General features: G+C 45.4%; 1 protein-coding gene across 1 annotated transcript; it reads left to right on the forward strand.

Annotated features, from left to right (window-relative positions):
• Positions 1 to 24,211: 24,211 nt before the first annotated feature.
• On the forward strand, positions 24,212 to 57,692 carry RBP3 (retinol binding protein 3). The gene is made up of 4 exons (XM_040320824.1): positions 24,212 to 27,273; positions 39,652 to 39,842; positions 51,241 to 51,383; positions 57,028 to 57,692. The coding sequence occupies exons 1-4, from the start codon at positions 24,274 to 24,276 to the stop codon at positions 57,354 to 57,356; spliced, it is 3,663 nt and encodes a 1,220-aa protein (XP_040176758.1). The 5' UTR covers positions 24,212 to 24,273; the 3' UTR covers positions 57,357 to 57,692.
• Positions 57,693 to 72,089: the final 14,397 nt, after the last annotated feature.

A 72,089-nucleotide genomic window follows, 5' to 3' on the forward strand; every position in this document is an offset into this window, starting at 1 on the left:
ATGTACTGTGAAAACGGTCCGACGGATCGCTTTCATCGTACATGTTTGCTTGTGTGTACCGGGCCTTACAGTAAATCAGGAAAGTCTGCAACTTTTCACATTTTGCATTCAACTGAATATTTGATCATTGTATGCAAAGGGTAACAACAGAAGGCAACATTCCAGGATTCACTGTGTAGCTCAAAATATTTATATACAGTGGTATCAAGATACGACTGATTATCAATTAACATGAAAGAGAAATGTAATCAGTAATAAATATATTTTTTTAAAAGCTTTACAATAGTGCTGATATGATTTTGCCAGTTGTAGCTTTTATATCCGACTCTACTGGATTCAACTACTAAAGTATAGGGATGGGCAGAACACCCCCGGTTCGGTTCGCACCAAAACACCACAAACAGGCAAAAAATTCTAGTGAAGATGCAAACAATATTAACCTCTTACAGACCGGAAGATTTGACTGCTTAATGATCAGACCATTTTTTGCGATACAGCACTGCGGAACAATTGCGCGGTCGAGCGACGTTGTACCCAAAAAAAATTGACGTCCTCTTTATTCACAAATAGAGCTTTGTTTTGGTGGTAGTTGATCACCTCTGCGGTTTTAATGCTTTGCGCTATAAACCAAAAAAGAGCGACAATTTTGAAAAAAAATATATATTTTTTACATTTTGCTATAATAAATATCCCCCAATTATGAAAAAAATAAATTCTTTATCAGTTTAGGCCGATATATTCTTCTACATATTTTTGGTAAAAAAAAAATAATAAAAAAAATAACAATAAGTGTATTGATTGGTTTGCGCAAAAGTTATAGCGTCTACAAACTATGGAAAAGATTTATTGCATTTTTGTGTCATTTTTATTATTATTTTTTTTTTTTACTAGTAATGGCGGTGATCTGCAATTTTTAGGACAGATCAGACACTTTTGACACATTTTTGGGACCAGTGACATTTATACAGCGATCAGCGCTATAAAAATGCACTGATTATTGTGTAAAGTGGCAAGTGGTTAAAGTCTATAGGACACGAACATGAAAAATCAAAAGTGCTAATTTTAAAGGCTTATATGCAAGTTATTGCCATAAAAATGTATGGGGACCTGGGTACTGCCACAAGAGACATGTATCAATGCAAAAAAACGTTTTTAAAACAATAGTTTTTTCAGGAGCAGTGATTTTAATGATGCTTAAAGTGAAACAATAAAAATGAAAAATATTCCTTTAAAGGGTTAGTAAAGGAAAAAATGTTTTTCCTTTAAAAAAACAAACATGTTATACTTACCTTCTCTGTGCAGTTCGTTTTGCACAGAGTGGCCCCGATCCACGTCTTCTGGGGTCCCTCGGCGGCTGTCTCTGGTCCTCCCCGCAAGTACTGACCACAGTCATGGTGGTGAGTAATTGCGGGCACTCTCCTGTGATACAGCAAGCAGCCACTTGCCCCTCGGCGCGCCGCGTCACTGAATGTGATTGACAGCAGCACCAGCCAATGGCTGCGCTGCTCTCAATCCATCTGCTCTAGCCAATCAGCGGCCAGGCTGAGCGGCAAAGAGGATCTCGGGACCGCGTGCGGGACTTTCGAGGGGTCAGGTAAGTATAACGGGGGCTTGGGGGGGTGGCAGCATCAGATGTTTTTTCACCTTAATGAATAGATTCATTAAGGTGATTTTTTTTTAACTTTACAACTCCTTTAAATATTGTACCTAGGGGGTCCCCTTAGTCTGCCTGTAAAGTTGCACATCTGTAGAACAGTGCTGCAGCAATAATGAAATTTCTAAAGGAAAAAAAATCATTTAAACTTGCTCACGGCTGTAATGTATTGCCGGCTCCTGGCAATATTAATGAAATATCATTGGGAAAAAGGCGTAGGGTCCCCCCCCCAGTTCATACCAGGCCCTTTCGAGTCTGGAATGGATATTAAGGGGAACTCCACTCCGAAACTTTTAAAAAAATTGGCGTGGGGGTCACCTCCCAAAATCCATACCAGACCCTTATCGAGTGCCCCTCTCCTGAACCATAACAGACCACATGCCCTCAACATGGGGGTCGTGGGTGCTTTGGGGCAGGGGGGCTCTGCGCTCCGTATCCCAAAGCACCTTGGGCCAAATCTTCAAAAGAGATACGCAGGCGGAACTGCTGTTCAGCCTGCGTATCTCTGTGCCTAACTTTGGAAACGATCCTCAAAAGGATTTTTCCAAAGTTAGGCAGAAGATCTGACATCTGTAAGACACTTACACTGTCAGATCTTAGGATGCAGTACCGCATCCGCCGCTGGGGGCATTTCTCATTGAAATGCCGCTTTGCGTATGCAAATGAGGACTTAAGCAGATCCACAAAGCTTTTAAGCATTGTGGTTTCTGCGTAAGTTCCGATTTGCTTGCGCAAAATTAGGGCTGGTTTTACAATGTGGAAAGTTAGTCCACCATGTAAAACCAGACCTTTTTTTCGATCGCCGCGTTTTTTTTTTAAAATTTTAATTTTTTTTCCCGGCGCGTATTTTTTTTTTCACCCGTCGCAACTTTATTGTCCCGTCGCAATCCACAAAGCCCGGCGTAAATTACGTTCGCGCGCTGCACGTCGGGAAAATTACGTCACACGCATGCGCAGTACGGCCGGTGCGGGAGCGCGCCTCATTTAAATTGTAATCGCCCCCCGGAGAGGAGGACCGCCTTGCGACGGAGGCACTTAAGTTACACGGCGTGTAATTTCTAGGTAAGTGCTTTGAAGATCGGGCACTTAGGTAGAAATTTAACGCCTGTGTAACTTAACTGCTGAAAGTTAAGTTAGGCTACATTTTTGGGAATTTGGCCCCTTGTCCCTATGTTGACAGGGACAAGAGCCTCTTCCTGACAACCCTGGCCATTGGTTGTTGAGGACTGCAGGTGGGGGAAGTTAATCAGAATCTGTAAGCCCCTCTCCTAGTCATTAGGCGTCCAATAGGATCGCCTGACATTTTGGCCAATCGGAAAACGGGTCTCACGACCTGCTGCCTGATTGCTGGGAGGAGATTTAGTGTAAAACCAGTGAATATTAATTTGCTATCGTCACACAGCTGGGTGGGATCGGGGACCTGTGCTCTGCGCCCCAAGCCCACCAATTTTGAAGACTATTAGAGCCCCTGGCTCTAATCACATGCTTTAAAAATGCACTCCCCCATTGGAATCCATAGTCCGGCACCCTATATGTAGATCAGGGGGCCGGATGCATGGATGGGGGGGCGGCCCCTAATGGATGGGCCTCCACTGGATCCGAGTGGTATGTATATGCATAATTACATTGGTCCAAGCTGGACCAATTTAACTACGCAAAAAGAAAACTATACCAGGAATTCTTCTATAGGTAATTGTAAACTTCCTAAAAAAATGATATATTAAAGCTTACTAGTCCATAGATGTGGTGACTGCATAAATGTTCTTGTTTCAAACTACATTTTCTGCAAGTAACTTGCTGTGAAATTAACTGAAATGCAAAACAATGTTATCAACCTTCACAGTTCTCTCTATAGACTGCAGAACACATCCTTCCTAGGGTAAGGTTACCTAAATGAAATGTGGGGACATCCTACTGACCACACCCACAAGATCACACCCTAATTTGTTGCTACACCCAAAAATGAATGCCCCCAATTTTTAACCTGAAACAATTGCTCATAGACTTCTGTTACAAGAGATAAGCTTTGGAGATATAAAGACAGAATACAGTGGGATAGATTTACTAAAGGCAAATAAACTGTACTTTGCAAGTGCAGTTGCTCCAGAGCTTAGTAAATGAGATGAAGTTCCACTTTCCAAATAATACACAATCACATGCAAGGCAAATAAAAAAAAATGTTTTTCGCTTGCATATGATTGGATGATGGAAGTCAGCAGAGCTCCCTCTCATTTACTAAGCTCCAGAACAACTGCATTTGAAGGGTGCAACTGAACTTGCAAATTGCACAGTCTATTTGCCTTTAGTAAATCCACCCCATTGGGTGCTATGAGAAGGGCAATGATGCAGTGTGTTGAGACCCTGAACTCTGTGCATTACTTAATCCTGATCCCTAAACACTGGGCATTACTTAATCCTGACCCCTGAACTCTGTGCATTGCCTTATAATGATCCCCTGAACTCTGTGTGTTATTTTATCCTGAATCCTGAACTATGGGTATTACTTACTCTTGACCCCTAAACCCCCCAGGGGTCAGGATTAAGTAATGCAGAGAGTTCAAAGCTCCGGATTAAGAGTTCTGGGATCATTCACTTATTTACAGATTGTGTCTGCCACCCCCAGCCAGGAGCCCAGCATCATTCTGGGATCTGAGTAGACTGTAATATTCACAATCCCTGGGCTCCAATTCACCATGCTGCAAAAGTATCAATTAAAAAATGGCACCAGTAGGGCGCTCTGTGTGTGCATGGTCATTCATGTTGACACGCAAACGCTCTGCTGGCATCATTTTTAAACTGGACAGTGTGAAGAATTGAAGTCCGCGCCATGTGAAGTTTACATTGTCAGCTCCCGGGGTCAAATCTGGGGATGCCCGTTTCCCAGGGAAAGATCCACAACAACGGCAACTGTTCCTGAAAAAAGGGACACGTGGTAATCCTACTTTATGGAGGTGAGAAGAGAGGGAGCTTCTGTAAAGCCTCGTACACACGCCCGAGGAACTCGACGGGCCAAACACATCGTTTTGCTCGTCGAGTTCCTTGTGAATCCGCCGAGGATCTCGGCGAGCCAAATTTTCCCATTCCCGTCGAGGAAAAAGAAGACATGCTTTCTTTTTGGCCCGACGAGATCCTCGACGGTGTCCTCGTCAAAAAGTGTACACACGACCGGTTTCCTCGGCAAAAAAAAAAAAAACAGCAAGCTTCTTGCTGGTTTTTGCAGAGAAACTCGGTCGTGTGTACGAGGCCGGAGTCCTAGCACACTTGCTTTTACAGGGCGACATTGTTACTCTTCCATAGATGCCGTAAAGTGTTGTCACCATAGGACAGGAGAAAGACTGCCATGTTAAAAAAAAGGAAAGAATGCCCAACAAATTAATGCAGCCATCACATCTAAAAACTGGTAAACTGCAATATATACATTTTGTATTCGTGGGTTAAGACAGTTTTGTTGAAAATTTCTCTTTAATAGAAAGGATAGAATGACATTATCAAGTGATATTTTATATTATCTGCGGCACGATAAAGACAAGAACTTCTAACAACACCATAGAATTAAACAGTAAAATGTGACAGTAAAAAAGCAGTTAATAAAGAGTATGAGTCATTTTGAACTTGGTGGTACTAAGGTTAAAATCCAAGCGTTACTTGCTATCTGGGATAAAACTATACATCCTGTATCAGAGCTGTTTATGTTGAAGGTTCACAGAGTCATCAAGTTTTCCCAAGGAATGCGTAAAGGTTCAAACATTTGCTGTTAATATATTTTCACTCTCAATTTTTTGTTTTAATATTAATATTGAACTAAAAACCCAGCAAATCGAATCTTCTGCACTGCAAAACAGCTAATGGTATGCTGCAAAAAGGCTTACTAATGCCCTGTACACACGATCGGTTCGTCTGATGAAAACAGTCCAATGGACCGTTTTCATCGGACGAACCGCTCGTGTCTGGGCACCTTTGTTTTTTTTCCTATCGGTGGAAAAAAGAACCCGATGGTTAAAAAAACGATAGAAAAAAACGATCGTCTGTGGGCAAGTCCATCGGTTGAAAATCCATGCATGCTCAGAATCAAGTCGACGCTTGCTCGGGAGCATTGAACTTCATTTTTCTCAGCACGTCGTAGTGTTTTACGTCACCGCGTTCTGACACGAACGGATTTTTAACTGATCGTGTGTAGGCAAGACTGATTAAAGTCAGCTTAATCGGATATCTGATGAAAAAATCCATCGGTCCGTTTTCGGATGAACCGATCATGTGTACGTGGCATAAACGTTGTTGGGGGTATCATGGACTCTTTCCAGTTTTCCTCTGCTCACAAATACATACTTCTAAAGTAAGGATCAGATACAAACAGACAATGTGCTTTCAGACTACTTCAAATATCTGCTGGCGCTGCCTGGAGGAACGAGGGACGCTCCTGCATGTCTTTTGGTCCTGCTCTAAACTCAATTGCTACTGGAAGGAGTAGATTTTACTGTTCCAGATTACCCGGAATTTTTTCTTCTGCATGTCACTAACATATCTTCTGAAATCTACTGTAGCGCTCACCCCCGAAGGAGTCGCTGGATAGTTTGGGATCGGCGTATTAAGTTACCCTCTTTCTTTTAGTCTAGGGGTGACACTTGTGAGTGTAGGTACAGAGCGAGTGTCCAGACATCAATTAAGTTTTAAATGCTTTATTCCAAGGCCCAACACGGCCAACATCAACATGGCACACTATAGAGAAAGGTTGATGAGCATAGAGAGAACTTTAGTATCAGGCCCTGGATATGAAGGAGAGCAAGCCTGCTCTCAGCAATAATTTTTTTTTTCTCAAACAAAGGTTTTTTATTGAGCATGTATAAAAATAACACAGTTTACAATCTCCAGAGCTTATTTGAAAATCACATGGGAGAGTACACGTAAAAACAAAACATTGTATTACAATCAGATCCCCAACACCTGGTAAAATTCCCTGCAATCAATTCCTTCCCTGCCCCCTCCGAGGCCTGTGAGGATGCCCCCAACCCAACTGGTAGAGGCCCTAAAATAACCTGTCGTAAACCAAGTCTATTGGGGCCAGCCCTGGAACATCCAACCACTTGGCCCATAACTTTTCATATTTACTGCTCGTCCCTCGTTTCTGATACACCACCTTCTCCAATCTAAGAGTGACCCCCATTTGTGTAACCCATTCCTGCACTGTTGGCGGTTCAGTGTCCTTCCAGTGTCTCAGTATCATCAGGCGAGCCTGGAACAGAGCTCTGCCTATAGCCTGTCTAGGGATATCCTCTACCAGGAGACCCTCCGTGATCCCCAGAAGACATACCTTGGGTTCCAAAGGAACTTGAGCCTGAAAGGCCCTATTAATCGAATCCACCACCCCTGACCAGTATAAATGGAGCTTCGGGCATCGCCACAGAAGATGAATGAGATCTCCATGGTCTCTACAGCACCTAGTATAGTGTACCCATAAGAGGATGTAGAGTTGTGAGAGTCTATGTGCCACATTCAGGGAGCAGGCGGGAACCGCCTGCAAGGCCTCCTCCCACTGCTCATCCTCAAACGCTCCCACATCCCGTTCCCACAGCGCCACCGCCTTGTGAGGGGCACCCGGTAAGAAGAGGTTTAGCAGCATAGCGTAGCAACTGGATATAAATCCCTTGTAGGTGGACACGTCTAATAGGTAGTTAAAGACTGGAGCCACATTCAATACCCATATGTCATCCTCCTGCTGAGCATCAAATGCATGTTTAAGTTGTAGGTAATAAAAGTGCATGGACGCTGGGAGTTGAAAGTCCGCCCTGAGTTCTGCAAAAGGTCTCAACCTGCCTGCCCTTACTATGTGTGACATAGAGAATATGCCATGCCGTTTCCATCTCGAACCGTACGGTATCTTAGCTATCTCACGGTAGTGTAGGTTATCCCATATGGGGCTATATTTTGTGAACCCAGTCACGCCTTGCATCATCCTGACCTTGTTCCAGACCTTCTGCATGAAGGCATATGTGGGAAACCGTCTGTTGGATTTCGCATACTGCAACGCTTCCAGTCCTTCTACCACTTCCCCCCCGGTCGTGAACCTGAGCAGGCGAACCGAAGAATCCTTCAGATTCAGCTGGAGGTCCCGTTGGGGGCCGGACACCCTCGCAATATGCTGCGCCTGGGAGGGCAAATAATAGAGCCAGGGGTTGGGCAATGCCAATCCACCGGCCTCCTTTGGACATTGCAGTTGTTCCAGTTTGACCCTGGGGGGCTTCGCTAACCAAATTAAAGAGCGGAAGAGAGAATTAATGATTCTAAATTTTTTCAGAGGGATGACCATCGGGGAGTTATGCAATATGTATAGCAATTATGGCATAAGAATCATTTTTATTAAGTTCACCCTCCCAACCGGTGACAGTTTAAGTTTGCTCCACACCTTGACCCGGTCCCTACAGCGATTAATCAACGGGGTGAGGTTGAGTTTGATATAGTCTAGTGGGCATGCCGTAACTTGGATACCCAGGTACCGAAAAGATTCGGAGACCGGGATATCTTGTATAGTATTCACGGTCGGGAGAGGCCGTCGATCCAGCAGTAGCAAGGAGGACTTAGTCCAATTAATGGTCAGGCCCGAATAAACGCCGAACCGTCAGACCACCTTCATGGCCTCCGTCAACGACCCGGCCGTGTCCCCAAGAAGCAGCATGGTATCATCGGCATACAGCATAATTTTCTCGTGCAGGTCTCCAAAATGGAATCCCTGAATCAAAGGATCCGCCCGAATCATGACCGCGAGAGGCTCGATGGCCAGGGCAAAGAGGAGAGGCGACAATGGGCACCCCTGTCTCGTGCCCCTGTGCAAGTCAAAAGCGCGCGACACCCTGCCACCCTCCCTTATCGCCGCCACCGGGGAAGAGTATAGGAGCTGGACCCAGGAAACGAAGCCCTCCCCAAACCCAAATTTTCGCATCACCGCCCAAAGATACTCCCATTCAACGCTATCAAACGCTTTGTGTGCGTCAAGAGATAGTAAAGCTCTGTCCCCCATGTTATCCGCCTGAGATTGCATATTGAGAAAGAGTCTCCTCAAGTTTATCGCCGTCGACTTCTGCGGCATAAACCCCGACTGGTCAGAATGAATAATAGTGGAAATGGCTCCATTCAACCTGACCGCCAGGACCTTGGCGAGAATCTTTACATCGTTCTGTAACAGGGAAATCGGTCTGTAGGATCCCGGGTCAGGCGGGTCTTTGTCGGGTTTAAGGATCAAAACAATGTTTGCTCTGGTCATCGACTTGGGAAGAGTGCCCACCTCCCTTGCGGCATTAAATACCCTCAAGAGGTGTGGAAGCATCAGTTCCCCGTATTGTTTGTATACCTCCACAGGGAGGCCATCGTCTCCAGGGGCCTTCGAATTAGGGAAAAGGCTAGTTGCCATCTGCAATTCACCCAGGGTCAGGGGTGCCTCCAACATCTCCCTATTAGAGGTCGATAGTTGTGGCAGCAGGACAGGGTCCAGAAATTCCCCCAACGAGTCCAGGGAGTACGTACCCCTGGACCTATAGAGGGAGAAGTAAAACACGACCAGCTCCTCTAGGACCTGGTCCGGGGAGTTCGTCACCCCCCCACCGGAGGTGCGTAGCGCTCCTATGGAGGGAGACAGCTGTTGGGTATGGGCAATGGTGGCTAACATACGTCCCGTGTGTTCACCCTCCTCATAGAAAGCAGCCTTTTGGAAAAAGCGTTTCCTCTCTGCCCCCGAGGTCGTGACCCGGTACAGGGCATCCTGCGCCGAGAGCCACGCCTCCCTGTTTGAGTCCGAAGGGTCTGTAATAAATTTGGCCTCAAGGTTCTCCGCCATCCGTTCTACCCCCTCCCTATGTGCATTTGTCCTCCCCTTGACGGCCTGGATCTCTGTAATAAACAAGCCCCTCAGGACAGCCTTGAAGGCCTCCCAAGTGACCGCTATATTATCAGTGTCAGCATGTAAACGCCAGTATTCCTCAATGCGGGCCTCAATGTGTTCGTGTGATGGAAAAAGGCTCAACCAGAAGGCGTTCATCTTCCACGGGGCCTTGGCCGCCGCCGAAGGGGGACGCACCTCCAGGGACACTATCAACGGGGAGTGATCGGATACACTTCTTAAACCATACATCATTTCTGAGATATACTTCTCTGCGGTGTGTGAGCACAGGCATAAATCAATCCTAGACAGGGATGAATAACTTTTAGAAAAACATGAAAATTGTTTGTCCCCAGGGTGTCTAGCTCTCCAAGGGTCCCCCCACCCCACCTCCTCCGCAAACTTTCTAAGAGCCGTCCGTCGGGTCCCCCTCCCATCCCCACCCGGCGGATGTTTATCCACCAGGGGGTCCATGTAACAGTTGAAATCCCCGAAGGCAAATAATGGCACCTCCGGGAACCCCACCTGGAACTGAACCAGAGCTTTCAGTACCTGGTTGTTATAAGGGGGGGCACATATACAAAAGCAAGGATACATTTAAAGGCAAACAACTTGCATAGAAGAAAAACATAGCGCCCGTCAGCATCAACATCAGCCTGTAATTCCTCATAATCCAGTGAGCTATGTATCAGCACACTCACACCCCTAGAGTACGAGGTGTGAGTGGAGTGATACGCCCTCCCCACCCACCGGTATCCCATACAGGAAACGGAGTCAGGGGTCAGATGAGTCTCTTGAAGGGCACAAATAGCAGGCAGCTGTTTTCTCATCAAGGACGAGACCATAGTTCTTTTCAACGGGTCTTGCAGTCCCCTAACATTCCATGATAACACAGTTACCTTCGCCATCAGGGGGGTCGTTGCATGTCACTGGACTGGGTAAAAACTCCAACTCTTCCACCACCCACCTCCCCCCCATTGGAAAAAGATGGGACGCCCATCCGGGCTCGTAATTGAAACAGGCTGACAAGCCAGGTGGAGAGGGAAAAGCGTGACCTCCCATGGGAAAAAAAAGAAAAAAGTGAAAATAAGTCAAAAAAAGCTCTGGAGTAAATTGAAGCAATGTAGAGAGCAAAGATACACAGCCGTGCATCAGGGCACTTTGCAGATTTCTTCCGTTGCAGGCCAACCGCCTGGAAAGGGTGCGTGCTCACCTGCTCCCAGGGCCATTGCAAACTCAAACTGTGGGGTGCCAACGGGCAGCCCCAGAAACCGTGGGACAACAGGACCCTACGTTCTTCCAGGTAAGCAGCGCCAGTGGCCACTGCTCTCCTCACTGCTGGGTGCAACAATAACAGCGTTTCCGAACTCGCATTTCAGAGCAACAGGAAAAAGGATTTTGTGTGTTTCCGGCAGGACCCTCCTCCAAGGGACAACTTTGGTAAATCATGTGCTAATGAGTCCGAGTGTCAGTCCTCTACCGCATGAGGCCTCCTAACCTGGCGTAGTGCCCCTTCATTAGCATCCAGCCAATCCGAGGCGTCAGCAGGGTGTTCAAAAAAGTGAGCCTGTCCATTCAAAATGACCTGAAGTCTTGCAGGGTATAGCATGGCATACAGGGCCTGCACCTTCTGCAGGCGTTTCTTAATTTCTGTGAACCGGGCTCGGCTCTTCTGTACCGCCGCAGAGAAGTCCGGATAGAATGAGACCCGGGTACCGTTAAACTGGACATTCTTCTTTTCCCTGGCCAGCCGCAGTATAATTTCTCTGTCCCTGTAATTCAAAAGGCGGGCCAGGATCGGGCGGGGGGGGGTTGCCCGGCGGGAGAGGCCTAGTTGGCACTCTGTGGGCTCTCTCAACCGCATATAAGTGAGTAAAAGAATCCTTGCCGAACACCTCGGCCATCCATTGCTCCACAAACTGTGTGGGGTCGCGACCCTCCACCTTTTCTGGCAGTCCGACTATGCGGACATTATTTCGTCTGAGGCGGTTCTCAAAATCCTCTGCGCGCATATCAACCGCTCTGGCAAGTCTCGAGGTGCTCTGGGCTTCCCTAATCAATGGGGGCAGTTTATCTTCCAGGTCACTGATCCTCCCCTCCACTGCCGTGGTCCTCTCCCTCATTTTTTGTATGTCATGTCTGATCAGGCCCACCTCCTCCTCCTTTTTCTGTTTAAAAGCCCTTAAAATTCAATTCCAGAACATTATCAAATCCCCCATCCCCTCTACCTAGCCACTATGAAAATAAAGGAGGTAGAGGTGGATGTGACACTTCCAGTGACCAGGTCCTCTCTAATAGGCACCAGAGGCAAAAGAACTCACAGGGTGGTGAGGGAACCTCAACGGTGCCCAAGAAGAGCAGGGAAAATATCTGCTCCACAGGGCAGGAAATTAACTTGGCTCATAGAGAAAACTGTGGTTCAATGTGATCCACTACACTGCAGGTTTGCTTAGAAAGATCTCATCAAGACTGAGGCTTAAGGTAATTGATGTACTTTTTGATTTTGATCTAGAGGTTGGGCATTTTATAGTGTAAGAAAACTTTAAAGCAGGGGTTCACCCCCAAATTTTTTTTTAACATTAGATTCAGGCGAGTTGTTAGAATCACAATCGGGTGTTTTTTTTTAAATCGCTGCCGTACATACCGTTTTATAGATATATGTTTACCGCGGCTTCCGGGTATAATCTGCGGGACTGGGCATTCCTAATTGATTGACATGCTTCCGACCGTCGCATACAGCGCGTCACGAGTTGCCGAAAGAAGCCGAACGCTGGTGCGCAGGCGCCTTATAGAGCCGACTCGCAGTCCGGCTTCTTTCGGCAACTCGTGACGCGCTGTATGCGACGGTCGGAAGCATGTAAATCAATTAGGAATGCCCAGTCCTGCAGATTATACCCGGAAGCCGCAGTGAACATATATCTATAAAACGGTATGTACGGCAACGTGTGATTCTAATAACTCGCCTGAATCCAATGTTAACATTTTTTTTGGGGTGAACCCCTGCTTTAACTATATCTATTCCTAAAGTGAAACTAAACTGTATCCGAGCACCACAAACTGAAAACTTGTTTTCCTGAAATCCATCTGCCCTTTACATTATTTAGGCAGAGTAGGCATGGGCCTATGTGCCTCACACTGTTTAAAAGGGTTGTAAAGGTAATTTTTTTTTCCCGCTAAATAGCTTCCTTTATTTCTTATTTCTTCTGAGAAATCCTCACTTCCTGTTCTTCTGTCAATAACTACACACAGTAATGCGACACTTTCTCCCTGGTGTGGAGAAAGCCTCTTGAGGGGGGAAGGGGGCGAGGGAGCGAGCAGGACCCCCACTAACACACAGCTCCTTTCTCTATCTGCAAAGTAGAGAGCGTTCTGACCCACCTGCTCGCCCCCTCCTCCCTCAAGAGGCTTTCTCCACGCCAGGGAGAAAGTGTCGCATTACTGTGTGTAGTTATAGACAGAAGAACAGGAAGTGAGGATTTCTCAGAAGAAATAAGGACATTTAAAAGCAAAATCGAAGCATGAGGTAAGTGAAGGAGGACTGCACTAAGGTAAAGGAAGCTATTTAGGGAAAAAAATATTTACCTTTACAACCCCTTTAACCACTTAAGGACCCCTTCACGCCGATATACATCGGCAGAATGGCACGGCTGGGCACATCCACGCACATGTACGTGGCTCTTTAAGCCCAGAAGCGGGGTCGCGTGCACGCGACCCGGTCCGAAGCTCCGTGACCGCGGCCACGGGACTCGCGGACCCGATCGCCGCTGAAGTCCAGCGATCGGTCCCCGGAGCTGAAGAACGGGGAGAGCTGTGTGTAAACACAGCTTCCCCGTTCTTCACTGTGGCGCTGACATCGATCGTGTGTTCCCTTTTATAGGGAAACACAATCGATGACGTCACACCTACAGCCACACCCCCTACAGTTAGAAACACAAATGAGGTCACACATAACCCCTTGTGGCTAACTCCCAAACTGCAATGCAATGCATTTTTTGCTGTGAAAATGAAAATGGTCCCAAAAATGTGTCAAAATTGTCCGAAGTGTCCGCCATAATGTCGCAGTCACGAAAAAAATCGCTGATCGCCGCCATTAGTTGTAAAAAAAAATGTTTTTTATAAAAATGCAATAAAACTATCCCCTTTTTTGTAAATGCTATAAATTTTGCGCAAACCAAACCAAAAATAGGTAGAAGAATACGTATCGGCCTAAACTGAGGGAAAACAAATGTTTTATATATTTTTGGGGAATATTTATCATAGAAAAAAGTAAAAAATATTGAAAAGAAAGCTCTATTTGTGGAAAAAAAAGGACGCCAATTTTGTTTGGGAGCCACGTCGCACGACCGCGCAATTGTCAGTTAAAGCGACGCAGTGCCGAATCGCAAAAACTGTCCGGGTCCTTTAGCTGCCTAAAGGTCAGAGTCTTAAGTGGTTAAGGGCCCCACGAAAAAGGCTCAAAATAATATTGATTTGATCTTGAAAGAAAATTTCAATGAAGCTTTATAAAAAAATGTACAAAAGATAGTAATAATGAGCCAACTCAAAGAAACAAAAGCTTTACATGAAATACTCTATAGCGAAGATACTGTATTAATGTAATGTAGTTCGTAGAAAATATTTGTGCAACCTATTCGGCTGAAATACCCTGAAATATTCGGCTGAAATACCCTGAAATAAAAAAAAACCTGCAAAACAAAGGCATACCAAGCTAGTATGCATAGCATACTAGCTCATTATGAATTACTTACCTTAAATTGAAGCCCCCGCAGCAGTCCTCATACCAGGTTCTGGTCAGCGACATCACTCCCAGAGTTACTTCTGGGTATCACGGACTGCGGCGCTGTGATTGGCCAGAGCTGCGATAATGCATGTGCGCGGGAGCCACCGGTAACGGCACACTCACTAAAGCAACGGCACGTACGTGCCGTTGCTTCAGTGCGCATGTGACAATGTCATTGTCACATGCAGATATAGGGGGATATCTCCTAAACTGTGCAGGTATAGGAGCTATCTGGGGTAGCTATAGGTAAGCCCTACTATAGACTCAGGCCCCGTACACACGACCAGTTTCCTCGGCAGAATTCAGCTTCCGACCGAGTTTCTGGCTGAATTCTGCCGAGGAAACTGGTCGTGTGTACACTTTCAGCCGAGGAAGCCGACGAGGAGCTCGACGAGGAAATAGAGAACATGTTCTCTATTTCCTCGTTGTTCTATGGGAGCTCTCGTCCCGCCGAGCTCCTCGGCGGCTTCAGTGCTGAACTGGCCGAGGAACTCGATGTGTTTGGCACGTCGAGTTCCTCGGCCGTGTGTACGAGGCTTTACATGTAGCAAAAACTGGTTGTAATGGGTTTACAACCACTTTAAGGACGCGGTGGCCGGGAGGCTGCCCAGCTCCTTTACAATCCGCTATTATCAAATTAATTTGAATCATTCATTTCATTCAAACATCTGAATGAAACAAAAAAAAAATGTATTTTTGTTTGTAATTCGGATTTATTAAAATCAGTTACTTTTGTATTCGGAAATTCAGATACTGCTTTAAAGTGATTGTAAAGTCTCTGTTTTTCCCTATAAAAATAACACGTTATACTTACCTGCTCTGTTGTAGTGGATTTGTACAGAGCAGCCCAGATCCTCCTCCTCCCGGGTCCCTCTTCTGTGCTCCTGGTCCCTCCCTCCTGTTCAGTGCCCCCATAGCGAGCAGCTTTCTATGGGGGCACCCAAGCTGAGCCACAGCTCCTTATTTCCATTCAGACATGGAGCCCCAACTCGGCCCTACTGCCTCTCACTCCTAAATGGCTAGCTGACTCTGATTGAAACCAATAGCTCCACTGCTGTGTCTCAGCCAATCAGGAGGGAGAATCTTGGACAGCTAAGACACTCGTGGACATCACAGGACCTCAGGTAAGTGCTGGGGAGCTGCTGCACAAAGAAGGCTTTTTTTTTTAATGCTTAGAATACATTAAGATAAAAAAAATCTTCTGATTTTACAATCCCTTTAAACCATGGCCTCCCCAAGAGCCAGTATATCTAGGCTAGGCAAACAGAAATTTGAGAAAATGGCCAATACTCTGGGTATGAAACATAAGCAGACCCTCAATGATTTGTTTATCTCCATGTTTGATAAGAATGAAACATTCGTTGAATGTACAACATTGTAGACTGGTTATGTCAGACTTTATACTTGCCAAGATTCCCGCTAGACCTAGAGGTTTTGTAGGAACAGAAATATCCATAATGTAATCACTAGTTCTGATGTTGGTTCCAAAAGGAATCCCAAAAATGTCAGACCAGGTCAGAAAGAGCAGCTAACACACAACTATAGAGATACAAATTTTAAACGCTTGTCGACTGCACCATGTACATGTACTGCGGGGCAGCGGCACCTACAGGTAGAATCATGTACCTTTATGTCATTTTTACTTCCGGGTTTGGATTGGACACAGCGGGAGCCAATTAGTAGGTCCGGAGGACCCGATGTCTGCCAGGACCCGCTGATCGTTCCCGACAGAGACAGAATGGCAGTCTGCCTATGTAAACAAAGCAGATAGCCGTTTTGTGACAAGGAAAGACAGAGATCCTGTGTTTCTGCTAAGCAGAAACACGGAACTCTGTCTTCCAACAGTACAAGCACCTCCCCCACACAGTTAGAAAGCGCATTTAACCCTTTGTCATTAGTATAGACCCAGTGCATATCTTTTAGCACTGATCACTGTATTGGTGTCACTGGTACTCAAAAAGTGTCACTTAGTGTCCGATTTATCCGCAATCCCACTATAATTTGGTTAAAAATTCCATAAAAATATCCCATAGTTGTAAATGCTATAACCTTTGCGAAAACGAATCAATATACGCTTATTGGGATTTTTTTTACCAAAAACATGTAGCAGAATACATATTGGCCTAAATTAGATTTTTATTAGATGTGTTTTATAGCAGAAAGTAAAACATTTTTTTTTGTTTATAGCTTCAAATATTAAAACCGCAGAGGTGATCAAATACCACCCAAAGAAAGCTCTATTTGTGGGGGAAAAAAGGCATGAATTTTATTTGGGTACAGCATCACACGACTGCGCAATTGTCAGTTAAAGCAACGCAATACCGTATCGCAAAAAATTTAATGTTCATGAAGAGGGAGCTTTCCGGAGCTGAAGTGGTTACATTTAATGTTGTATGGGTCTGCTATCCAAATTTTAAACAAACGCATTTGTCCTATATTTTCCTGATTTGAAAAAAATCCAACACCTAAGGAAAACACTTCCCTGCAACCCCAGCCACTAATTGCAAGCAATGCTTTAACAATGGGCAAGGGACAGCTGTTGGGTTCTTGGCAGCAGGGTTGCCAACTGCCAGTAAATTTACTGTCAGTTTGTAAAAATCGATGATTTGTCAGGGGCTGATAAATTTCATGCTGCGTTGACTTTTTAAGTGTAAATCATGAAAATTACTTTGTTATAGGTATTGTCAGTGTTTCCATATCATTTTTATACTGTTCAACTATTCACTGTGTTAGTTTTTAATAGGAGTTCTGTAATTTCTCAGGTTGCCAGTAAAAAATGTGCTTCTCCAGTAAATTTTCCATGTTTTGTCAGTAAAAAATGGGTTGGCAAACCTGCCTGGCAGATCGTTATGTGTTCACATTTATAGTGTCCTTTTTTAATTTGTTCTGGAAAGCAGTGAATTTAAAATGGTTTCTGTCCACTCTACATAATTGTACAATGTTCATTATTAAAGCACATTCTATTGTATATTCTAGTCAAGGATTTGCTACACAATTAAAGGCTATTTTATGTGAAAGGGTACATATTGCAGAAGTGCGCCAAAACTCTTATCTGGCATAATACTTTCTGAGAAATCAAGCAAGCAGGGTGTGCAACATGTGAGCTTTCTTCACACTTGGAAGGCAGCAAGGGAGTTGATTGTATTCCATGGCATTACACCTACTTAGCTACCCCTAATCCTAAATTTAGATGGTCATTGAGTTATTCTTTAAAACATTTCTTTTTTTTTTCTTTTTAACAACTATACATAAAAAAAAACAGTATATAGAATAATGTTTGTTTGAAATCCTCCTTTGAGGAGTCCCTTTCATAATTTTCCGTAGGGCTGAAGATTACAAGACATCCGTGATCGGCTTTGTGTCATTGGACAAGTTGAAAAGTTCATGTTCTGAGTTAACCCCAGTCTCTATTCTATTGGCCAGCAGCAATGGTGTCAGCTGTGACCTCAGGTAAAATCAGGATGAAGCAGACAAATCCTAATTACTTGAATTAAATATGATTAGTAGCTTCAGACATTCAGGTATGTGTTTATATATTGCATTGCACCATGGCTCCTACATCAAACAAAGCAGTCCTATTGATACAAATAGGTAATAAACAGCAGATTCTAAGACAATGGAGATTTTCTTGATTATTTACAAGCTTCATAAGTATATGCTTATATTTCCATTTCACAGTTACTCATACTGTGTAGACCAGGGCAGGGGTGTCCAACATGTGGCCCAAGATGGCTATGAATGCAGCCCAACACAAAACTGAAATTGTATTGAATTTTTTGTAAAAATGTGTTTAAGCTTTGCGATTATACATGTAGGCAAAGAAAAGAATGAAAAGTTTTTTTTTACTGGAATGCTATAAGTTTTATCTACCGAAAGAAAAGAATCCCACTCTTTACAATCATGCCTTTTTCATAGAACAAAAGAAGGCTGGACGGCCACACTCCTGTGCAATCTCTTTATTCGGAATACACTGATATTGTCAGAGGACTAACATGGCCAGCCGCCGAATGGCGCTTCGGTGCATGCCTGTGCGCAAATGGTGCGTGCGCATGCGCGGTTCAGAGGGACGGCGTGCGCGCAAACGCACACCAATCAGAGTCCTGGCCTGCCTACTTAAACCAGCCCCAGTCTCATGATGGGTTGCTGGTTTGTTGTCAGCTCCTGCCTGCTGAAACTTCCTGTACCTGTGCCCGAACTCATTGTGACCCGGATTGACCTGATGACTCTGCTCTCTCTCCTGAACCTGACCCCCGGCTTGCCTCTCTGGATCTGCTGCTTTCTCCAACCCCTGACCTCTGGCTTGTACCTCGGACCTGTTACCTTCTCCAGCCCCTTGACCCTGGCTTGCATCCCGGACCTGCTTACAGTCTCAGCCTTGAACTTGCTCTCAGTTGTCTGAACTTCTCTGGTACCTGACCTACGTCCTGTCCCCATTTACCTTCTACCTTGTCCAGCACCACCTGATCTACTATCAACCTTCAGCTTCTCTGTTGGTAACCGGTGCCTCTTCGCGCCCTCCCCCCCTGTCTCACCTCCAGGGAGCGGAGTGCGCCAAGTCGCAAAGGTGAGACGCTCTCGGCATCTCAGCCTCGGTGAGTACATACCTGACAGATATACAGTGGTGAACTACAGGTACGACTGACACGTTTCACACCAATGTTGGGTGCTTACTCATAGCTCACGCCTTTTTCATGTCATCAGTTTTCGGCAGCACCTTTATTTGCGAGACACAATTTTTAAGGATGAAGCACATGAAGGGCAAAATTAAAACCACAATATCTGATGAGCATCTTGAGAATTCATTGAGAATTGCTACTACAGCCATCAAACCCAATATTGATGTGTTCGTTTATCAAAAACAGTGTCAAATATCACACTAGTTTTACGTTGCCCTCTTTTACTTTTATAAAAAACTGATGTGAATGTACAATGTATATGTAAAGCGCCGCGTAAATTGACGGCGCAATATAAGTACCTGAAATAATAAAAATAATTTAAAAAAAGTTTTATTACTCAGACAGGTATATCAGTGATCAATAACTTGTGATCTGCCTGACTTTTTCTGCTCATCAGCTATCCTTATCATAAAGTAGGAGCCTCTGGGTAAAAATATGTAGATATAAATGTTGGAAGTACCATCATCCTGAAATCATATAGAATATTTTGGGTCTGAGGTCCCCGAACCAGAAAACCAAAGGGGGAAAAAATGGGCAAATTAGGACTATCGCGGTACAGGTACAAAAAGGGAAGAATTAAGGGTACATTTTAAAAGACAAAAATAAATTTTATTGAAGAAATAAATAGACATGGTCACACAATTAAAATACTCATAACCTATGACAACACCATATTGAGAAACCCCCGATAAGGAGAAAGACACGATGGGTTGAGGGTTATGACGGTCTCTACTAGTTTCGCGGACAATTCCGCTTCCTCAGGAGAAGTTCTAAAAATTATTAAACAGTCAGTTAATAATTAAGATACATGTACCAATACAAGTACAATAACAGACATCTTTTAAATGGGGAGGTATCGGGCTAAGCTGCTCACCTAGACAGGTCCCGCCAGGGTGGAAACAGCGGGCGTAACCCTACAAGGTCCCATGTGGTAGCCGGGGTGGACACATGGAGGGATTGTCCTGCTAGTCTGATATATATGATATAAAATATAAGTTAAGACTGCTGCGCTGGCCTGGTGCAGAAAGGGGAGTGATTGTGGACACGCGTGAGAAATAAATAAAATCAAATGAAATAAATTTGTGTGAATGGTGGTGAAAGTGAGGTAGTGAGTGCAGTGAAGGAAAGGGAAGGGAAGAGCAATGAAGAACGGAGGGAGGAACGGGGTGAGGGAGGGGGGGGAATTATGAGGGGAGAGAGAAAGGGGAAGAGGGGTAGGAATGAAAGGAAAGGGAGAAGGGGGGGAGGGGATGGGGGAAGGGGGGATGACAAGAAGGATAAAGAGAAAGACCGGGGGGGGAGGAGAAGGGGGGGGGAAGAGGAAAAAAAGGGGGGACAGGGGAAACACGGAAAAGGAGGAAAAAGGAATTTGGAGAACAGAAAGAAAGGGAGGGGAAGGAAGAGAAGGAAAAAAAAAAAGAGAAAGTGGGAATAAACAGATGGAAAGGGCAAGGCTGGAGAGTGAAATAGGCAGAGAAAGGAGACGGGGAGGGGGAGGGGGAAGGGAGGTGGGGGAGAAGAGGGGGGTGAAAAAGGGAATGGAACAGAGAAAAAAGGACGTGAAGGATAAGTGTAGGAGAGTTGGGGGTGTAAGTGAAGCACAAAAATCAGAAGGGGGATCAAATTAAGTGATGGTCCATGTACCTTGGTAATACGATGGGTGATAAAGGATAAGGGGGTCCCGGGAGCAGGAGCCCAATGGTGGCACCTGTTGAAGTGTCTGTGGGTTCAACCCAGCATGTGGGGGTAGTACAAGTGTATGGAAAAGGGGGGGCCAGACAATGACCCATTGTGGCATCAGTGTAGTGGTGCTAGCATCTAGTACCTAAAAGGAAAAAGTAGGTCAAGAGTGAAATTAGTGATAAAAAATAGTGTCCAAGAGAGAACCAGGCTAGAAATGGAGCAATATGGCATAGTCAAATGCAGGGACCAGGCGGGATACTTACTGTAGACTGGGTAAAGTCGCAGTAGTCCCGGGACCTGGCGTGGTAATTGCTGGGAACCCAGGAGTCCTATTTATGGGTCTGAGGCATGACGCGCCTCTCCCATACTGACAGGCGCTGTGTCTCAGCGTCGTTGGTGAGCGCAGTGCGCGTGACGTCACGGCGGGCGTCCGCCTGGGCTCCATGCGTGGAAGTCAGCAGCACGGAAGGACGTGCTGACTTGAACTCCTGTGGGAGGGGCACCGCTTCAGGAGAGAAGCCGTGGACCCCGTCTAACCACACCCACGGTCACCGTAGGGGAATGTCTGGCAACGCTGTGCTGAAGGGCAGGAATTGATGAGCAGCTAGGCCCGATGTGGGAACATGAATGGCGTGTACAAAATAGTAAAGACGTTTATGCAATAATACAAACATTAAAATTTATATAAAAGATCGATACATAAAAGTAAAGGTGTCTAATGAAATAGGCACCAGGTGGGGGAGAAAAACTGAGGCTTGATTGTGAACGTTGGGGTTGGAGAATACAATTCTAAACCAAATTGGAGTAATCACATCACCCATTGGCACAGTGGGGAGAGGTCATAGTATCCATATAGGGCTAATAGATTAATTCAGGTGGTGGTAGAATGCCAGGTCAATCCCAGCAATGGTAATTTGCATAGGGAGGGACCTGTGCATTGGTCTTGGGGGTTTTCCGGGTTACCTTGTCTGGTCCAGGGATAACTGGACCAAGACCAGTAAATTAGACCGGAGACTGTAGCCAAGACTGAAGCCAACCATATCGTTGCAAAACAAAACCAGAGTCGCCCCACCCTGTAAGACTGGAGTAAATTACAAATACAGCTTGAAAAATAAGAGGCAATTCCCCAGAAACTGGGGAATGTTGGGTAGACAAATGCTGGCTGTGCGGCCAGGCACCAGGCGCATATTGTCATACAGGGGCCCAGGTGTGTTATCCACCTAATACATTATAAAGTAGGAGCCTCTGGGTAAAAATCTCCTCCCCCCGGTCTTTCTCTATATCCTTCTTGTCATCCCCCCTTCCCCCATCCCCTCCCCCCCTTCTCCCTTTCCTTTCATTCCTACCCCTCTTCCCCTTTTTCTCTCCCCTCATAATTCCCCCCCCTCCCTCACCCCGTTCCTCCCTCCGTTCTTCATTGCTCTTCCCTTCCCTTTCCTTCACTGCACTCACTACCTCACTTTCACCACCATTCACACAAATTTATTTCATTTGATTTTATTTATTTCTCACGCGTGTCCACAATCATTCCCCTTTCTGCACCAGGCCAGCGCAGCAATCTTAACTTATATTTTATATCATATATATCAGACTAGCAGGACAATCCCTCCATGTGTCCACCCCGGCTACCACATGGGACCTTGTAGGGTTACACCCGCTGTTTCCACCCTGGCGGGACCTGTCTAGGTGAGCAGCTTAGCCCGATACCTCCCCATTTAAAAGATGTCTGTTATTGTACTTGTATTGGTACATGTATCTTAATTATTAACTGACTGTTTAATAATTTTTAGAACTTCTCCTGAGGAAGCGGAATTGTCCGCGAAACTAGTAGAGACCGTCATAACCCTCAACCCATCGTGTCTTTCTCCTTATCGGGGGTTTCTCAATATGGTGTTGTCATAGGTTATGAGTATTTTAATTGTGTGACCATGTCTATTTATGTCTTCAATAAAATTTATTTTTGTCTTTTAAAATGTACCCTTAATTGTTCCCTTTTTGTACCTGTACCGCGATAGTCCTAATTGGCCCATTTTTTCCCCCTTTGGTTCTCTGGTTCGGGGACCTCAGACCCAAAATATTCTATAAGCTATCCTTATCAGTGTATTTTATATGTGGCTCAAGACAATCCATCTTCTTCCAATGTGGCCCAGGAAGATCAGAATGTTGGACACCCCTATCTTTTTTGGAGTCATCAACTACTGAAGCAAACAGGTAAAAATTATCAGATTCCAAGGCCATTTAGACTTTTTTTTAACAGCTGGCATGTATAAATTCCAAGTTGGTTCATATAAAATACATTTTACCAGTTGGATTATAATGTGGGGAGAGACAACATTTTAAAACAGCTGATATTTTGTCTAGAAACCCCAGAATAGATTACTGCCCATAAGCTTTCATTGCACTAAAGCTTGGTTAAAAGAAGTGCGAGTCGCACAAAATCTCATGACAATGGAAATTACATTGTTTTCATTGGTGACACTGTTGCAACTCAGCAGGGTGTGATTTTAGAAAAAGGTACCTGTACTGTCTTATGTTGGTGCAATTCCAGCACAATTTTAGCCCCATAGAATAAACAAACCACTTCAAGGTAGCATAAAAGTTATACTACATAATCGCATGAAAATCAGATCAAAGCAGTTCGATCTTAACCTAATGAGTTATAACATTGAAGAATATGCAGACAGTATACATTTTCTGTCTTAATTTTCATACAAACTTTCAAAAGCTCTAAATAATCCTAAGTAAAATATATCTAAAGACACAATGTTTTAAATTAGCTTTGGATAGAATAGGGAATATTCCAAAAACATTTTTTTTTATGTATTTGTTCCAATGGTGAGATTTCCCTTCACTTGCTATCTGAGAGACACAACAGGACATGAAGAAAACTCTCCAAAGTAATGTGAATCCACTTCTATACTCAACGTGTACTTTGCAGTCTTCTTTAGTTCCTACAACAGCTATGTAATGCAAGGGCCCCCTGAAATCGCATACAAAGTGAACAGATTGCTTAGCCTCCTTTTACATGGTTTTGGTAAATCTAAAAGGGATCAAACAGAAATTGTGCAACTAGATTTTAACATCTATGTTTACACCTGATAGCAAAGAACAGGTGTCCCCCAGTGGAAGAACCCCCCATCTGTTCTTGTTCCTTTGACAGATTTAAATGCTTTATTTTCCCTCTCTTGTAGTCCCCATGACAATTGGTCATCAGGACAAATAGAGAGGCCATTTATTCAAAACTAAATGCAACTGTTTTGGCTATCTGTGCAGTGTATAAAAACCATGGCTTCTATGGAGTCATTAACACTGTTTTTCATTTGCGTCCTTATTGCTAATTATCTAGTTATTTTCAAATGTAGCTACAAGCTTGCTAAGTTTGACTGCCAGTCATATTAAAATGTGCAGCCACAAAACAAAAAAGGGAACAGATGCTCACAGTACAGACAGTATGGTGTTTTCCCAGAAATACCCTTGTGCTGATGCTTATAGCCTCATTAATGTGATTAAAGGTTTAGCAGAGATAAAAGAGAATTGGCTGTTCTGTGTCCTGCATTTAATTCTCCATTCTCAGAAGCAGCAGACAGAAGAAATTTGGCTGCTCAGGAACAACATGTCTAACAGCTATCCGACCCTGATCTTTCTACTACTCTTTTATAATGCCTGTTCTAACCCCGTCTTTCAACCATCCTTTTTGCTCGACATGGCCAAAGTACTGTTGGACAATTACTGCTTTCCTGAGAACCTGGTGGGAATGCAGGAGACCATAGAACAGGCAATCAAGAGTGGGGAGATTCTTCATGTTTCTGATCCTTTAACCTTAGCTAGTGTTTTTACAGCTGGGGTACAAAGTTCACTTAATGATCCTCGTCTCATTGTATCTTACGAGCCATCTGCCATTGTGAAGCAAGAGACAGAAATCACCCCAACTCTTGAACAGCTGCAATTCCTTGTGGATCTTTCCATTAAGTATGAGGTCCTGCCTGGAAACATTGGCTACCTTCGAATTGACTACGTAATTGGCCAAGATGTTGTTCAACAAATTGGTCCTTTTCTTGTGAAGAACATATGGGGCAAACTCATGTCAAGTTCTGCTCTGATTTTGGATCTAAGATACAGTACTCAGGGTAAGGTCTCGGGTATTCCCTTTGTTGTGTCCTACTTGACTGAAGCTCAACCTGTTGTCCATATAGACACCATTTACAACCGCCCAACCAACACCACCACAGAATTACGAACACTTCCAGCCTTGATAGGTAAGAGATACAGTAAAGACAAAGATGTGATAGTGTTAACAAGCAAGTTTACCAAAGGCATTGCAGAGGATGCTGCCTATATTCTTAAACACATGAACAGGGCAATTGTTGTTGGAGAAAGAACAGCAGGTGGATCTTTGGACATACAGAAAATTAAAATTGGACAATCAGATTTCTACATCACTGTTCCTGTATCCCGATCAATAAGCCCACTGACTGGGCAGAGTTGGGAAGTAGCTGGTGTGTTTCCCTGTGTTGTTGTGAATGCAGAGGATGCGCTAAATAAAGCTTTGGCAATTTTGTCTGTTCGTTCCAAAATTCCAAGTGTGCTGCAGCAGCTCAGTGGCATCTTGGGAAACCTCTATGCTTTCTTTGACCGCATCCCAACTTTGTTAAAGCATCTTTCAAACATGGACTATGCCTCGGTCATTTCTGAAGAAGATCTTGCAGCAAAACTAAATTATGAGCTTCAGTCAGTGACAGAGGACCCCAGACTGATTATAAGGTCCAGATCTGATACTCCAGTGCTGCCAGAAGCATTCCCAAATGCACAGACTATACCAGATGATGAAAATATTCTTCAAGCTTTGGTCAATAGTGTTTTTAAGGTTAGTATCCTCCCTGGGAACATAGGGTACCTACGATTTGATGAGTTTGCTGATATCACTGTTCTTGAAAAATTAGGGCCTTACATTGTTGACAAAGTTTGGGATCCAATCACAAGCACCGAAAACCTCATAATAGACTTGCGTTATAATACTGGTGGGCCTTCTTCTGCCATTACTCTACTTTTGTCTTACTTCCATGAGCCAGAGTCTAGGATACGTCTTTTCACCATGTATGACCGTCTATCAAACTCTACTAAGGAGTTTTATAGCCTTCCTGATCTTCTTGGAAAACGATATGGTGCTCAAAGAGGGGTCTATGTACTGACCAGCCACAGAACTGCTGCAGCAGCAGAAGAATTTGCTTATCTTATGCAGTCGTTGAGCAGAGCCACAATCATTGGCGAAATCACATCTGGGACCCTAATGCATTCACGGTTAGTAAATCTTGAACTCACTCAGTTGACTGTCACAGTACCTGTGATCAACTTTATAGACAATAATGGTGACTGTTGGCTTGGAGGAGGAGTAGTGCCAGATGCTATTGTTCTAGCAGACGAAGCTTTGGAAAAAGCCAAGGAAATCATTCTATTTCACCCAAAAGTCTCTGCACTGGTAGAGGGCACTGGACTGCTCTTAGAAGTCCACTATGCCATTCCAGAGGTGGCTAATAAAGCCAGTAATGCCCTTAAAAGTAAATGGTCTGAGGGTGGATACCGATCTGTGGTGGATCTAGAATCCTTGGCTTCTCAGCTTACTTCAGACATTCAGGAAATCTCAGGAGACCATAGACTTCATATATTTTACAGTGACATAGTACCAGAAGTATTGGAAGACAAGCCTTCCAAAATACCTTCACCAGAAGAATTAAGCTACATTATTGATGCTTTATTCAAGATTGAAGTTCTGCCAGGAAATGTAGGATATCTGAGATTTGACATGATGGCCGATGCAGAAATAATTAAAGCTATTGGGCCCCAGCTGGTTAGTCTTGTCTGGAATAAGTTGGTTGATACAAGTATCTTAATCATTGACATGAGATTCAACAGCGGGGGTTATTCTACAGCCATACCCATTTTTTGTTCATATTTTTTTGATCCTGAGCCATTACAACACCTTTACACTGTGTATGATCGTAGCACCTCCACAGGTACTGAAATATGGACTTTTCCAGAAGTAGCTGGCCAAAGATATGGGTCCTCCAAAGACATTTATGTACTCACAAGTCACATGACTGGTTCAGCAGCCGAAGCATTCACAAGATCAATGAAGGATCTAAATCGAGCCACTATTATTGGTGAGCCAACTAGTGGGGTGTCTTTGTCTGTTGGTATATACAATGTAGGGGAAAGTCAGCTTTATGCCTCAATTCCTAATCAAGTGGTGATTAGTTCTGTGACTGGCAAAGTGTGGAGTGTATCAGGGGTTGAACCTCATGTAGTCATTCAAGCCAATGAGGCCATGAATGCTGCTCAACGCATAATTAACCTGCGATCTAAAATTCCTTCCATCATCCAAACTGCTGGAAAACTAGTGGCTGATAACTATGCCTTTGAAGAAAATGGAGCAGAAGTGGCATCAAAACTTCTCTCTATGGTGGACAAAAAGGACTACAGAACAATTAAGTCTGAAATGGAACTGGCTGAAAAACTCAACTACGATCTACAGACTCTATCAAAAGATGTTCACCTTAATGCTATCTATATACCAGAAAACTCAAAGGATCGCATACCGGGAGTTGTGCCGATGCAGGTAATATACATACTTAAGTGTAAGTGCTAAAAATGTAGGTCTCGCTTTTTTTTTAAAAAGTCAGCAAAGTACAGGTAGTTGTTTATGCAAGGAAGACAAGTTGAATATTATTATATTTCATAGCTTAGTCCAATAGGAAATATTACATTTGTTGTATTTTCATCCTAAAACATTGCTTTGTGTTATTTTGACTGTAAAAAATGACGTGTCTGTTTTCCTCACCAATTACTCCATCTGCCTAGCATACACATGATGAAGGGACATCACCAGATTTCTCATGTGAGTTAGGATCTGTGTTGATAGGCATGGGGCTTATGTTGATAGGCAAATGAATCTTGATTTCAGATGCATTCACCTTGCATTTTGGATCAGTTTGATAGTTTATTCACTGATGTGTTGACCTCTTCTAAGCTGCTTCAGGATACTTTTGCACCCCCTTGTAACCAAAATAACCAGATATGAGTTTTCTATGGTAGAATAGACAATGCTCTGGTTGAATTGTAAGGGGGCTTCTGATTGGCTGACTATTGGCACCAACTGACCCAAACCCCTCCCTCACTTCTTCTTAAATAGGACAATAACCCACTGATTCTAGTTAGTAGCTTTCGTCATCTTGTGCCTAATTCCTTGCCAAAGGCCTACCAATGACATCCCAGGCTATTAGCCTTTATATTCATAGTAAGGGAATGTCCACAAAAGATATAGGGGCAGATCCTCAAAGAAATTATGCCGGCGTATCACTTGATACGCCGCGTAATTTCAAATTACCCGCGTCGTATCTTTAGTTTGAATCCTCAAACCAAGATACAACAGCATCTGGGTTAGATCCAACAGGCGTACGGCTTCGTACGCCTTCGGATCTTAGATGCAATACTTCGGCGTCCGCTGGGTGGAGTTTGCGTCGTTTTCCACGTCGGGTATGCAAATTAGCGATTTACGACGATCCACGAACGTACGTGCGGCCGTCGCATTCTGTTACGTCGTCTCTAGTCGGCTTTTTCCGGCGTATAGTTAAAGCTGGTGTTTTGCGGCGTATAGTTAGAATTTCCATGTTAAAGCGGAGTTCCGGCCCCAATTTCACTTTTTAAATATAAATACCCCTGTAATACACAAGCTTAATGTATTCTAGTAAAGTTAGTCTGTAAACTAAGGTCCGTTTTGTTAGGTTGTTACAGCATTTAGACACTTTATAAAATAGAAATTGACTGGGGCCATCTTAAGTGTGGGCATCAGGAAGCCAGACTGTATGACTTCCTGGATTTCAGCCTTGCAGATCTCGCACATGCTCAGTGCTGCACAAGCAGTGTCAGATCAGGTTTCAGCGCCTGTGCTGTCCAAGTCACATGATTCTTTGAGACTGGGGAGTGCACAGACTCCTGGAAAGTTACACCCACTACATTCCCAGGAGTCTGTGCGGTGTAAGTTAGGAAGCATTAAGCACCTAGGTGCAGGAAGTGGGAAGATTAACTATTCTGCCTAGCAACAACACTTTGAAGGCATCTAAAAAATATTTTTTTTTTCTTAAAGGACTAATGACATTTTTTTAAAACTACTGATGTAATGTTATATTTATGGGTGGAACTCCACTTTAAGTATGGCCGTCGTTCCCGCTTTTAATTTGAATTTTTTATTTTTGTTTGCGTAAATGAATCAGAATGTACGTAAGTCACGTGTAAGTAAAAAAAATGACGTCCTAGCGACGTCATTTAGCGCAATACACGGCGGGAAATTTCGGGACGGCGCATGCGCAGTTCATTCAGCGCGGGGACGCGCTTGATTTAAATGAAACATGCCCCCTAATCGCCGATTTGAAATATGCGCCATTACGCCGCTTGAGATACACTACGCCACCGTAACTTTCGGCGCGCAATCTTTCAGGATTCTAACCAAAGCCGGTAAAGTTACGGCGGCGTAGTGTATCTCTGATACATTGCGCCCGTGCAGATCTCTGTGGATCTGCCCCATAGTTTCCATACTTTACTGTTGTTCTTCAAAGATGTCAGTGCAGGGACACATTACATCATGTAGACATACTGACAGGTGTCTTCAGCATACATCGCCATAGACAAAAACTGAAAAATTCCGTAGCAGGCATTGTGAAAGACGCACATTGCACACCACAAATAAGCCATCTTTTCTTTGCATCTCCTCTCTCCTCTTCCTGGGAAATCAATGTTGAGACCCTTCTCCATGTATCTGTAGCATTCTGCTCTATTTAAAAGATACAGGAAAAGAGAAAATTGCGCTAATCTAATGTAAATTAAGTGAATAAATGGGAAGGCTGCAATAGCGTGAACTAACACAAAACAGATATAAAAAGGAAGAAAAATTGCGCCAATCAATAATAAATTAATATAAACAGTGAAGTCCTTTGTGTCTTCTACAAGTGAGACACAGAAAAAATGTGCACTATAAAAGTGCATAAATCGTGAACAAATGGTGAACAAGTTATTTAAAAAATCCAATAACAAAGTCCATAAACTGAAATTCCGACCCAGACAGCACCCAGTGTGGAGATGATTGACAGTTGTGACCCGCCACCATATGGACTGAGGCTTACCACAGGGTAATTTGATAACAGCGTTATTCAAATTATTGCAGGATACTTCCAGAACGCCGGATAATGGCCAAACATACACCAGGTCACGATCCCTTTAAGAAATCCACGATGGGGTGCAGCAGCATATAATAGCGAATAGCGTCCTCATAGCATGTCACAGCCCAGTCAGTGTCAACATAAAAGGAAGGAGACCGCACATAGGGTAGTATGCACTAACAGGTTTTAATTAAAAAAGATTTAAAACTACTTACAGACGAATGTAAATAGAGAGCGAATAGACATTTGCCGGCCGGCATCTAACAGGAGCCCTTCCTGTACGCGGTGACGTCACTGCACTCCGTCCCAGACGCGTTTCGTCACAATATGACATTCCCATTGAGAACGTCATATTGTGACGAAACGCGTCTGGGACGGAGTGCAGTGACGTCACCGCGTACAGGAAGGGCTCCTGTTAGATGCCGGCCGGCAAATGTCTATTCGCTCTCTATTTACATTCGTCTGTAAGTAGTTTTAAATCTTTTTTAATTAAAACCTGTTAGTGCATACTACCCTATGTGCGGTCTCCTTCCTTTTATGTTGACACTGACTGGGCTGTGACATGCTATGAGGACGCTATTCGCTATTATATGCTGCTGCACCCCATCGTGGATTTCTTAAAGGGATCGTGACCTGGTGTATGTTTGGCCATTATCCGGCGTTCTGGAAGTATCCTGCAATAATTTGAATAACGCTGTTATCAAATTACCCTGTGGTAAGCCTCAGTCCATATGGTGGCGGGTCACAACTGTCAATCATCTCCACACTGGGTGCTGTCTGGGTCGGAATTTCAGTTTATGGACTTTGTTATTGGATTTTTTAAATAACTTGTTCACCATTTGTTCACGATTTATGCACTTTTATAGTGCACATTTTTTCTGTGTCTCACTTGTAGAAGACACAAAGGACTTCACTGTTTATATTAATTTATTATTGATTGGCGCAATTTTTCTTCCTATTTAAAAGATAAGCTCGCCTTTTTACCACTTAACAACCAGGCCAATTGTGACATGTAAAAATCCAAATTTTTTTGCTAGAAAAACATTGTATATGTTTTTTTTAGCAGAGATCCTAGAGAATACAATGGCGGTCATTGCAACTCTTTATCTCGCACAGTATTTGCGCAGCAATTTTTCAAAAGCGTTTTTTTTTGTGAAAAAAACGTTTTCATGCTTTAAAACTAGGGCTGTTACTAATTACATTTTTTGTGTTCGATTAATCGATTTTTTTTAATCGATTAATCGACTAATTTCGATTAATTATAACGCACATACCGATCCAACTACTTTTAGCTGATCTCCTTGCAGGCTGATTTCCAGTGCAGCTACCAACAACTGGAAAAATGGATAGCAGGATACTAAAAACACACAAAGGCAGCACTCAATGGGAATAGCATTAAAACTTTTATAGTCTTCAAGTAGGTAACACAATAAATAATGCACTGGAGATAAAATCGATGTAGCTACATAAACTGTAAAAATGGTGCGAGTAATACCAAATGGTAGCAAAAGCAGACATTAAAACATGTAGCTAAGTATGATACTGGTATAAAAATGGTACAACGATACCACTGCTGAATCCAGATGAGGAGGTGTTAACATCAGTCCGTCGGCATGTAGATGTCCCGTGAAGGGAACTATCACAACTCCCAGTGGATGGTTGTAGAATCCCAGGTTGATAGAGGGAAGTGATAGAGGGAAGTGTAACAGCCCTTGCGTGTGGCAGATAGTAAGGTCCCGCTGGCATGCAGATATGAAGGCACCACAAAGGAGCCCTTCAGATGGACACGGCAAGCCCCGCCAGTGTCTGTGATGTCAACAGATCTCCAACGGAACTCCCTGAAGGCCCGGAAGCCGGCGCAGAGGTGAGTACCAATCAAAAGAATTTTGATCGATCAAAAACATTTTGATTGATCAAAAAAATTAAAGATTAATCAATGAACTAATAGTTAATTTCCACAGCCCTATTTAAAACAAAACAGTAAAGTTAGCCCAATTTCTTTGCATAATGTGAAAGAAGAAGTTACCCAGAGTAAATAGATACCTAACATGTCACGTTTCGAAATTGCACATGCTCATGGAATGGCGCCAAACTTCGGTACTTAAAAATCCCCATAGGCGACGCTTTCATTTTTTTACTGGTTACATGTTTTGAGTTACAGAGGAGGTCTAGGGCTAGAATTATTGCTCTCACTCTAACGTTCGCGGCAACACCTCACATGTGTGGATTGAACACTGTTTTCATATGTGGGCGGGACTTACATCTGCATTAACTTCTGCGTGCGAGCACACAGGGAAAGGGGCACTTTAAAAAAAAAAAATTATCGTTAATTTTAGGTAAAAAATTCTTTTGACACTTAAAAAAAAAAAATGTTGATCACTTTTATTCCTATTACAAGGAATGTAAACATCCCTTGTAATAGGAAAATGTTATGACAGGACCTCTTTACACTGAGATATGGGGTCAGACTCCACATCTCACCCCTAGGCTGGGAAGCCTAAAATAAAAAAAATAAAAAAACGATCACAGCTTCACAGCCGAAGCGGTGCCATTTTTTTGAATGCAGAGGCCGGGCGTGAAGTCATAACATCACCCGCCCTCCGACGATCATAGAGACTCCGGCAACCATCTGGTCCGCCAGAAATCTCTATGATCAACATCTGGGGACGGCGGATCCTGTCACCGACTCACCGACTGCACAGTTGAGTCGGTAGAAGCACCGGAGGGCTGCTGGAGGGGGCCGCCCGTAAGAACGAACAAGCAGCGGAACGCTATGATCATTCTTATGGTGTAGGGAATCGCTGGTTACAAATGCCAATATCTGAATGATGCCTGTAGCTGCAGGCATCATTCATATATACCACCACAAAGCCAAGGACGTTATATAAAGGCCAGCGGTCAGCAAGTGATTAAAAAAAATGCGCAACTTTTTGCAGGAATTTTTTTTGCATACAAAGCATTGCACCTGCGTTTAGCAGATCGTGGGTGCCATGCAGGACTCCTGCAGACTTGTCAGTGTATCTGTCTGCTCATACAGGCAGGGCATATACACACTGACAGGAAGAGAGAATGAACTACCAAAGCACTCAACAGCACCATGGTAGTTCATTAAAACTATAGGCCTACAGCTACTTGTAGTTTCCTATTCACAGAGCCCTGCACGGCCAAGTTATTTTCAAACAGTGACAGTGGGAGCCCGGAGAAGGTGCCTACTCGCTGTCACTGGGGAGAGGCTGTAGCTGCTGGAAAAAGTTACATGTTCCACCCTAAATATGGGCGGAACCTGTAACTTGTTCCAAAAGGTGAACTTATCCTTTAAACCAGGGCTATGTGTAATTAGTGGACCTCCAGCTGTTGCAAAACTACAAGCAGGGCCGGCCCTACCATGGGACCAGATGGTACCAATGCACCAGGCGGCACTTTTGGGGGAGCGGCAAATTGCCGCCCACCGTCACCGTTCACGGGGTAGCGAGAGCAGCCGATTCCCCCCCCCCCCCGTGCTTCCAAACAGTGGCCACATTATAACAGGAGAGCGGGACAGCTGCGGGCTTCATGTGCTTAACAGACCCGTGTAGCACACAGCCGAGTGAAGTGTTGTGGCTGTGTGCTGGGTCTGATTCCGTCCCTTGGCTCAGTATGCTGTTTGCAGTGACAGGCAGCTTTGGAGGTGCGGCTGTCCTGGAAGGAGGGGATCCCCGCGCTGCTCCGTCCTCCCCTTCAGCATGACAGACATCCCCTCTTCCACTACTCTCTCCTTGCTTGTGTGCTGCTGCATCTGTGAAGGGGAAGTGGGGGCAGGAAGATTAAGGAGACGACAGCCACATCGAGAGAAGCTGCTGACTAAAAGCCCCCAGGGACCATTCATGTGAGAGCACTGTGACCAGACCATGCCCCTCCTCTCTCTCTCTCTCTCCCTGGCCCCCTCTCTCCCTCCCTCTCTCTCTCTCCCTGACCCTCCTCGCTCTCTCTCTGGCCCCCTCTCTCCCTCCCTCTCTCCCTGACCCCCCTCTCTCTCTCTCCCTGACCCCCCCTCTCTCTCCCTAATCCCCCTCTCTCTCCCTAATCCCCCTCTCTCCCTGACCTCCCTTTCTCTCTCTCCCTGACCCCCCTCTCTGTGGTGTCCCAGTACAGGTATTTTCTGTAGGCCCTGTCAGATTGAGGCCCTCAGCTTGTGGGGTCTCCCCTGCAGGGACTCAGCTAGTTATGATGTGATTTATAATGTTATGGTTGATAATACGTTTATTAGGTGTGTATAGCTTTCAGAGGTTTAGTCAGCCATCTCATGTTCAGTCAGAGTGTATTACCATCTCATGTTCAGTCAGAGTGTATTAGAGTCGGGAGGACTAAGTGCTAGACCCTTATTGTGTTGTGTTATACTACAGGTCAGTCTCTATGATCCACAGCTCTCAACCAATGGGCTTCAGTCTGATCAGGCCCTTATAAGGGATTGTACTTCCTGTTTAAGCGAGTCTAGACTATACACAGTTCCTGGCAGAACAGAGCAAAACACAGTCAGAGAAGAAGTGCAGGCCAGAAGCCTCCAGTTCAGGAGAAAATGCAGCAAAGAGTGGAGTATCCCTAAACATTACAGAACCAGTACTTCAGCTCATTTATCGGATCAATCCGTTATTCCGGCGAAAAGCCTCAAGTCTACAGACACTTCAGTAAGTGTATCTATTTTTCAGCCTAGTTAAGCATAGGCCCTGAATTACTAATCCGGCTTTTGCAGCCGAGTATATATATATGATCAGCTAAGCTCAAGCATTATCAGACGTGTGATCCAGAGACTGCCTGCAGAACGTTTTGACACTCTGTTTAAATGCTGTGAAGATTTTGACACCTGCCTTCATGCCAGTAAAGCCTTCGTTGTTTTAACCCCTGTTGTGGACTGTGTTATTACCATCCTGACTAGCGGGGATACGGAGGCCCCCGGAGCTGTAGTTTCCCGGGGTATTCCAAGACTACAGTGGCGTCACGTGACAGAGAGGGTTAATACCATCTGGCCCTCACTAAGGGTTAATACCACCTGACCCTGGGCTCCTAGCCCCAAGAACCAAGTAGCTAACCATCAAGCGCATGTGTGTGGCCGTGGGGCTCACCCTCCCCGGTCACCACATCTCTCTCTCCCTGACCCCTCTCTCTCTCTCTCTCTCTCTCTCTCCCTGACCCCTCTCAGACCCCTCTCTCTCTCTCCCTGAACCCATGTCTCTCTTCCTGACCCCCTCTCTCTCTCCCAGACCCCCATCTCTCTCTCTCTCCCTGACCCACCTCTCTCTCTGCCTGACCCCCTCTCTCTCCCTGACCCATCTCTCTCTTTCTCTCTCTCTCTGACCCCCCCTCCCTCTCTCTCTCCCCTCTCTCTCTCCCTGCTCTCTATCTCCGCACCTCTCTCAATCTCTGCTCTCTCGGCCCCACCTGTCTCTCGCCCTACCTGCTCTCTCTCTACTCTATCTCTCTGTCTCTCCCTGCTCTCTCTCTCTACCCATATGTCTCTCCCTGCTCTCTCTCTACCCCCTCTGTCTCTCCCTGCTCTCTCTCTCTCTCTATACCCCCTCTGTCTCTCCCTGCTCTCTCCGCCCCTTCTCTCTCTGTTCTTCTCTCTCAGTCCATCCCTTATCTCTCTCTGTCCGCCCCCTTCCTCTCTCTCTCTCTCTGTCTGCCCCTTCTCTCTCTCTCTGTCCGACCCTCCTCTCTCTCTGCCCCCTCTCTCTCTCTGCCCCTCTCTCTCTGCCCCCTCTATCTCTCTGCCCCTCTCTCCCTCTCTCTCTCTGCCCCTCTCTCTCTCTGCCCTCCTCTCTCTGCGTCCCTTTCTCTCTCTATCTGCCCTGCTCTCTCTATCTGCCCTGCTCTCTCACTCTCTCTCCACCCCCTCTATCTGCCCCGCTTCTCTCTCCACTCCCCTGTCCCCTCTCTCTCTCGCTCTCTCTGCCCTCTCTTGCTCTGCTCTCTTCCTCCATTTAACACTGGCAGAGGTGCTTACAGTGGTCATTTTCTATTTATTCAAAAACACCGTTATCCCAAAAGGAAAAATACAAATGAATTCAGCCACCACATCTACGTATTGGTAAGCTGTACATTGTAATCCTCCCCATTTACAGCAGATTCTGTGAGATGGCCAGTGGGTCTACCATGGGGAATGTTGGTGATCAGGCCCGGGGGGGGGGGGGGGGGAGGGGCAGTACTGAAGTATTGTAAGGGGCCCCAAAATTTCTGGAACCCGGCGCCGCCTGTGGTGGCGGGCAGGCAGAACACTCGCAGCCCGGAGGGGGCAGTCAGCAAGTGAGGCAGTCAGCATGTATAGAACCATGACAGGTCCTCTATATACTCCTACATACATGTATAGAGCCATGACAGGTCCTCTTTATACTCCTATATACATGTATAGAGCCATGACAGGTCCTCTTTATACATTACATGTATAACAGAGTATAAAGAGAACCTGTCATGCTCTATACACTTATAAAGAGGACCTGTCATGGCTCTATACATGTATAAAGAGGACCTGTCATGGCTCTATACATGTATATAGGAGTATAAAGAGGACCTGTCATGGTTCTATACATGTATATAGGAGTATAAAGAATACCTGTCATGGCTCTATACATGTATATAGGAGTATAAAGAGGACTTGTCATGGTTCAATACATGTATTACATGTATAGAACCATGACAGGTCCTCTTTTTACTTCTATACATGTATACCTTGACGGGTCCCCTTTAGTCATCATGATATAAAATAATGAATGTGGGGGCCTTTTGGTGGCCGTGATTTTTTTTTTTTTTGGGGGGGGGGCACTGACTACAAGTCCCATCATGCCACTGCCTCTGGGTGTCATGCTTGTGGCTGTCAGATTCCTGCTATGCCTCATGGGAGTTGTAGTTCTGCAACAGCTGGAGGTCTGCTAATTGCATATCCCTGATTTAAACCAAGATTCATAAGGTGAAACATCCTACTCTGTCAGCCAAAATCAACAAGCTGCCTTTTGTAGTATTCAAGTCTTTCTTTCTGTCCCACGCCATAGTTCTACCCAGCTGCGTACGCTCCCAAATGTTACTCACTTTCTCCCAGGTTCATTAGTACTCACTTAGGGCTCTGGCTTGCCCATTAGGCTTTATGTATTCAGCTCATGACTCCCTTCATGTCGTTCCAGAGACAGGACTGCTGTTGCACCTTAAGATTCTGTACACTTTTCCTAGGACCTCTGGGGGTATTAAAACTCATGACAGAGAAAACTTAGGCCACGTTCACACTGAGGCGTTTTACAGGCGTTTTGCCTGTAAATTGCCTCTTCTGCAGCCCCAGTGTGCTTTCACAGTGGGGCGGTGCGCTTGCAAGATGGGAAAAAAGTCCCACAAGCAGCATCTTTAGGGTAGTAGGGGAGCGGTGTAAACACCGCTCCTAAACCGCCTTAATTTGGCAGCAGCACTTTTTAAACCTTTTTCGGTCGCTAGCAGGGGTTAAAAGCCCCACTAAAACAACGGTAAAGCGCCACTAAAACTAACAGCACTTTACCGTCAACATGGCCAGCACCTCAGTGTGAAAGTGGCTTTGGCCTGGCCTAAAAGGTCTTTTTCATCATGCTCTCAGTCCACTTAGATCATGTATCAAGTCAGGACAACTACAGCTGGCTCTTCTGGGTGTTAGACCTGTGCCAGCTTTGACCTGTGTCCTGTGCAGGGCCTTTGCAGTAGATGGCTACATTTGCATGGCTGTGGAATGTTTGCCTCCCATGCCCTTGCTCCTCTCCTCCTGGCATTTAGATGGGCACTAACGCCCAATTCATCACTACAGGAAGACTATGTCTAAAAAAAGGCCTAACACCCATTTACACAATTCCCTATTAACACGGTATTTTGAAACAGTACCACCTAGTGGCAGAGTTGCTAACTACACCTGTTTACAGGCTGATTTTTGTTTATAAACTTATGCTTGCCTTATTAACCCCTTTGCACCGACCACACACATATATGCAGCCTCACGGAAGTGGGCTTATTTTCTTGGGGCCACATATATGCGTACCTCCCTTTGTGCTGGAAGCCCGACGCACAGCGTGCTCCTAGCACATAGACCGGGGTCTCACTGAGAGCCCCAGGTCTCGTACTATTAATCGTGACCCGGGACTGTCGGTTCCGAGTCACCTGCGAATGATACATTGAATTTTCTTCTTTTTTCAGTAGAGGAAATGTAAACAATCAGACAATCAAAACAAAATCTAATAAAAATGTAAAATAAAGAATAAAAAAAAAGAAAAGATTTAGAAAAAAATTAACAGGATTAAGGTTGCCGAAGTTATTGTTGGGGTCAAGGTCAGGGTCAAAAGTCAAGTTCAAAAGGCAAGGTCGGGGTCAAAAGGATTCAGAAAGAGATACGACGGTGTATCTCCTGATACACCGTCGTGTCTCTGAGTCCCGCCGGTCGTATCTATGCGACTGATATCCCTAAGATCCGACAGGTGTAAGTGTCTTACACCGTCGGATCTTAGGCTGCAATTTCAGGCTGGCCGCTAGGTGGCGCTTCCGTATTTTTACGCGAGGAAAATGCAAATGAGTATTTACGCCGATTCAGAAACGAACGACCGCCCGGTGCTTTTTTTTTATGTCATTTGCGTTCGGCTTTTTCCGGCGTATAGTTACCCCTGCTATATGAGGGGTAGCTAATGTTAAATATGGCCGTCGTTCCCGTGCCGAGTTTTGAAATTTTACGTCGTTTGCGTAAGTCGTTCGCGAATACGGCTGGACGTAATTTACGTTCATGTAGAAACCAATGACTTCCTTGCGACGTCATTTAGAGCAATGCACACTGGGATATTTTACGGACGGCGCACGCGCCGCTAAAAAAAAACGCGGGGTCAAGTCAAATTGAAATAATACACGCCCTCCAACATCCCCATTTGAATTACGCGGCCTTACGCCGCAACACATACGTTACGCCGCCGTAACTAAGGGCGCAAGTTTTTTCTGAATAAAGAACTCGCGCCCAAAGTTTGAGCGGCGTAACGTTATCGGAGATACGTTACGCCTGCCGGACAGATATGCTCAGGTATCTGAATCCGGCCCTGTGTGTTTAAAAAAATGCAAAGTGCGCACCATTGTTTCTGGGCTGTACTACAGGCACACACAACAACCAACATACACATATGTGGTATCACTGCAATCGTTTGGAACAGGAGAATTTATTTTGGGTTGTTGTTTGGTGGTAAATTATGATAATAACTAGAAATATACAGCTAAATTAAAAGAAATTGGGCTAAATTTCCTTTGATAATAATAAAAAATTAAAATCAGGAAATATCCATTACCATTGACCACCAAAGGAAAGCCCTGAAAAAAACAAGGTATAATCCACCTGGATGCACAAAGCAGGTGTGATGATATGTACAGTTTTACTACACATTTCAAACTTGCAAAATTGAGCTTAGGCATTTAGATTTGTTTTACCCCTAGGTGTGAAGGGGTCAAAGATAAACAGAACTCTGGAAACTGTGCTAAAAAAAAAAAAGAAAAGAAAAATACTATGGCAGCCATTGGCTCTTGCTGTCAATCACAGTCAGTGAGCAAAGAGTGGGGGTGGGGTAGAGTTGTGCTGTGCATTTCTATGGACACACTCAGCACGGTGCAGGATCGAGCACACACGAGTGCCCCAACAGCCATTGCACAGAGCAGGTAAGTATAACATATTTTATTTTTTTATTAACTTTTACAATCACTTAAATATACAGGAATTCTGTAGGTAATTATAGTAAGATTCTTGTTGATTGTTTAAAAGTTTTTCCTTCTTTCAGATCCCGTCTCCTGATATGTTTGAAGATCTTATCAAGTTCTCCTTCCACACAGATGTGTTTGAAAAAAATGTTGGTTACATGAGATTTGATATGTTTGCTGACTGCGAAATTCTGAACCAAGTATCAAATCTTCTGGTAGAACATGTATGGAAGAAGGTCGTTAACACAGATGCCTTAATTATCGACATGCGGTAAGAAAATACGTAATTTTACAGCTTGAAAAAAGGCACATGTCCATTGAGTTCAACCAAAAACGTAAAGCCTAAGTCCAGATACACCAAAAGTAATGCAAAAGTGGGCATAGTCTTTTAATTAACTTAGATAGGTTGTTCAAATTTCACATGTTGGCAACTCTTCCTCTATAGTAAATCTTCCAAGCAGAAGCAATGTGCCCTCATTGAGTTCTTGACAAAGGAGGGATGCAGGCTGTCCGACACTGGTGGTTTCCGATTGCGTGGTTAGGGGCAGATCCTCAAAGATCTGCACCAGCGCAGCGTATCTGAGATACGCTACGCCGCCGTAACTTACCTGGCTTTGGTTAGAATCCAGAAAGAATTTGCGCCGTAAGTTACGGCGGCGTAGTGTATTTCTCGCGGCGCAAGGGCGCGGAATTCAAATGCGGCGAGTAGGGGGCGTGTTTCATCTAAATGAAGCGCGTCCCCGCGCCGAACGAACTGCGCATGCCCCGTCCGTCAAAACTCCCAGGGTGCATTGTTCCAAATGACGTCGCAAACGTAAATGGCGTCCAGCCCCATTCACGGACGACTTACGCAAACAACGTAAAATTTTCAAAATGATACGCGGGAACGACGACCATACTTAACATTGAGTACACCACCAGATAGCAGCTTTAACTAAACGCCGGAAAAAGCCGAACGGAAACGACGTAAAAGAATGCGACGGACGCTCTTAGGTTCGTGGATCGTCGGAAAAAGCTAAATGCATACTCGACGCGGATTACGATGTGAACGCCACCCAGCGGCCGCCGGAAAATTGCATCTTAGATCCGACGGCGTACTAAGGCGTACGCCTGTGGATACCAAAACAAAGATATGACGCGCAAAATTTGAAATTACGCGGCGTATCAACAGATACGCCGGCGTAATTTCTTTGAGGATCTGCCCCTTAGTCTTCAATACTGGTTTCCTTTCCTTAAAACTTCTTCATCCATCTGTGCACATTGCTTTTGTCAATGTGTCATCTCCACAAAGATTCTGTAGTCTTCTGTTCTTGTCAGAAAGCCTGAGCCTCTCCTTCATCCAGAACTCAATGCCAGCACATTGCTTCTGCTCGGAATCCATTATTTATCTGCAAGGAAAAGAAGAGTTACTATAGAGAAAGAATCACTTACCAAGATGTGAAATTTCAATGACCTATGTGAGTTAACAAAAAAGTTATGCCCAATTTTGCATTATTTTCTGTTCAGCTCGTAGTTGGATTGGACCAAGCTGGTCTGAATAAACGATTTCCTTCACTAACAGATGGTAAGCTTGGTGTTGAGAACACTGTATAAACTGTACATTATACAGCACTTCTGTTAGTGAAAGAAATAGTTTATTGAACCAGCTTGGTTAAATAAAACCTTGATCTGTTTTTTTTTTTTATATAATCTTTATTTTAAAAAAAAAAGTTTTTGCATAGGAAAAACAGACATACAGTTGTAATGTCGGCCAACATGGCCCAGCAATTAGAATACAGGAAATGTAACAATCCCCTGGCATGTCAATAGGGATCCTGTCCCGGGCTGTCAAACGAAGCATATGTGGCAAAGAGCGTCTCCGGGGCGTGCCTATACCTGAAAGCGCGGCCTGGGGAATAGTAAACATCAAATGCAGGACATGTTCTGAGCTATAACCATAGTGGATCTACCCACCCGCACCACCTAAGCACACCCCGGAGGGGGGGAAGTTCCTCCATCTGTCAGGATAATCAAAACAAGCCTCTGCGCCTCGGACCCTCATGCCATGGGGGAACTAAGGAGGGGAAAAACAAAAAGGGGGACTCATACAGTAAGGGAGGGGAAAGGGGGGAAGGGGAGGGGGTAACTTCCGGTACATGTGCATCAACATCAAAAAGGCATTAAGTAAACTATAGTGTTTCCATTATGGCTCTAACAGCCCACTGCAGCATCATCAGGGTCCCTAGCGACACTCCCCCCTCCTGCCCTGGGCCCCCTTCCAGAGGGGGACACCCCCTGGGGGGGCCCAGGCACAGGCAGCTCCTCAGGTCCTACATAGTGTATCCAAGTCGCCCACATCAAGTAGAATTTATCATATTTGTCTTTGCACTGCGCCATCCACTTCTCTGCCTCCATAATTTTGTTCACCATACACACCCACTCCGAGCGGGTCGGTATTGTAGGCGTCTTCCAATGTATCGGAATCAGCCGTCTGGCCGCATTGAGCAAATGAGGCAGTGCAGACTTGCAATATTGGCTAACCGGGACCGTAGGGAAGTGAAGCAGGGACTCCAAGGGAGAGTCCGGAAGCGCCACATCCAAGATCAATTTGATTTGGGCATGGACATCCTGCCAGAAGGGGCATAGTTTGGGGCATTCCCACCAAATGTGCAGGAAGGTGCCCCTCTGGCCACACTCCCGCCAACATGCATCCGAAAGAGAGGGGTATATCTGAGCAAGTCTAGTTGGGACCCTATACCATCTGGTGAGGACCTTATAGCTATTTTCTTGCATCCTTGTATCAACCGTGCTCGAGTGCGTTAGTCTGTATATGTGGTCCAGCTGCGGCTTAGTGAAGTTATGCTGCAGGTCTCTCTCCCACTCCCTTATGAACCTGGGCTTCCCATCCTCCCGTAGGGAGTGTATCAGGGCATATAGCACTGAGATGGCATGGGGGACAGCCTCCTGGGACATACAGAGGCGCTCAAAGGGGGACGCCTGTGTTGGTGACCTGACCCTCTGGGGTAGAGTTGTGAGAAAATGGCTGAGTTGCCGATAGTGCCACTCATCCATTAGGAAGGGACCATATTGCTCCCTCAGCGTAGCCAGGGACAGCAGCCCCCGGTCCTGGACAAATCTCCCGCATCTGGACTCCCCATCCTCCGCCCATGTCCGAAAAAAGGATGGGTGTTCCCCGGGAGCGAACCAAGGGAAGCCCCCCAGGGGTGCCAGCGGGGAAGTCGGCAAAGCAAGCCTCCCCGTCTTATTTAAGGCATCCCAGATCGCTAGAGCATGGACGGCAAAAGGGGACACCAGCCCCGACAGACCCCTATGTTCTCCAGGCACCCACGGGGCGTGGGATAGATTACGCCCCACCAGGAACTTGTCCAAGGGCACCCACACCTTGTGCTGGACACCGTGGTACCAGTCCAAAATGCGTTGAAGGGCTATCGATTCGTAGTACCTCCTCACCACAAGGACCCCCAACCCGCCTGCAGATTTAGGGCGTTGCAGAATGCGAAGGGCCAACCGGGGGCACTTCCCACTCCAGATATATTGGATGAATAGACTGTTGAGGCTTGAGAAGAAGGCCCTGGGCAGGGCAATCGGGACCATCTGTAGGAGAAACAAAATTCTGGGGAGCACATTCATTTTCAGCACACTGACCCGGCCCATCCATGAGAAGGCCGCCTTATCCCACCTCTTTAGGTCCACCCTGATGGTTGAGAGCAGCGGAGCGTAATTACACTCATACAACTGAGTGCAGCTCACTGGTAGTTGAACTCCCAGATACTTCAGGGATGACTGGCACCACGTGAATGAGAAAGAAGCCTGCAGCTGTGCACGCAAATCCGGGGGAATGGTCAGAGATAAGATCTCAGACTTGGCATAGTTTATCTTAAAATTAGATAAGAGGTTAAACTCTGCCAGCTCCGCCATGATGTTAGGCAGGGACAGCAGAGGTTCAGACACGTAGAACAGCACGTCGTCCGCATAAGCGGACAACTTATGTTCCCTCGGGCCAACCGTAAAACCCCTGATATTGCTATTGAGGCGAATCCGACTGAGCAGCGGCTCAAGCGTCAAAGCAAACACCAGGGGTGACAGCGGGCATCCCTGCCGTGTCCCATTGCTAATCGGAAAAGGGTCCGACAGTAGGCCGTTCACCTTAACTCTGGCGGATGGGGAGCTATACAGTGAGGATATCCAGGCCAGCATATTAGGCCCCAGGCCAAGTTTGGTCAAAACTATGTTCATGTACGTCCAGTCCACCCGGTCAAATGCCTTCTCGGCATCAGTTGAAAGCAAAAGACACGGTTGTGGGGCCACCTGCGACTCCACCCAGTGGATCAGCTGGAGTGCCCTATTCGCATTGTCTCTCGCTTCCCTGCCCATAACAAAGCCAGTTTGGTCCGAGTGGACAACAGACGGGAGAACCGGCTTAAGCCTATTGGCCAATATTTTGGCCAAAATCTTAACGTCGGTGTTCAGAAGCGATATGGGTCTATAGCTACCTGGTAAGGAGTGGTCCTTCCCTTCTTTCGGCAAGACCGAAATATGGGCCAGCAGCGCCTCAGGCGGCATAGCCGTGCCGGATGCCAGCGCCGTAAAGTACTTGCACATAGGTCCTGACAGTACCTCTAGATATTTTTTATAATAGGTATTAGTATAGCCGTCAGGGCCAGGGCTCTTCCCGTTAGGGAGATCCTTCACTACCGCCCGAATCTCAGCGACGGTAATGGGGGCATCAAGTTGTTTGCCCACAGAGGCTTCCAGCTGTGGGAATTGCGCCTCCTCCAGGTATTGGTGTATTCTAGCGGCCCGTTCCGATTCAGATATGCCAGGCAGCGTATCAGGCAGGTGATAAAGCTGGGCATAGAAATCCCGGAACTCCGCCGCTATCTTAGACGAATGAACCGCCAACGCGCCCGTCGCTGTTTTTAATTTGTGTACATGTCCCGCGTCCCGTTGGCCTCTAAGGGCCCGCGCCAACATCCTTCCACATTTATTACCGAATTCGTAGAATTTGTGGGTCATATAGCGCAGCCGCGCCCTAATCTTGGAATCCAATAAGTCAGCCAAGTCCCGGCGGAGGGAGGCCAGCTCCACCGCCAGTGCTGGGGTGACGTTTTTCTTGTGTGTGAGCTCCGCTACACGAAGTTTAGCTAGTAGGGTCTGTAGTTCACCCTCCCTAACCTTCTTGAGCCTAGCCCCCTGTGAGATCAGCTCCCCCCGCACCACTGCCTTGTGGCCCTCCCACACGGATCCCATGCCTACCTCACCAACCGTGTTTTCTGCAAAGTACATGGAGATAGCATCGGAGACCCGTTTTTGGGCAACCGCATCGTCTAGGATGCCATCGTTCAGGCGCCATGACCATGTTTGTGCCTCCACCGAAAGGGGACGCAGGGAGATGGACACCGGCGCGTGGTCGGAGATGGTGATGGAGCCAATAGTAGCCCCAGCCAAAGAGTCCAGGGAGAACTGATCCATCAACAGAAGATCAATGCGTGTATATACATCGTGCGTGGCTGAGAAATAGCTATAGTCCCTGTCCGTTGGGCGCAGCAGTCTCCAGCAGTCCACCAAATGGTGGGCCTGCAGAGACTTCCGGAAGCGCTTCAAAAAGGCAAATGAGTGTCCCGAGCGACCGGAAGACGTGTCCACCCGGGGGTCCGGGCACACGTTAAAGTCCCCCCCCAGGATGAGGTGCCCATCCCGGAAGGTAGACAGTGATTCCAAAACAGTGTCCAGAAAAGAAATCTGACCGCTGTTCGGGGCGTATAGTGTAGCGAGGGTATATTTGCGGCCGGAGATGGAGCCCTTAACAAAAGCGAAGCGGCCATTGGGGTCTAGTTTTTGGTCCTCAACAATAAAGGGGCAATTCTTGTGGATCGCAATGGCCACCCCCCCCCCCCCCGATTTAGGTCGGGGGGAATTGCCCAGGAACCACAGGGGGTAGAGGTGGGTGGGAAGGCGGGGGACCGAGTCAGTGCGGAAATGTGTCTCCTGCAAAAAAAGAACATGTGCCCCCATGCGTTTCATCTCAAGCCACAACTTACTGCGTTTCATCGGTGAGCCCAGTCCACGAACGTTATAGGATACGACTTTGACATCAGCCATCTCAGATACTCTGGAACTGGACCTGGGAGGGACCCTTCACACAACCTCGCCAGCAGACAGGTGCATACAGGAGTCACCGAACCTCTAAGGAGCCTAGGAGACAGAGCACGGTTATAACGGATGCTAAGTACCGGAAACAGAGGGGATGAGGAAGGAACAAGGAAAAGACATCCATAAAAACATAAACCATAAAACAACAACAAAAAAAAACATAATGCCCAATGGGCATAACTTAGTGCAATATCACCCCTGGTCGGGGATCCCACCCGCCTCCCAAAAAGGGGGAAGCGGCGGGGATCAGCGAGCAGAGGTTGTCCCCAAAAAGGGAGCATGACTCCAATGGAGTCGGCCTACTGGGGGGTTAGTAACGAGGCACAGAGAGAGCGAGCCCGTCCAGTGGCCCGCTAGTATCACTCAAATTAGTGTCAACCCCTGAGCCCAGGGGAGACTAATATTATAACGGCAGTCAGGGGGGAGTATCATCCAGCATATGTCAGCAGCAAAAAATGGAAGAAAGGGCAAATCTGATGCCAGGAACAGTAGAAGCCACAGTTCATCCGGCAATGCCATCAGACAGACATCAATTGGTAGTGAGGATGGAAGAAAGCATCACCGGGGCCAGAGGTCCCTAAGGCCACAGTTCACGCCTCTCCTTGCGGGGAATGGGGGAGCGGGGTGTGTCCAGGTGGACCCCTCCTGGGGCCGCGGCGGCGGTTGCGGCGGCGGACCGATTGCCACTGTCCAGGGCGAGTAGGTAGTGGTATATCCGGTGAGGCCCTCCAATCCGGGATATCTACGCGGGGGAGCCCCAGGGATTCCAGGAATCGGGGTAAGTCCTCCTTGGTGCGAAGGGTATGCGACTGGCCATCTTTTGTAGCCGACAGGCTAAACGGGAAGCCCCACCGGTAGGTCAGCTGGGCGTCTTGGAGAGCCCCCAAAAGGGGTTTTAGTGCCCTGCGTTGCATCAACGTGCGTCTGGACAGATCCGGAAAAAAGGTCAGCTGCGCGCCATCAAAGTCTACGTGCCGAACTCCCCTGACCTGGGTCATAATACGCTCCTTGAGGGAGTACTTATGTAACTTACATATAATGTCCCGGGGTTTATCCGGATCTTCTGAGGGGGGGCGTAGGGCACGATGTGCCCGATCTATTTCAATAAAATCAGGGGCTTGGCGGCCAAGAATTTGTTTAAAGACCCCCTGTAAGGTGGGAACAATCTCCCTCGGGCCTGTCGCTTCAGGTAGGCCTCTGATGCGAATATTCACCCTGCGGCTTCTGTTTTCAAAATCGTCCATTTGATCTAGCAGGGCCTCAAGCCTGCGATCCTGCATCTTACAGTGTTCAGTGAGTGCCTGCAGGGTTGGGGTGGTTTCTTCCCATTGTGCTTCCAGGGCCTCCACTCTGCCTCCCAGGTGGGCTGTGTCAGTCTGCAGATCTGTGATGTCTTGCCTCAGGGCCTTCTCCATCTTATGGGCAAAGCGCTCCAGATCAGCCTTGGTGGGGAGAGATAGAATATGGGAGCGGATGTCCTTATCCTCCCAAGGGTCCCCTCCATTCCCCCGCTCATCAACGCTTTCAGAGCCGGAGGTGGACGGGGATCGAGGCTGGGTGGAAGCCTGCACGTGCGGGGAGATGATGGGGGAAGAAGGCCTGGCAGCGTGGGAGCCGGGCGCCATCTTGGCTGCGCCTGCCGTCTCACCTCCGGTCCCAAAGAAGGCATCCAAGGAGCCGGAGTTTCCCCGTGGTGTCCGCTGAGGCTGCGGGGATGACTTGCGCTTCGGTGGCATCTTTTCAGAGCAAAAATCCCCCCTGGAAATCGCCGTGTGTGCCGAGTAGAGCGCGGGTCTCACGGAGCTCAGAGAGAGCACGTCTTCACTCGCTCATGCCGCGGCCACGCCCCACCTTGATCTGTTTTAACACCTTGATGAGCCAGAGGTAGGCAAATAACCAATTTGTGTACAACATTATTCCAGATTTTACCACCTCAAGCTGTAAAAATTATTTTTACATGCAGAGGTTAAACAAAATGTTAAACATTTCTAGCATATGTAATGTATGTGTATTTTTTTTTATTTCAGCTCCCCATGTACCAATATAGCATTAATGTACTGTATTTCTTTTGCAAAATAAAACAACTTTCCATTTATTCTACACACACTTACCTCACTGGCTTCATGGCTGTTTCAAAACACTGCTGGATTACTTCTGTCTTACTTCCAAGACAGACTTTAGGTCATGACGCAGGAAGGAGTTGACCAGCTGAGGGTAGATGATGCAGGGGCGTGCTAATGAGATCAGCTGGTCAACTCCTTCCTGTGTCATGACCTATATTCTGTGCAGGAAGTAAGGCAGAAGTAATAAAGCAGTGTTTTGAAACATCCATAAATACAGTGAGGTAAGCGTGTGTAGAATAAAAGGAAAGCTGTTTTATTTTTGCAAAAGAAGTACATTAATGCTATATTGGAGCTTGAATTTAGATGGAAAAAAAAGGTGAACAAAGGTGAACTTAACCTTTAAACAATGTTATCAGCCTTCTTAGTTCTCTTCTTTAAACTACAGAACACCTCTCTCTTATGCCGCGTACACACGATCGGACATTCCGTCAACAAAACCGTGAATTGGTTTCCGATGAATGTTGGCTCAAACTTGTCTTGCATACACACAGTCGCACAAATGTTGTCGGAAATTCCGATTGCTAAGAACGTGGTCACGTACAAGTACGACGGCACTTTAAAAGGGTAGTTCAATACCAAGTGCTCCACCCTTTGGGCTCCTTATGCTAATCTCGTGTTAGTAGAAGTTTGGTGAGAGACGATTCGTGCTTTTCAGCCTCATGCTTTTAAGTCCATTACTGCTCCGTTAGAAGAGCAGTTCGTTAGAAGATAATGCGCTGCATTAAATGATTAAAAAATTTGCAGTATGATGAATGTGCCATCTCCATTACGGACGCTAGTTTTACCAGACAGAGCGCTTCCGTCTCGTACTTGATTCAGAGCATGCGTGGAATTTTGTGCGTCGGAATTGTCTACACACGCTTGGAATTTACGAGGACGGATTAAGTTGTCGTAAAATTTGAGATCTAGCTCTCAAATTTATGTTGTCGGAAATTCCAACAGCAAATGTCCAATGGAGCCTACACAAGGTCGGAATTTCTGACAACAAGCTTCCATCGAACATTTGTTGTCGGAAATTCCGAGCGTGTGTACGCGGCATTAGAGTACCGTTCTTTCTGAATAATCAAATTTTACATTGCTAAGCTTCAAAAGAGTAACAGCATTACACTTTTGCTTGCAAAGCAGATTTAAAATCTTGGGGTATTACCACTACTGGAAATTACCCTAATCATGTTGAAATATGAATTTATTATCAGAAAGCAACAAACAATCTTCAGTTTAGAGCAGTCACAACCGAATTGCATGCAAGGCTTGTTCTAGTTACAAAATCCCATCCTTGGTGTCAGGAATATTTCATAGATGTTAATCCTTCAGCTTATATATATGAATGTGTGAATTGTTGTCAACATATAGGGATAGATATATTGACTACTTGAGGTCCGCCCTATAGCAGTTTTACTTTTCTACAGGACAGCACCTCTGCGCCGAATCACATATATATCAGTGTTACGGCTCTTCCGGGTAGAAGGCGTACATGCTGGTAGCTGCTCCCGCTGTGATCACACACAGCAGAAGCCGAGCGGCAGGGTGTTAGCGGACATTGAGATAATCGAGGTAAGAGGCAGAACAGCAGTCTGTGTATGTAAACAAGGCAAATCTCCGTTCTGACAAAAGAAGAAATTTGGGTCCCTGAAAAGGGAAAAAGCACCCCCCACAGTGTAGTAAAACACTGGTTAGGCACACAGTTAACCCTTTGATCACCCCTGATGGTAACTCCTTTTCAGCCAGTGTCATTAGTACAGTGCACATTTTTTAGCACTGATCATTAGTGTCAAAAAGTGTCAGTTAGTGTCAAAATGTCCACTGCAATATTGCATTCCCGCAATATTCAAAGATGGCTGTTCCAAGATGGTTTGATGTAGATGGCCTCCTTTATTCCTCTTGTGAACCAATTGTTAAAATGCGCACCTCACTATCCTGATAAGATGTAGGAAAACTGCTGAGCCTCGATCTGTAGAAATGACATGGTGGCTGCTTTGTCTCCGCAATGTCTTTACATTTCTCACAACACTGCATGCAAAAATTATTGTACATTTAACCCCAATAACAAATATTTTAGTATTGGTTGAAGGCTGTATGTTGGATGTCCCTTTTGGACTTATACCCACCTTTCCCACTTCTGCGTGTCAAGCTTTCACCACTGGATTCTCCTTAACAAAGCAAATGATTGAGGAGGAGAATTTATAGGCTGGGAACTTTGGTAAACATTTGGTGAAAGGAGACATGAAGCAGCTGGAGCCCTAAAATAAAATAATAATTTAGAACGACTTATGCTTTTTTATTTTATTCATTTTTTTATACTTTTTATTCTTTCAAGATTACAGGGGAAAGAAAATGCAGTATATTATACATAAATAAAGAAGTTAAAGTTATAAAGTACATGAAAATACTAAATATACATATAAGTAATGACTAGGATAAGTCATATACATAAATTTGTGGATAAAATAAATGAGAAATTAAAGGAAATAAATATCAAGATAAGGGTCACTAATATGGATCTCTAAAACAAACAAAAAAACTTTATTAGTAGTAGGGATATATCAAAGTTTGGAGGAAGAAGGGATGGAATCCAAAGGTAATATATTTTTTCATATTTGTGTGAATTGCCACAAGTGAGAATTGCAGCAAGTTTTTCATCAGACATATACCACATTGTTTTTTTTTGTAACCGATGTAGAGTTTGGTTAGGAGGACCACCGGGCTTTGGCTAAAGTTTGCTCGGCAGCAGTGAATAAAAATGTTAGAAGGTGGAATTGATTATTGGTGTAACCTTTTGGTTTGAGATTTAGTGAAGCCTCTTTTGGATTTTTGTTTAATCTTTTTCCAAATGGGGTATAGATTATTTAGTGTATGTCTGTCCAAAACTGCTTCATTTTGGGTCATTCCCACCATATATGACTGAAGGTACCGACATTTAAACAGCACGAAAACATTTTTTAGAGATTGTAGGTTTGATTTTAGCTGAACGTTAGGGAACCATACACCACCTCATAATAGTTTATATTTGAATGGAACAATGGGCTGTGGTGTGCCATATTTGACACCAATCTTTTTCTCCTATGGGTTAACCTATATAATTTTCCCATTTAGTCATATATGAATGTGGGAGAGGTGCCAATTTCTCAAGAATAGGAGGTAAAAATCATTGTGATAAGCCCTTTAGTATTAGGGTCATGTTTACAAGAGTGTTCAAAGGAAGTCAGGGTTCATAGATTTGAAGAACTACCGTACTTATTTAATTTAGAAAAAAAATAATTTGGAGATATCTGGAGGGTTCTCGGTGTGGTAAATTATGAGATATTTTGATGGAGGAGAGACTCAGAACTTTAGGACTTATGCTTTAGGCATTCCATGAGGTAAAAAAAACAATAAACTTTTTCTTGCTCTTAGATTTAACATTGGAGGTCCCACAAACTCTATTCCAGCAATCTGCTCTTACTTCTTTGATGAAGGGACCCCTGTTCTCCTTGATAAAGTCTACAGCCGGTCTGCCAACGCCATTACAGATGTGTGGACCATGCCTCAGCTCGCAGGTAGGATGCAGAATTTGTACCCTAAAGTATATGTAATACTAAAACATTTTCTTCTGTTTCAAAAAGAATGTAGAAGTGTTGGAAAACTTTCTGTCAAGTTTTTATTGCTTGGTGTACAAGAAGAAAAGTTATTCTAAATAACGTGTCATATAAAGCCAATGCATTTTGGGGTTTAATGGGTTATCCTTCATTAGAGTCTAGTATGCTGTATGAAGTGCTAGATTAATGCATTTGGAAGGATCCTATGGGATACTTATTATGATAGAGCCCCAGATGCCAGTTAGACCAGACTTTCTGCAATTGCAATTCCAAGTTCATAAAGGCAGGGGTGATGTAGATCTGGCCGCACTCATGTCCTCTGGAAAGGCCTGGACACCGCTACCTTCCTAGGAGATCTAGTTTCACAGATGCAAAATCACAGCGATTTACGGGCAACGAGGAAACGTATTACACTCCATAACGGAATACTGAACATGTGTTGGATTTTGTGCATGCATCATTGACAGTCCAGGTTACACTAACCTGCCCGCCAATGACATATATGCTAAATCTCACAAGATCACAGGGAAACTTATTACTCACAAACACAATTACTGCACATGTGTAAGCTTTTGTGCCTAAGTCATCAGTGAGCTAGAAAAATAAATGGGAAGCCATGTTTATGTTATATAAGGGTGGTGGGTCCACTTTAAGTAGCAGCCTTTTGTGAAAAGGTGAACTTATACTCTCAGGCCCCGTACACACGAGTTTCTCGGCAGAATTCAGCCAGAAACTCGATCGGAGCCGTATTCTCTATTTCCTCGTTGTTCAATGGGAAATTTCGACATTACTGGATCTCGGACTAGAACACTTTCTGTCATACCTGATCAACGCAGCTATTTGAGAAATATATGGAGATTTTTGTGGCTAGGTTGACTTTCCAAATGAGTTCAATAATATTTCTCATTGACTATTCCAATGGAAGAATCACCTTGCTCTGATTAACACATTTTTAATACATAATCCTAAACAAATGTTCTATATACTTTGTAAACTTGCCTTGTGATTGTGTTTACGTGCTATAAACACATTATTTTTATAATAATTATGCACGCACAGAGGATTCTGAGATTGAATGGGAGCTAGAGATATACTGTTAATATACGGGGGCAAGGTGGCTCCCCTGGGCAAGATGATGTCGCACCACTGCCGACCTGCTCCCACAGCGGGACAAATCAGTGGGTCCGGTGGACGCGATGTCCGCTAGGACTCGCCGATCATTCTGGACACAGGCAGAACGGTGGTCTGTCTATGTAAACAAGGCAGATCTCCGTTCTGTGAGAAGGGAAGGTTGTGATCCTGTGTTCCTACAAAGAAGGAAGATGGATCTCTGCTTTTCCATAGTAAAAGCACCGCCACACAGTTAGAAAGCACTCCCTAGGCACACATTTAACCCTTTGATCGCCCCTGATGTTAACCCCTTCCCAGCCAGTGTCATTAGTACAGTGATAGTGCATATTTTTAGCACTGATCACTGTATTAGTGTCACTGGTCCCCAAAAAGTGCCACTTAGTGCCCAATTTGTCCACCGCAATGTCGCAGTCCTGCTATAAGTCTCTGATTGCTGCCAGTACTATTAAAAAAATTAGAAAAATTAAAATTTCATAAATCTATGCCATAGTTTGTAGACACTAATAGCTGGGTTCAGGTAGATGAGCCTAACGTTAGGCAAGCGTAGCGTATCTCATATACGCTACGCTGTAAGTTAGAGAGTAGCTCACTATGAAATACTTACCTCGGAACGAGGTGAGAGGAACTTACCTGGTCCACGCCGAGGGAGATGTCATCTTTCCTCGGCGTGTCTTCCGGGTATCGCCGCTCCAGCGCTGTGATTGGCTGGAGCGGTGATGTCGTCACTTCCGCGCGTGCGCGCGGGAGACTTCTCCCCGGCAAGGTCCAGCACTGCCGGGCCTTTAGCCGAGTGATCTCCGCTGCGCATGCGCCGCTGCAGTCAGCGGTGCATTGCGGGGGAAATATCTCCTAAACCTTACAGGTTTAGGAGATATTCTTTATACCTACAGGTAAGCCTTATTATAGGCTTAGCTGTAGGTTAAAGTGGTAGTATAGAGTATACTACCACTTTAAATTTCTTGTTAACAATAGCAATGCACATACTAGTGTGTGAGGGTGCCTAGGCACTCCGATGCCTACAGCCTCATAGCTGCATATCTGCAGTGTAAGATTAAAGCATAACTCCAATTTCGTTGAGAAAAAAAACATTCCCCCATGGTAAAATATATGTACATTGGAAGGATTTTTACAAACTTTATTGCAGATTCCTACCTTTTGCTATTCTGAAGAAATCCATGTGTGCTTCTCTGTGCCCATGTGGGAAAGTGAATATAAGTCGAATGGTTTCATCAATATCACTTAGCTGCTGCACCTGCAGGGTACTAATGAGAAAAGCTGCTGGGCCTGCATCCCTTTAGATGTGTTCCTATTGGGAGTTTATCACCAAAAAAATTTGTTCCAGGGGATGACTGAAATCTGACTTTTTTCTTAGTGCAGACTTCTGGGAAAATCAATGGGGGGGCAATCACGTAAGCAGGAAATTATGTTTCTGGGGGGTGTTCTGTACACATTCTGTGTACAGTACATCTCCTGGTAGCCATATTGCATTGCATTTTTTAAATTACAGTGGGTGCAGATTGTAAAGAAAAGCTATTTTTTATTAACATTCAATTACAATATCATTTGTGTCGCAATTGTATACGCTATATAATTTTTTCTTTATTTGCTATTTTATTTTTCCCTGCAAAAGTGGAGTTATATCTTAAGTCACAGCATACACATTCATTTTATAACATCAGCTTTGTTATAGCATTAGAAACAATAGTTATTTTTGACAATCCAATATAAGTTTACTTGAAAAATCTCCTTTCATGTTGTAAGTGCTACTTGTCTGCTGGCTATCTCTATCCAGACCTTTATGGATTCCCTGTATAATTTTGGGCTTCTCCTCTGCCCATTCCTCTACCTTACTTTCAATTAGGGATGAGCCGAACACCCCCCCCCCCGTTTGGTTCGCACCAGAACCTTCAAATGGACCGACCGTTCGCGCAAACATTTAGAACCCCATTGGCGTCTATGGGACTCGAATGTTCGAATTCAAAAGTGCTCATTTTAAAGCCTAATATGCAAGTTATTGTCGTAAAACGTATTTGAGGACCCGGGTCTTGCCCCAGGGAACATGTATTAATGGAAAAAAAGTTTTAAAAACGGTCGTTTTTTCTGGAGCAGTGATTTTAATGATGCTTAAAGTGAAAAAAAAATTATGAAAAATTCCTTTAAATATCGTACCTGCTGGGTGTCTATAGTGTGCCTGTGAAGTGGCACGTGTTTAGAACTGTCCCTGCACAAAATGAGATTACTATAAGAAAAAAGTAATTTAAAACTGCTTGCGGCTTTAATGTAATGTCTGGTCCTGCAATATGGATGAAAATCTATGAGAAAAATAGCACAGACACAGACAGTACACACACCACGTAGCTTTAGGTGCACACTGCAGAGGACACGGGCAGTACACACACCACATAGCTTTAGGTGCACACTGCAGAGGACACAGGCAGAACACACTACGTAGCTTTAGGTGCACACTGCAAAAGACAAGGGCAGTACACACACCACATAGCTTTAGGTGCACACTGCAGAGGACACAGGCAGAACACACCACGTAGCTTTAGGTGCACACTGCAGAGGACACGGGCAGTACACACACCACTTAGCTTTAGGTGCACACTGCAGAGGACACAGGCAGTACAAACCACGTAGCTTTAGGTGCACACTGCAGAGGACACAGGCAGTACACACCACATAGCTTTAGGTGCACACTGCAGAGGACACAGGCAGTACACACCACATAGCTTTAGGTGCACACTGCAGAGGACACAGGCAGTACACACCACATAGCTTTAGGTGCACACTGCAGAGGACACGGGCAGTACACACACCACGTAGCTTTAGGTGCACACTGCAGAGGACACAGGCAGTACACACCACATAGCTTTAGGTGCACACTGCAGAGGACACAGGCAGTAAACACCACGTAGCTTTAGGTGCACACTGCAGAGGACACAGGCAGTACACACCACGTAGCTTTAGGTGCACACTGCAGAGGACACAGGCAGTACACCACGTGAGAATACTGCAGCTAGCACAATCACCTGCCTGCCAGTAAATTAGGAAGTGCAGATCTAGCTAAACTATACAGTGTATAAATATATACACAACACCTGGGATGCATATATATCCTCTACACACTGTAACTTTAACTGACTAGCCTGCCTGCTCTATCTACATACTAAAAATGACACACACTCTCTCTCTCTATGTCTTCTCTCTTTTAACCACCGCAACACACTACACAAAGGCCGACCTGCAGGCGGCCTTTTATAGTGTACTAAACCCAATGAGCCATAATTGGCCAAAGGCACCCTGGCTTTGGCCAATTATGGCTCTCCGTTTTTTGCAAGCTGTGATTGGCCAAGCATGTGGGTCATAGTGCATGCTTGGCCAATCATTAGCCAGCAATGCACTGCGATGCCGCAGTGAATTATGGGCCGTGAAACGCAACTCGAATTTGGCGCGAACGGCCCAAAACTTTCGAAATTCGACAAACGATCGAACATACGATGTTCGAGTGGAACATGAGTTCGACTCGAATACGAAGCTCATCCCTACTTTCAATTTTTAGGATTACATATTCTTTGGTACCTTATAGCTTGCATTCAGTGGTGATGTCACATACAGTGTGTTTCTTGTACTGACTGCCTCCTAAAACACCTATGTAGCTCAGACAGAAGACTTTGTGAAATGTGTGACACTGCAGTCGCTATTCAGGCATAGTAAATATGTGCCACTGTATTCATGGAAGTGAATGTGTGGGATTCTTCAAGATTCAGAATAATAGGAGTAGGCTAGAAATAATTGAAAGTTGATCTGAAAATAAACATATGATTTTAAAGTTTGGCCATAGATATGCTTTAGGCTCCTGACTGCTAGTCTCGGGAGATCTGGAGTGAGATTTAGTGATGCTCCTCATTGTTCTCTTTGCTGGAGGCTCTGACTTGAGGAAGCATAGCCTTGTCTCTACTAAGGTGTCTGCCTCCACACAGAGACACAAAGCAGAACAAGGTATGGTACGTCAGTAAGTGGGGAAGAATAACTGCAGGAAGATTAACAGCAATGTTGGTGACTAGTCCTTTGCCCTCGTTCTGCATTTTTGAACACAGCGTCTGGAGTTAAGTTCCTTTTAAAAGTCTAGGATGTACCTAGAACTAATGTGCTAGTAAGGAGAATCAGGAACCAGTTGCAAAGCTGAGGTCAGCAATGAAAAAATTATAACTAAACACACTAAAACAAGCATACATGATCCACGTGTAGGACATTTAGAATGGGAATCCACATAAGAACGTCAGCAGAAACTTGATAATTTGAGGAATGCTTCAAGCCTCTTACCATAGGAGGTATCATATTAACATACTTCAATGACAGAGAAGAGGAAGCACGTTCCCAAAACCACAATAAAGAGCACATAGGTGATTCAATCATATGCAAACTAGTGATCAGTTTCATTATTGTAAGTCTCTCTATATCTCCTTTGCAGGTTCTTCGTTTGGCTCAAAGAAACCTCTAGTCATACTAACCAGCTCAGTGACAGAGGGTGCTGCAGAGGAATTTGTATATATCATGAAGAGACTAGGACGGGCATATGTTATTGGAGAAAAAACAAGCGGAGGTTGCCACCCTCCCCAGACCTATCATGTGGATGATACGCACCTCTACCTCACCATCCCCACATCTCGATCAGCCACTGAAGACCCTGGTGCATCCTGGGAAGGCAAAGGGTTACTGCCCGATTTAAACGTTCCATCTGAAACAGCTCTGCTGAAAGCCAAGGAAGTCCTAGCTGCTCAAATACAAGGGAAAAGATGAGAAGGGTCCTAAGTTTCACAACGTCTTGCTTATTCAGTAATGAAAGTAGTCCATTTGAGTTATTGTACATCATTGTTTGTTGCACTGTTTTCCCGAATAAGCCTGTGTATGTCCTAAGTTTCTGTTTTGACAAACCAAAAAAGCATATTCATATATTCTTAGTACACTGTATATGCAATACTTATACTAATGACAACAGCCTCTAACCAAAATGTTTTATGTGACTGGCCCTTTAAACTGCAGCTCCACAAATATTCTGTGAAGAGGTGGAAAGGCCAGAGGTAAGCTTAGAATGTAATGTAAAGTGATAATAAAGGCAAGTTTTGAAAAACAAAAGCAAACATGTTCTACTTACCTGCTCTGTGCAGTTTTCCACAGAGCAGCCCCTATCCTCCTCTTCTCGGGTCCCCTGCCAGCATTCCTGGCCCCTACCTCCTTCCATGTGCCCCCAGAGCAAGCAGTTGCTGCACACAGGTGTTTTTTTTTTACCTTAATGCATAGAATGCATTAAGGTAAATAACCTTCAGCCATTAGAACCTCCTTAACATCCATCATCTAAGGCCCCATACACACCATAGAATCTATCCGCAGATAAATCCCATCAAATGGGTTTCTGCGGATAGATCCTATGGTGTGTACACGCCAACGGATATTTATCCGCAGATAAATCTCCCCTGGAATGGATTTCCAGCAGATAAATATTTGTCGACATGCACAGAATATCTATCTGCTGGAATCCATTCCAACGGATGGATCCGCTCGTCTGTACAGACTTACCGGATCCATCCGTCCAAAGGGATTCCCCGCACGCGCCGTAATGAATAGACGCATGCGTGGAATTCCTTATATGACAGCGTCGCGCCCGTCGCCGCGTCATAATAGCGGCGACGGCGCGACACGTCATCGGCAGAGGATTTCAGCGCGGATTTCAATGCGATGGTGTGTACACGCCATCGCATTGAAATCCTCTGAAATCTTAGAGAGGATTTATCCGCGGATACGGTCCGCTGAACCGTATCTGCGGATAAATTCTATCGTGTGTATGGGGCCTAAGGCTTGAAAGTCTAGGTCAGGGTTTCTCAACCAGGATTCCATGGAACCCTATGTTGCTAGGGGTTCCTTGAGCAATGGGCAATTTCTGTCGAGAGATAAGTTTCCACAGACACCACTGATTTCACCATTTAGCTTTCTGTAAAGAGGTAATTTTTTCCAATGACCACAAGTGTAAGAAGCATTCTTCCCACTGACCATTACATTAAATGTATCATGCATTGTAGATATAGTAATTTTTAGCAGGGGGTCCCTGAGACTGGAAAGTTATTTCAAGGGTTCCTCTGTGTTGAAAAGGTTGAGAAAGGCTGGTCTAGGTTCTAGCTGCTTTTCAGACTTACAACATGCTCCTGCATCCTAGTTTTAATAGATGTTGCTAAAATAAAAATGTTATAGGTACTTAGACATAGGGGCAGATCCACAGAATGAGTACGCCGGCGTATCTACTGATACGCCGGCGTACTTTCAAATTACCCGCGTCGTATCTTTGGTTTGAATCCTCAAACCAAGATACAACGGCATCTGGGTTAGATCCGACAGGCGTATGGCTTCGTACGCCTTCGGATCTTAGATGCAATACTTCGGCGTCCGCTGGGTGGAGTTCTCGTCGTTTTCCGCGTTGAGTATGCAAATTAGCTATTTCCGACGATCCACGAACGTACGCGCGGACGTCGCATTCTCTTACGTCGTCTCTAGACGGCTTTTTCCGGCGTATAGTTAAAGCTGCTGTTTTGCGGCGTATAGTTAGACTTGCCATGTTAAGTATGGCCGTCGTTCCCGCGTTTATCTTGAATTTTTTTTTTGCTTAAGTCGTCCGTGAATCGGGATGGACGTAATTCACGTCTATGTTAAAAAATATGACGTCCTTGCGATGTCATTTAGCGCAATGCACGGCGGGAAATTTAGGGACGTCGCATGCACAGTTCATTCGGCGCGGGGACGCGCTTTATTTAAATGAAACATGCCCCCTAATCGCCAATTTGAATTCCGCGCTGTTACGCCGCGAGAGATACACTACGCCGCCGTAACTTACGGCGCAAATTCCTTATTTACAGCCAGGTAAGGTACGGCGGCGTAGCGTATCCCGGATACGATGCGCCGGGGCAGATCTTTGTGGATCTGCCCCATAGATGCAAAAGAAGACCATGGCTTCAGGAAGTCACTGAAACAAGAACTTTTAAGTACTGGAAGTATGGAAAAGGACCTGCTTTACACCCTACATTCATTAATCTATATTCATTGCTCCCCATTCTACCTCCACCCACCTCAAATATTTTGGAGCTTGTATCCAGTTTTTGTAGATGCATGTGGGGGCTGTCATCCTTATCCTTGCTTTCACTACTTTGTGAGTCACTGGCCCAGAACAAACAATCACATAACTGGTGTTCAAACATGTTCTGTTTAAATTTGACTGAAGTAAGGAAGAGTAAAATAAGCTGTTAAATTATTTTTAAATATTTTTTTTATGTAGATAGGTTAACCAGTCAGCCAAGATGAACCAAATGTCTTCCACCAGAATGCAGTACAGCAGACAATTACATTACATTACTTTTATTAACACAAATACAACAAACTAGGATTTATTCCTGGTTTAGGGTAGTGACCAGAGACATGAAAACCAATATGTCCTCATGGCCAACTGTGAATGCATGGTTTACTGTGTAGATACAAACCTTTAACTTCGACTACTTTTTACACTTCCTGTTGGCATAGAAAAATGGGATCACACAGGACTGCTATCAAAACTCATATTAGGGGCTCTTCCTACCCAAGCAGAACACAAATTATTATTCTGTTTTGTGCAGCATAGATTTTTGTGTCCAGATCCTACATATTAATCATATTATTCAAATCGCAATTCTATAAGAATCTCCTACGATATCTCAAATAGTGATTATCAAGAATATTAAACGTGGAACTCCAGTGATGTTTTCTCAAATTATAGCCACTAAACTAACCTCAACACTGCATCAAAAAGTATGTATAAATGTATGGGAATGTTTAAAAAAAAAAAACATTCAAGAGGGGTTCCATGGAGGAGGTTTGGGGGTGGTGAAAGATGGAGTTTTGCTTTAAGGTCAACAACATTCCACATCATCTTAACATATCTTGGCAAACCACATCCATGTTTCTAAAACCTTCCTACACAAATCAGGAAATGTTATCAAGACAGGGACAGTTGCCATTTATGCCGTGTACACACGATCGGCCAATCCGATGAGAACGGTCTGATGGACCGTTTTCATCAGACCAAACCGATCGTGTGTGGGCCCCATCAGTCTGCTTCATCGGTTAACTGGTGGAAAAATCCATTAGACCATTCTCATCGGATTGACCGATCGTGTGTACAGGGCATTATACTTATAACATTGGGCATCTGTATGGTTAAAAGAGACTACAGCTGATAATACACAATAGGGGTACAACCCTCCAAATTCTCCAATAGGAAAAGAAGGTGTCAGAGGTAATTAGCGGTATATTACCGGTATATTTCAGTTTTGTGTAGATGCTGTGAAGCTGCTTCTTATATCTCTTATTTCGGGCCATACACAAGTTAGATTCTGTTTAATTTTGATCTGTTAGATCAGCATAATGTATCCATTAACTATATACTGCAAGGCTTACCTGATCAAACATAAACTGAATAGATTGTTTTGTTGGACACTCGCTCTACAAAGTTATCTGTTAATTCTGCTGGTCTCTTAGGCCTCGTACACACGACCGAACATGTTTGCTGAAACTGGTCCGCGGACCAGTTTCCACGGACATGTTCGGTCGTCTGTACGGCCGACCAGACTGGATTCCCGGCCGAGCAGACAGGTTTCCAGCGGACAAATGTTTCTTAGCATGCTAAGAAACATGTCCGCTGGAAGCCTGTCCGTCGGACATGTTCGGTCGTCTGTATGACTCACCGGACATGTGCGCTCAGCCGAAAGCCCTCACATGCGTCGAAGTGATTCAAAACGACGTTTTTAAACCCGCGCATGCTCAGAAGCAAGTTATGAAGCTAGCTTCAATGGAAAAGAGTGCCGTCGTACGTGCTGAACGTAACCGCGCTTTGCTAGAGCATTTTAAAAACCGATGGTGTGTGTAGGCAACGTCGTTTTTGAAAATGAATTTTTAAAAACTTTGTTTTATTTCATGATTCAAAACGTCGTTTTTTTTTAACACAAAAAACGACCGTCTGTACGCGGCATAAGATATAATCTTTAGGAAAATCAGATTGATTTGCGATCAGTTTAAGGGAGTCAATTTGTAAGATTTCTACGGTAAATGCAGCAGCCTTAGAAAGCTGAATATTGGCATCACTGCCTCCTTTAGGATTTTCCATAATGCAGAATAATCACATAATTTAGGAACCTATATATAACAGATGCCTACATTATGGAATTCTAGATGTTAGATTTCCAAACGAGCCATTAAACAATTGTTCAGTCCACTAGTGCTCAACCAAAAATAATATTTAAGTTTGGCTGTGTCTAATGGGTCTGCTATCTAGCCCCTAAATGTTTCAATGTCAAATACATTGGCGTAACCGTGGTAGTAAATGAAAAATGAACCCAGTGTAATATTCATGTTCTGTGAGTTACTTCAGTTCACTATCTAGTTTGTGGATGTATCTCTCTGTGTATGGTGCAAAGGTCTGTTTAGCTATGCAAGTTATTCATGCATTATCTGTATTCCATGTGAGGTTGCAGAGACTGTATAAACGCACACACTTCTGAAGCTTTTTATGGAGAAACATTTTTTTTTTTCAAATAAAATAATGTTTCCAAAAATGACTGTATGTCTTGTATGTTTCAAGAGAACCTGAAAGCAATTTTAAACTTTGGAGTCTTCAGTAACCAAGTAGTTTTACAACCCAATTTTCTTTAAAAAAAAAAAAGGGCTTCCTAATGGGGTCTACACACGATCGGAAATCCCGACAAGAAAACCGTGGATTTTTTTCTGACGGAATCTTGGCTCAAACTTGTGTTGCATACACACAAATTTCCGACCGTCAAGAACGCTGTGATGTACAACACTATGACGAGCCGAGAAAAATTAAGTTCAATAGATTCCGAGCATGCATTTTTTTTGTGCGTCGTAATTGCATACAGACGATCGGAATTTCCGACAAGAACTGTTCCTGTCGGAAAATTTGGGAGCCAGCGCTTAAATTTTCCGACAGAAAAAGTCAGATGGGGTCTACACACGGTCAGAATTTCCGACCAAGAGCTCACATCTAACTTTTCTTGTCGTAAATTCTGATCGTGTGTACGCGGCATTATTGTTGTGTAAACCCTTATTTTTGTATGTCATATTTACCTGCTCTATGCAATGGTTTTGAACAGAGCAGCCCCAACCTCCTCTTCTTGGGTCCCCCACATGCGCTCCTGGCTCCTTCCCTCTGCCGAGTTCCCACCATAGCAAGCGGCTTGCTGTGAGAGTACTCGTACGAACTTGCTCCCAAGTCGGCTCTATGTCCATAGACTCACAGAGCCTGGCTCAGCCCCATCCCCGCTCCCTCCTCACTGACTTTGATTGACAGCAGCGGGAGCCAATGGGTTTGAGACATACAATAAATAGCAGGTAGACTGGAAATCAGTTTACTGAATCAGATCAGGCAGCGATTGCGATTGGTTGTCAGTGGTTACAGTGTATCATTACTGCTCACTGACTCGTTTCTAGAGGTTAGAGCACACAGTATGGCTCACTGATTATTTGCTAGATGTTACAGCACATGCCTTCTGCTTGTTAATTGGTTGCTAGAGATTACTGTCCATCTATACTGCTCACTGATTGGTTGCTAAAGGTTACTGGATATCCTTACCACTCACTAATTGGTTGCTAGAGGTTAGTGCACATCATTACTGCTCACTGATTGGTTTCTAAAAGGTTACAGTACATAATCTCCTCACTGCATGCACATCATGGACTGGGGAGGCGATGGGACCCATCAATAGAAAACTCCTAGGGGTCCCAGAGGACTCCTGGGATCAGTGGCAATGCTGGGGGAGGGGGTGATCAGTGGTAATGCTGGGGGTTTATAGGATCAGTGGCATGGTAGGGGGATGGGATTAGTTAGGAGGCAAACACTCTGGCAAATTCTGAATCATGTGGAGCAAAGCTGGAAACCTTTGGCAAGTATAACGTGGGGGATTCTACACTGACACCAATGTGATGAACAGTTTACAATGACCACCAATGTGAAGAGGGATTTACACTGACCACCAATGTGAGGGGGAATTTGCACTGACCACCATGTAACAAGGGATTTTACATCACCCACCACTATAAAGAGGGTTTTCTACACTAAAACAAATGTAATATGAGCATTTAGACCAACCACCAGTGTAAGGGGGAATATACACTGACAACCATTGTCGAGGAAATATGTACTGATCACCAATGTAATGTGACACTTCTACAAATGCAATTCTGCACTTACCACCAATGTAAAGGGAAACATATACTGATCTATACATACATATACATATACTGGAGAATTTACACTATCAACCAATGTAATGGGAGGTTTTACATCAACTACCGATAAAGTGGGATTTCTACACTGGCCACCAATGTAAAGGTGATTTACACTGACCACCAATGTAAAAGGGGCTTATGCATGGACCACCAATATAAGGGAGGATTCGAAACTGGCCACAAATGTAAAAAAAAATGTTTTACTGACTACCAATATAAAGAGGAGTTTCTACACTGGCCACTCATGTAATGGGGATTTACACTGACCACTAATGTAATGGGAATTTACACTGCCCACTAATATATTGGGGATTTACACTGACCAGTAATGTAAAAGGAGCATTCACAATGACCACTTATGTAATTGGAGCATTTACAGTAACCACCAATGTATAGAGGGATTTTCACTGACCACCAATGTAAGTGAAAATGTCCAAATTGGGCCCAATTAACCATTTTTCCTCCCTGGTGACATGTGACTCATTAGTGTTACAAGGTCTTGGGTATGAGTGGGAAGCAGGTGTGTTACTTTTGGGGTTGTCAGGAAGGGCATGCCAGCACCCAAAATGGTGACCATAGAGGTCGAGCTGGGTCCTCAGCTTCCACGGGAGCGCCGTTAGCGCGTGTGCGCGCTCCCGCGCGCGCGTGCACGTGCACGAGCGGGCGCCGCGGCGTGCACTCTCTGAGAGTTTTTGGCGCCAGACAGGCTATTTAGGCTGGCCTCTTCTTGGACTCAGGTGCTGTCCGTTCTATAGTGTTTGGCTAACCTACCTCAGTAACCTGTATCCTGTTTCCTGTACCGTTGACCCGACCCGGCTTGCCCTTGATACCCCTGCTCTCCGCCTGCACCGACCCGGCTTGTTTTGGACCCTGCTTTCGCCTACTGATTCTGCTACTCTGCTGCCAGCCCAATACCGACCCAGACTGCACTGTGACCTCGCTTCCGGCTTCCGCCTGTGTTCCAGACGTATCCGATAGTGCATGACCCGGCTTGACCACTTCCTCTACCCGCTGACAGCTGCCTGGGACTACCACCTGCACCTGTGCCTCTCCGCTACCTGCTCAGCAACTCCAGCTCAGCGACTCACCAGCGATCCTGCAAGGCACTCGTGCGACTTTGTACTTTGGAGTCTCCTGTCCACTTTACCAGGAGCTCGGAGTCAGAGCTGCAAGGGAGGCCGTCTTCCGCACATCAGGCTCTTACCGTCAGGGGCGTGACAGTAACGGACAGCCATGACTGAGCCTGTGCGGGGACCCTCTCCTATGGAGGAACTATGCCAGCATCTGGCCGAACTAACACGGGCAGTAAAGGACTTACAATCCGGCTATACCCAGCTGCAAGGACAAGTGCAAGCTTTATCTTCTGCTGCCCCAGGACCTGCGTCTGCCTCTGCTGCCCACCAGGGGGCCTCCGCTACTCCGGCAGTTGTCATGCTTCCACCTGAACCCAGGGTCCCGACCCCAGAAAAATTCCTTGGAGATCGCAGCAAGTTTAGGTCCTTCAAGAATGCATGTGACCTATATTTTGCACTGCAGCCGCGCACCTTTTCCTTGGAGGCCACAAAGGTCGGCTTTGTAATCTCCTTGTTGCAAGGGGAACCGCAATCCTGGGCCCATCGTCACCTAGAACAGAAGTCCGAGTGTTTAACTGATGCAGCTTCATTTTTCACCGCCATGGCTCAGTTATACGAGGATCCCCAGCAGGCCGCCTCCGCTGAAGCGGCTCTTCGCTCTCTCCAGCAAGGTCGCAGACCGGTGGAAGACTACGTCTCTGAATTTAGACGATGGGTCTTTGACACTGATTGGAACGATGCCTTAAGGATGAAATAGCCCGTGTGGGAATGCCTTCCACCTTGACGGCCCTGATCGACTTATTCAGATTGATCGCCGGTTGAGAGAACGGAGATCAGAGAGGGCTGCGGGCCAGTCACGCCCGGTATGGATGCTACCACGGATTCCCAGCCCATTCAACCCTGCTCCACCGGTCCCAACTCCGACCACGTCCGACGCACCAGAGCCAATGCAGATCGGCTTACTTCGCCCTTCCCTCTCCTTCGAAGAACGTCAACGCCGCCGCCAGCAGAACCTGTGTCTGTACTGCGGAGGGTCAGGCCACTACGTAAGATCTTGTCCAGTCAAACCCCGTAAGTGCCTCTCAGTTACTTCACCCTCTGCAAATATGAACTTACCCAGCATTTCTGCTCACCTTGCTCTCTCCATCTCATTACAGCTGCCAGAGGGGACCATCCAGACGCCCGCCATAATTGACTCCGGGGCCTGCAGTTGTTTCGTGGATCTATCCTTTGCTGTGAAACACCGTATCCCGCTCCAACCCAAACCACAGAGACTCTCCATTTACCTGGCCGATGGCTCCGTTATCAAGTCCGGGGCAGTTACACATGAGACTGTCCCTCTATTAGCCACCATGGCTAACGGTCACAAAGAACTACTCCGATTGGATGCCATCGCCTCTCCTTTATTTCCGATTATTCTCGGCATGCCTTGGCTGAAAGTCCATAACCCCAGCATCGACTGGACCACAGATGAAATTAACTTCCGCTCACCCTACTGCCTTCAGCACTGCCTTCCAACCCCTTGTGACCAGCCTTCCCTACTATGTCTTGATTCAGACTCTAAAGCTCGTCAATTGGTGCCTACAGTATACCACGACTTTTTGGACGTATTTAGTAAGAAAGGGGCAGAGACGCTCCCTCCCCATCGTTCTTACGATTGTCCAGTCGACCTCCTCCCCGGAGTTGAAGTTCCTTTTGGCCGGATTTTCCCCTTATCTGAAAATGAACTGGTAGCCCTTAAGGACTATGTGGATGAGAATCTGAAAAAGGGGTTCATCCGCCCTTCCACGTCCCCGGCTGGTGCGGGTATCTTCTTTGTGGAAAAGAAGGACCACTCCTTACGTCCATGTATAGACTACCGCGAGCTAAACAAAATTATGGTCAAAAACCGGTACCCCCTGCCGTTAGTGCCTGAACTTTTCCAAAGACTTGGTGCTGCCATCATTTTTACTAAGCTGGATCTTCGGGGTGCCTATAATTTGATCCGTATACGGGAGGGTCATGAATGGAAGACTGCCTTCCGTACACGTTTTGGGCATTTCGAGTACCTGGTGATGCCCTTCGGACTTTGCAATGCCCCCGCCACGTTCCAGCACTTTATCAATGATGTCTTCTGAGATTTCCTGGACCTGTTTGTTGTGGTGTACCTTGATGATATACTAATTTTTTCTTCCTCCTTAGATGACCATCGCAGACACGTCAGAAATGTTCTGGCCCGCCTTCGACAACATGGACTTTACGCCAAGGCTGAAAAGTGCGAATTCGAACGCCAGAGCATCCAATTTTTGGGCCTGATTATATCCACTGAGGGTATCAAGATGGACCCTCAAAAAGTCGCAGCCATCCTGGATTGGCCAGCTCCCAGTGATAAGAAAGGCATCCAACGTTTCGTAGGTTTTGCGAACTTTTACAGAAAATTTATCAAGGGTTTCTCAGCAATCATCTCCCCCATCACCCAGTTCACCAAGCAAGGCGTCAGGTTCCAGCGGTCTTCTGAGGCCCAAACTGCTTTCAAGACCCTGAAAAAGTTATTTACCTCCGCATCTGTCTTGAAACACCCTGATTCGGCCCAACCATATGTTCTTGAGGTGGATGCGTCAGAGACGGCAGTCGGGGCCATACTTTCCCAGAGACAGGGACCTAAAGCTCTGTTGTACCCTGTCGCCTTCTTCTCTCGTAAATTGTCCAGTGCGGAGAAGAACTACGATGTCGGGGATCGCGAACTCCTAGCGATCAAAGCGGCCTTAGAAGAATGGAGGTATCTTCTGGAAGGGGCCGCACACCCAATATTAATCTACACGGACCATAAGAACCTTGAGTATCTGAGAACGGCAAAAAGACTAAAACCACGGCAGGCCAGATGGGCACTTTTTTTTTCCCGATTCACCTTTCATTTGACATACAGACCAGGATCAAAGAACATAAAACCAGATGCGTTGTCACGCATGTTTAGCAAACCTCAAGAAACTTCCCCGCCCGATACAATCTTGTCTCCTGGCAACTTTCTTCTGTTGCAAGGAAACTTAATCAATCAAATTAAGCAAGCTTCAGTAGGTAACCCTTCCCCACTCGGGACCGTTCTGTTGGCAAGGGACGGGCTACTCTGGCACGGAGACAAGGTCTTTGTGCCAGAAAGCCTGCGAGTCCCCACCTTGGGGTTGTGCCACGACCACAAGCTTGCGGGACATTTTGGTAGGAATAAGACGTCCGAACTGTTGCAACGAACATTCTGGTGGGCCGAGATACAGAAAGACTGTAAAAAGTATGTGGAGTCATGTACCACGTGTATCCGTAACAGCAGGTCTAAGGCCTGGGGCCTACTCAAGCCACTTCCGGTTCCAAGCAGACCGTGGCAGATGATTTCCATCGATTTTATTGTGGAGTTGCCGCCATCCGGGGGCTATAATACCATCTTTGTGGTCGTTGACCGCTTATCCAAGATGGCCCACTTTCTACCTATGAAAGGCACTCCTTCTGCACAGGAGACCGCACAGGTCTTCATCAAAGAAATCATAAGACTTCACTGAGCACCGGCAAACATAGTCTCCGACAGAGGGGTCCAGTTCACCTCTAGGTTCTGGAGGTCATTATGTGAATCTCTGGGGATCGAACTTTCATTTTCATCAGCTTACCATCCGCAGACGAATGGACAGATGGAGAGGACCAATCAGACTCTCGAACAATATCTTTGCTGTTTTTCTTCTTTCTCCCAAGACGATTGGATGCACTTACTTCCTCTGGCCGAATTCGCCTATAACAACTCCTCCCACTCTGCCACCAAGCAATCACCCTGCTTTGCAAATTATGGGTTTCACCCATCCTTTTTGTTCAACTCGGTTCCTGAATGCTCAGTACCTGCCGTCCTTGAAACAGTGGACTTCTTTAATACCAACAACAAAGTGTTACAGGAAACAATGGCCAAGACCCAGGCTTACAACAAAGAAGTTTTTGATAAAAGGAGAAGGAATTAATACTAAATCCAGGCGACCAAGTTTGGTTGGCAACCACTAATCTGAAACTCGCTTGTCCCTCGAAAAAGTTAGGACCTAAGTTTCTGGGACCATTCCCTGTGAAGAGGCGAATCAATAACGTCGCTTATGAACTCGAGTTACCAGACTCCTTGAGGGTCCATCCCGTATTCCATGTAACCCTGCTAAAACCTGCTGTGTCTAATCCATTCCCTGATCGAGACGTTGGCCCACCTGAACCTGTGCTTGTGAACGGCGAGGAAGAATTTGTAGTAGAAGCGGTACTAGATTGCAGAAGAAGGAGGAATCAGGTTCAATACCTAATCAAGTGGCAGGGATACGGTCCGGAGAACAACTCGTGGGAACCGGAGGACAATATTCACGCCCAAAGGCTCGTTCAAGCCTTCAAGAACTCTCATCCTGACAAGTTGGCTAGATTGGGCATCCGGAGGCTGCCCATTAGGAGGGGGCAATGTCAGGAAGGGCATGCCAGCACCCAAAATGGCGACCATAGAGGTTGAGCTGGGTCTTCAGCTTCCACGGGAGCGACGTTAGCGCTATTTAGGCTGGCCTCTTCTTGGACTCAGGTGCTGTCCGTTCTATAGCGTTTGGCTAACCTACCTCAGTAACCTGTATCCTGTTTCCTGTACCGTTGACCCGACCCGGCTTGCCCTTGATACCCTTGCTCTCCGCCTGCACCGACCCGGCTTGTTTTGGACCCTGCTTTCGCCTACTGATTCTGCTACTCTGCTGCCAGCCCAATACCGACCCAGCCTGCACTGTGACCTTGCTTCCGGCTTCCGCCTGTGTTCCAGACGTATCCGATAGTGCATGACCCGGCTTAACCACTTCCTCTACCCGCTGACAGCTGCCTGGGACTACCACCTGCACCTGTGCCTCTCCGCTACCTGCTCAGCAACTCCAGCTCAGCGACTCACCAGCGATCCTGCAAGGCACTCGTGCGACTTTGTACTTTGGAGTCTCCTGTCCACTTTACCAGGAGCTCGGAGTCAGAGCTGCAAGGGAGGCCGTCTTCCGCACATCAGGCTCTTACCGTCAGGGGCGTGACAGGGGTTATCGCTCTCACTCTCTCATACTGGTCACTAGAAGTTCAACATGGCACCTCATGGCAAAAACTCTCTGAGGATCTGAAAAAAAATTGGATTTTTGTACTCACCATAAAATCCTTTTCTTTGAAGTCCATGGACGGACACAGCTCCTTTAGTCAAGTGGGTTATGTTCTATTAGGACACGACTAGGAAGACATGCTAGATATACAGAAACATGCAATTATACCAAAGCTGAACAGCCCCGCCCAGGGGGCGGTCCCTCTGGTCTTAACCCCTCATCCTGCACTCAGCAGCTCAGTTCATCAAAAAGCAGTACAAACTCAAACAGGAGGGGTGGGTGCTGTGTCCGTCCATGGACTTCAGAGAAAAGGATACGGTAAGTACAAAAATCCTATTTTCTCTTTCGTCCATGGACGGACACAGCTCCTTTAGTCTTGACAATTGGGATGTCCCCAAACAGTGTTAAAAAAATGAGGGGTGGGAACAGCAAGCAAAAAAACTTCACCCCAAACAAACCTTAAACAGCCCCCTGCAAAACCTTGCAGTCAAAGCAAGCATCCGCAGATGCATGCACGTCAACCTTGTAAAGTTTAGTGAAGGTGTGTATGGACAACCAGGTCGCCGCCTTACACACCTGTGAGACAGACGCTTGATGTCGAAAAGCCCAGGAGGCACCAATTGCCCTGGTCCAATGCGCTGTGACAGGAAATGGAGGCAACTGCCCTTTTAGGGCATAAGCCTGAATCACAATCTGTCTGATCCAGCGAGAAATGGTGGCTGACGAGACTGCCAGGCCTTTCTTTGGACCAGTCACCGACACAAATAGTGAGTCTGACCTCCGAAAACTGAGCCGTAGCAGATACACCCACAGAGCATGTACCACGTCTAAGGAATGTAACGCAACCTCTTTGGGATGAGATGGCTGAGGACACAAGGATGGAAGTACAATGTCCTCATCCAGATAAAAAGCTGAAACCACCTTTGGAAGAAACAAAGGCTGCTGGCGTAGCGCCGCTTTATCCTTATAGAGGATTAAGAAGGGGGACTTGCAAGACAAGGCCGCCAACTCAGAAACCCTCCTGACAGATGTAATGGCCACCAGAAAGGCAACTTTCTGAGAAAGTGTCAAAAGAGGAATCTCTCTGATGTTCTCAAAGGGGTGGTTTCTGAAGTACAGAGAGCACCAGATTCAAATCCCACAGAGTTAGTGGTGGTTGAACCGGAGGAGCCACATGTCGGACCCCTTGCACAAATGTACTCACCAGTGAATGAGCCGCCAGGGGTCATTGAAAGAAAACAGCCAAGGCTGAAATCTGCCCCTTATGGTGCTTAATGCAAGTTTCTGATCCACTCCACGCTGTAGAAACACCACTTTTTTGTGACTTTTTTTGAGTACAAGTACCGATACTTTTTTTTCAAGTACTCGCCAATACCGATTACCAATACTATTTTTTTTATGTCACGTGACAGTGGCAGTATTTTTCATTTTTTACAAAAAAAAATTACAGTGCTTTTAGGGGGGGGGGGGAGTGGATTGTCAGTGTGTTTTTTTCTTTACATTTTTATTATTAAAAAAAAAAATTAATTATTGCAATTTTTTTTCTTTTATTTTTATCAGCCCTGTTGGGGGTCTTTGGTGAGATATCAGGGGTCTTAACAGACCTCTGACATCTCCCCTTTGATACAGAGAACAGGACTAAGGACACAGATTCCCCAGTCCCTTTCTCTGCAGCCTCAGCTAAAATGAATAGAGAGAGGCTCCTCTCCATTCATAAACTGAAGCATCGTAAACACAGGTTACGATGCTTAGTTATGTGAATGGACACTGAGTGATCACTGACTGTTCATTCTGAAAAGGTAGGAGCCGGATTTAGCGACTCCTACCTCCGCTCTCCATCCTGACAGATCGAGGAGGACATTGAGCAGCATGAAGGGGGAGAGCAGCACGGAGGGGGAGAGCAGCACGGAGAACATTGAGCAGCACGGAGGGGGAGAGCAGCATGGAGGACATTGAGCAGCATGGAGTGGGAGAGCAGCACGGAGGACACTGAGCAGCACAGAGGGGGGAGAGCAGCACGGAGGACATTGAGCAGCATGGAGGAC

Source organism: Rana temporaria, chromosome 8, assembly GCF_905171775.1.
Source record: "Rana temporaria chromosome 8, aRanTem1.1, whole genome shotgun sequence".
NCBI lineage: Eukaryota > Metazoa > Chordata > Amphibia > Anura > Ranidae > Rana > Rana temporaria.

Excerpts from the sequence above, each read along its gene's own strand:
- RBP3 (XM_040320824.1), top strand. The coding sequence starts at position 24,274 with ATGTCTAACAGCTATCCGACCCTGATCTTTCTACTACTCTTTTATAAT. Across the intron at positions 27,274-39,651 it reads CGGGAGTTGTGCCGATGCAG|ATCCCGTCTCCTGATATGTT; the intron begins GTAATATACATA and ends TCCTTCTTTCAG. Across the intron at positions 51,384-57,027 it reads GACCATGCCTCAGCTCGCAG|GTTCTTCGTTTGGCTCAAAG; the intron begins GTAGGATGCAGA and ends TCTCCTTTGCAG.